The following is a 60,948-nucleotide window of genomic DNA, read 5'->3' on the forward strand; positions in this document are numbered from 1 at the left end:
CCCGCAACCCAGGTATGTGCCCTGATTGGGAATTGAACCTGCAAAATTTTGGTGCAGGGGATGAGGCTCCAACCAACTGAACCACCTTACCAGAGCTATAGCATATAGCTTTTCTACTGCCAAGTTCAAGTTAATACTCTTAAGGCATCAGTTCTCAAGTTTTCTGGCCTTAGGACTCCTTTGTACTCTTAAAAATTGAGGACAGCAAAGGGCTTTTGTTTATGTGGGTTATATCTAAGAATGTCTGCTGCATTAGAAAGCAAAACTAAGTAATGTTTGACACCTTAATTCATGTAAAACCAAATAATATGTTAACATAAGCATATTTTGTGAAAGTAACTAAATTTTCCAAAACAAAAAGAGCGCCACTGTTTACATTTGGCACATCTGACATCTGCCTTAACAGAAAACAGCTGGATTCTCACATCTGCTTTCGCACTCGATCTGTTTGTTGCTTTGATTGAAGTGTTTGAGGAAAATAAAAACTCACACAACAAAGTAGTGGGGAAAGGGAGAGCTATTTTAAAAGCCTATACTAATTTTTTATATCTAAAACTCAATACATAGGAGTTTCTTAAAGGTTAGTTGCCATGCAGAACTTGAGGCCATATCAATGAACCTTTCGGGCCCTGTTACATTAAAACCCACTGGTCTGTCTAATGCTTTGAGTGGATTTTTTTTTTTTACCCCTACATGGTTTTGTAATTTCATGCATTGGTCTTTTGGAAAATATTGGTTCCGTGATTTATGCAGAGCCCCCCAATGTGAACATACTGCACTAGACAGTATCAAAGTCATACTGGTTAATATTACCACTGATCTCGTCAGAAAATTCTTAAGTGCTGAGAAGGGATCAGGCTCATGGTGGTGGATACAAGTTTTTTCGTTAAGTTACAGGTTCACTTGATTCATTTTTTTAAGAAAATGTATCCCAGTTATCCAGGTATGAATAACCATAGTTTATTTGTTATCCTTTAAAGCACAAAGAGGTCTCTATGGAAAAAAAGTGGCCAGTTCAGTTCACGACCCAATCACAAATGCTTTACCTCAAGACAGCCATGGCCCTCTAATACGGAACAAGTGCACCCATTCATCACGTGGCATACTAAAAGGATGTGCCCTCCAGGGTCAAGATTTAACAAAATTCATCATTTTTACTGTTTCATAAAGGGCGTTCTTAAGTAAAGCTGGCAATTTTTCCTCTTTTATTGAAAGCACGTGAAGAAGAGCACGTCTACTGGTAGTTCGATACCGTGACCTTGATTTGCGCCAAGACGCCGGTAGTTTAGTCAGCTCTGCTTTTGCACCATCAGTGCCAGTTCAACACTGTGTTCCAGAATAAACCATGACATTTGCGTTATTCTACACTGACAGCTCCGGCCTTACTTGTGCTTGCTGCCGAGCATGCGTTACAAAGATACTCTCTAATGATTGGTTTGGTGCTGCTAAGAGATGACTAAAAACGAAGTGGCCAATCCAGCCATGACTACAAACTCTTCCTTTGTGTCGTTGTTAATCCTCCCCCGAGGATACTTCTTCCATTGATTTTTTTTAGAGAGAGTGGAAGGGAGGGGGAGAGAGAGAGAGAGAGAGAGAGAGAGAGAGAGAGAGAGGGAGGGAGAGGGAGAGAGAGAAACGTGATGTGAGAGAGACACATCGATTGGCTGCTTCCTGCACGAATCCCGGCCAGGGGCTGAGCCTGCACCCGTGTGTGCCCTTGACTGGAAAGGAACCCGAGACCCTTTAGTCCGCGGGTGAACACGCCAACCACTGAACTAGGCTAGGGCACAGATCCTTCCAACTGTAAGGCAAAAATACCCTTCTGCTGTTAAAATACTAACTCAGTCTTCACGTTCACGGATAATGTTTTTTAAATCTGCACCTGAGGATATGTTTATTGATTTTAGGGAGAGGGAGAAACATTGACATGAGAAACACCAATCAGTTGCCTCCCCCATGCGCCCCAAGTGGGGATCGAACCCGCAACCTAGGTATGTGCTCTGATCTGGAATTGAGCCTGAAACCTTTTGGTGGACTGGCCGATGCTCCAACCAACCGAGCCACACTGGCCAGGGCCGCCTTTATCTTCTCCGCCAGTCTCAGGTGTCCCCAGCAATGGTCAGCTTTTCCAGACTCCATTCCCTGCCCCTCGGTCAGGCTTCCTGCTGGGCACTCAACGAAAGGGCTTTCACAAAAGGCAGCGCCTGCCTCCTGGACCACTTCCCGGCCCCAGCGCCCTCTCCCAGGCCTAAAGGACACCCCCGGCCAGGCTCGCCTTCTTTCCCCTGGGTTCTCCCACCTCTTATTCTGTTTGAAGGACCAATCGTGCTTATAAAACACATTTGCAAGGCAGTCTCAGCCTTAACTCCTCCGGCTGGTTAAATAACAATAATACCCGTGTCTTCCGAACAGTCATATCCCAAGGCAAAGCCAGGCACTTCCTAACTCCTGAGCGCCTCCTTTCCTAAACTCTCACTTAACCGTCACAGTAACCCTGACGCTGGGGTCTTTTCTCCATTTCACAGGACGAAGCGACCTGCCCCAGATCAGGAAGATGCTGATTACCAAGGGGAGGGGGGACCAGTGTAGCTGAGTCTCAAACCCTCCTTCCACCACCCACGCTCTTCTCTCTCTAGCGAAGAGATGCGATCAGGTACCTGAGACAAGGCAGAGGGGACCCGCTCACGGGTCTCCAGGGGCGTCTCCCCGCCGCCCTCCTCCCGCTCCCCGCACGCAGAGCCCCGGACCCGCCCCCGCCCCCGCCCCCGCCCCGGGGTTCACGCGCGGGCCCCGCGCCCCCCGGCCCCTGCGAGCCTGCTCTCCCACGCCAAACCCCAAGTCTCTCCATCCTTGGAAAGGCGACAGCGATAGCACCACCAAATTAGATTGTTGAAGGAATTGAACTCCGCTGTCCTTAAAAGTCTGGATTTAGGTGGGTGGGGATGGTTCGAAAAGATCCGGGAGCTCTGAGAGCGAGCTACGAAGTTTCAGAAGGCGGCCCGGCTCCGCGGAGCGGGGTCCCCTCCGCCCACGCACACCCGCGGGGCGCAGCGAACCCAGGAAGGCGCGGGGACCCGAGCCTCAGCCCGGCAGCCGCCCGGGGGAGGGCGGCCGGATGCCCCTCTCCGGGAAGATGACTGGATCAACCGGTTTTAGGAGAATAGCCGCGCCAGTCCCTGTCCCCCGGAGAGGGGGCGGGGGAGGGGGAGAGGGGGTGCCTGTCTAAAAGTGGAAGGGGCTGAGTGTCGCACCCTGCGGACCCCAGCAGAGCCCCGGCGCTCCCCGAGGCCGGGCGCTGACCCGCCCAGCTCCGCGGGGACGGCTGGGGACCTGCGCAAAGTCTGCTGCGCCGAGCTCGGGTCACACGATCCGACCTGCCGGGGCTACGGGTCCGTCCCCAGCGACGTCGGTCTCCGCTCCCCAAAGGGGCTCAGCTCCCCAGGGCAGCCACCGGGGGGACCTCCGGCCACCTCCGCACTGACCTTCATATGAAGTCGCCCAGAGATGCTGCGGGGCGGCGTCGGAGCTGCGGCCGCACGTGGCACCCAGCGGAGCACCGCGAGCAGAGCCCCAGCCCGAGCCCCGCGCGCCGCACCTTTATCTCCTCCGCGCTCCAACCCGCCCCCAGCGCACCAATCCCCTTCTTCAGCCACAGACACCCGATTTCCGCGCGGGGTCGCCTGGGGCTTGGGGAGGTGGGACGCGCCGGTGGAGACGGCTACCCTCCCGCTGCGGGTCCCCGCTGGTTCCCGGCCGCGCGCGCCCCACGCCGGCCTCTGCCTGGGACCCACCTCCTGGAGAATTTAGGGACCGTGAGCGGTGCGGTCGAGTCCCGCGCGCAGCGGCCCCGCAGCGGCGCTGCCAGCCTGCCCGTGGGCCCCGTGAGGGTGGGGGCAGCTTTGAGAGCGCCTTCCCCTCGACGGAAACCCGCCCTCCGCAGCCCGCGGAGCCCCCGCGCGGGCTGGCACTTGGTGGCTCCGCGGTGGACCTGGAAAGATTGCGGACTCAGAAGAGAAAGCTGGAAAAATGACAGAGGAAACAGCCCGGGACGGGAGTCAGAGGGCCGGGCACGGAGAGAACCTGAGCGAGTGACTTCTTAGTTCCCCACGTCGGGAAGGTCGCTGTCAAATCGCCCTCCAAAGCCACGGAGCAGCCGAGTGCGCAGCGCCTGGGAGCCGGTTAGAAACGCAGATTTGAGGCCCCGACCCAGGCCCGTGAGTCGGAGGCTCCGGGGCGAGGCCCAGCGCGGGGTTTGCACAAGCCCCGCAGGCGACGCTGACACGCGTGAAGTTTGGGAAGCCCGAGCTAGGCTCCCAAACTTGTTTCTCAGAGTGTTTGAACCTCCCAACACCCAGGCTGCACTTAAGACCTAATAAATGAGAATGTAGTTGCGGGGGGACGGGGACATGGGGGAGCCCAGGCAGAGGAATATTTTAATGCTCCTCAAGGGATCCCAATGTGCTGTTAAGGCTGAGAACCACCCATCTCCCCTGGGGGCCTGGTCCCTGAACAAAGCAGCCCTCACTCAGATCTACTGAAGACTCGCAAGAGTCCCATTTGTTTAGTTACTTTCCCAAACTACTTTCTGCAAAGATTGTATTCTTTGTCATGTGTAGTCACTGAGATCTTTATTCTTTCAGCTTATGTTCTCCTAATGTTTTGGCAGAGATTTTTTTTTTTTGAATGCCAGGAGCTTACAAAAATAACTAAAAAAAAGCAAACACTTTTTCTCTTCCAACCTTTGAAGGTCAGTTCTGTGTTGGGGCCTTCCTTCAGCACCTCCTTGCACTGAATCTAGGGATCATTCGTAAGTGAAAATTTGGGTTTTCTCAACTTTTCTACACAAGCATCTTAACCTACGCATGTATGTGGCCTTCTAAATTACTTAATACACACAATTTTTTTTTTTAATGTCCTAATTTCCCCAAGAATCTCCCTCAGCTTTTCCTCCCAGGCTTTAGCTATCTTGACTATACTATTTTTGTCCCAGGTATTTATAATTTGTTAGTTCTCCACACAGAATTTTTGATCAAAACACTGTCTTTCCAGCCTGAGCTCTGAGTTAGGCAAAACAGAGATGAACACCTTCCGTCAGTCCTTTAGGTAGCTCCTAGGCAGTTTACAACAGACATAAGTAATAATTTTTTACTGTTTATTTCACTCCCCTCAGAACCAGACCCCAGGATCCCACAATGGTAACAGGCTGACACTGTTTCAAGACTGGCACTCTGCTGGAGGGAGGGCATAGGACAGAAGCAGGTAAAAACCCCACAAAAAGTTTTCTTTTAATTTATTTAGCATTTGCTTCATTGCTGTAAACCTTTGACTATTTTCCAGAATTCTGACAAACTTGCTTCTGAAGTTTGGTTTTCCAGTTTCTGTGTGGGGATAAGAGACTGAATCTGCCTACTACATTAATTTGCTATTGTTACCCTATATGCTTTTTAAATGGCTTACTTTTTCCTGAACTTTACAGTTTAAAAATTTAAAAGGAAGTGTATTAATCTCACATTGTTTTATTTTAAATTTTTAAGTGATGAAAATATAATAAAATTTACCATCTTATTTTTAAGTGTACAGTTGAGTATTGTTATGTTCACATTGTTATGAATATGTTTAACAATACTGAAATTTTTCATCTTGTAAAATTGAAACTCTATACCCATTTTACAACTCCCTATTTTTCTTTACCCTAAGCCTCTGGCAACCACCATTTTACTTTTTGTTCCTACAAATTTGACTGCTTTTGATAGTTTGTATAAATGAAATCCTATAGTGTTTGTCTTTTGTGACTGGCTTAGTTCACTTAGCACAATTTCTTCAAAGTTCATCCATGTTGTAGCAGGAATTCCTTCTTTTTTAAGATTGAATAATATACTAAAGCAGAGGCAGAGGGAGAACACTACACACAAGTCTGACACACTAAGATGACAGTACCATGTTCAACAAGAGTGTTTCTGGGTTCAGTAAACCAAGATTAACAAAGCAGCCAACTCAAGATGAATGATTCCAGTTTTAGGATGTAAGTGAATTTATCACTTAGGGAAGGAACATTATACATAATATTAAAATGTTACACAGACTTATGAGAGTTCAGTATTTTCCCCGAAGACTATATATAGATAGGTTCACAATATAGAAACCTGTACATAACAGCACTCTGAGGTTTTTATCAAAGCATACATTATAGACACATTTGCCATATAGTGCAATTTTATTGTGAGACATGAATAGTGCACTTAATTCCAAGAGTCACATTCAAATATATCAAGAGTACAATTCAAATACCCGCTATTGAAGAAATACATATACTTTTTTAAAATAACTAAGTTGTGCAAGTACATCTTTAGTATAGATGGTGATAGAGTTATAAGGATTCTAAATAACAGAACTCAGGGTATATTTTGTAGAATAATCCACCTCTCCAAAGATATGTGCATTTTAAAAGCGAAACAAATGTCTTGGGCAGACAGACAGACACAGGCAGTGTTGCACAACTTGTTTTTATTACAAATCACAAATACAGTTAATCTGTATACTCACAGGGTGGTTAACCAGAATAGCTCTACAAGTCAGTAAGCTCTCATCAGGAATTATGTTTTCAGGACAAAGTAGTGTCTACAGTGAGCCCCACTATCTTTCACTAAATTAAGCACAAACTAGAGTTCCACACTGTCGTTTAAAAATAGGACATTGGGTTTCTTAGAGGGAATTTAGATAACAAGTCCAAGATTTTCTAAAACCTAGTCATACGAGTTTCAGAGGTTCTCTTCTGGGCTGTTGGCTTAAAGGAAGAAGATGCTGTGGACACTAGGTTATAAAGACTGAATAAAGGTAAAAGCAGCTTTATTCAGTAAAATAAAAATTAGAAAACTGATATTGTAAGACAATTAGCATTTCTTATCATCTGAGAATAAATAATAATGGTGAAATCAGTCTTTTAATGTTCTTTGTTAAGATGGTGATTTACATAAAAACACTACCTGGTAATAACTTAGGATATCAGCTCTGGGAGGGAGGAAAGATAGAACATGTTAAAGAATAAGAAATAGCTCATCTATATTGTCTTGAGGTATAACATGAACCTATATCAGCTATACTGAATGACTTCATTCTCTGGTAAATTTCATAGCTGCCAGAACAGAGGATCAACTGTTCTAAAAATTGCTTGTTTTTGGTCCAAGAAATAAGTTTCTGATCAAGAGTGCTCATAACACCTCATACACTTTTCATTCATTAAATCTGGATATGGGTAAATACCGAAACTTTTGTTTCAGGTTATAACAAGTGAACCTGATAACCCAGTTAATACTGACAATTGAAACAGCTAATCCAGACACCAGATTAACTACATGAGTGATATCTTTAAGCAGGTTTTTAAAACGCAGCAAAATGTCCTATTTTTCATGTCAAGAGACAACTACTGTTCAAATCTTTTCCATGATATTGATTTTTTATTTAATATAAACACTAACTGAATCAAAGACTGAAATCTCACTAAATTTCATCCTTTAAAATAAAAAGTGATGACATATCACTTCTGTCAATCAGCCTTCAGGGTTCAAAGGAAAGTTTTAAAATTCCCCAATGGGATCTGAGATGACTGTCTACAGTCTCCTCAAGCTTTTCTAAAAATCACTTCAAAACCTTGCTTCAAAGGCCTAATTTTTCTTAGAAATAAAAACTATTTGTAGGTTTAAACCTGTTAGATTTTACAATTTCTGCTTTTCTTCCCATTAAATAAAATCAAAATAAAAAATTTTGACCAGACAATTACCGAAAATCTCACCACTGAAAGTTTCGGCATTTTTATATTATCAACCAGGTTCTTCTGATTTTTAAAAAAATCATTAATTTGAATCTAAAAATCTTTGTATTGCTGATAAGAGGATTATAGCAATCCTTTGTATTTTTAAGATATTCTTTGTGGGACATACGTTTTGCATCCCCAAAATGTAAACCAGCAGCCTTCACTATAAATGAATATGGAAGATGCCTAGTATACAAGAACTTGAATTATCTCCCTTGATTGTTGTTACTGACTCCTATGAGGCAATTTGCTTGCTCACTAATTCTGTCACCATTCTCTTAAAGATTTTAAAGCCACATTTATCAAAGACAATTGTCCAAACTTAATGTTTAACAAGTATCTTCTCAGGAGTATATCCACTGTATGTATTCTTCTCATCCAACAGATGGGTAACTTATAGTATTACTAAAAACCCTCTCGCTATATTGACAATGCACTTGCTTTTGACAGAGTTCTCGAGTTTGGGAAACCTAAATATCGACATGATTAGATGACCCCTCTGAAAGTGCATTGACACCAAAGTTTGTTTTTACAGGCTGTAGTCAGAAGTGTGGTCTGGACAATCTGTAATTACAAATTAATACTACAATGCAAACTTGTCCAAACAGCCTAAGATTTCTTTCTCAATAAAAGAAATAAAAAGAAACTGAAACACTATGCTACTGTTCTCTGGCTCACACATAAAATGTGCATCAGGAAGACAGGTATAAATTGATGGCATACAATTTCTCCATGACCAAACCTGATAAAAATTCCCTCCAAAGTTTAAACCCACAGAAGTTCTATGGCCAATCAATATCACTAGTGGGGGCGTCACTTTTAAAGAATTACTAAAAAATAAATAAATCTCTAGAGGTTTTCCTTATGGGTCCATTAACAGAGAAGAAAAGGGTTCCTTATTCATATCTAGTCTTGAGACAAAATTAAGAAAACAGAAAGGTCAGCTGCCTGGACAAAGCAGCAAGCAATTCTGAGGGGCCATGAAAAAGCTAGTGTGTTTCCTCTTTTTAAAAATATAAAGGTTTCACACAACACAGAGATATCCATTGCAGGATAGTACATCTCCTTCAAGCCTTGCCTTAGCCTTCTGGTGAGGGCTTTCATGCCCCGAGATTCATAACTATAGCCAAGAAAATAAGTCGAGAATAAAACTGAGCTTATAGGAGAAGGCAGGCACATTTACCAGAGAGAGTTCTATGAACTGTTGTCCAGCCTTTTGCTACAAGTCTGAGGAGACAGAAAAAAGATAACTGGAGATAGAAAGAACTTGCCACTTTCTAAAGTTTCTGAATGTGGCCAGAGATTTTGAGAGTCGATTTTTAAAAATTATACTTTTAGCTCAATACATAGCTATAGAGCAGGGTTCAGTTTTGGTATGTTTTATACTGCAATGGTTATATACAGATGGGGTAGAAATGGTATTAATGATTACTTTTCAACTATCCTTTTAAAGGATAATTGGAATTGATAGCATTTGTTAAAATAAGCAATTCCACAAAACAGAAATGTACATGAAAAGCACTGAACTGCAAACTTTTAGAGTTGTAGGCATGAACTAGCATTGCATAAATAGTCATCACTGTTTCTATAACATTGAAACATTTCAAATCTGAAGTTTAAATCATAGCTGTATCATGTTCATAAACTTTTACCTCCACTGAAATTATATTTGCCTAACATATAATGGAAAAATCAGCAGAGTCCAGGTAAATTTTCAAAAGGCTCAAACCACCATGAACATTGTAACCTCAGTATTAGTAAACTCCTAGAATACTTAAAAATAAAACAAAACACAATAAAACATACACATACATACATAAACCAGTGCAATAAGAATGTCAGACAAGGGCAGTGCATCTCTGGTTTAAGGAAACCATATTTGTAGCTTAATCATAACAAATTAATATCTATTATAAATGATGGTTTAATGTTACATCTAGCATCTGATACATATTTAATATGTATGGTAAAAAACCTGAAAAACCAATTCAACAGTAACAATACCATATCAGTAACAAATTCCTACTTTCTATATTGCACATACTTTTACTGTCTACTGTTAAGTTTACTTCTTAAGGTAAATATCAGAGGGCTATACCTGTTGCCCTTATAAAAATAATTTACCTTGAATAAATATTCAGAATTTCCTTTCTTGACAAACCAGAGTGAGACGGAATTTAGCTTTTGTTAGTCCAAAACTATTTTAAAGAGAATGGCAAAGGTATTGGAAATGGCATATTAAACATAAAATTCTTGGTTTATCCACCATTTCAGTTTTGAAAAATATTTCTATATTCAAAGTGTTTAAACATCTGATCTTTTTTTTTAAACTAACATCCCCTAAAGAGATTAATCATATCCTTGACTGGTCTGAAGCATTGTTTGAAAGTGGACACAGAAAAAATTATAATGAAATGGCATATAACACAAATGGCATTACAGAGGTCACCTGGTTCATATAAAATAAAATGACTAGCACCTCCTTCCTGCTCCCAAAGTAAAGAGGCCTAAGAGGCCATGTGAAACATAAATAATTATAGTGAGTTTCATTCATAAAGTACTGAGAAATCCATTAGATCAGAGGGTTCTCACATTTAAAGCCTGAAGTTCAAGGCTACTGTGTAAAAGTGAGCTGAAGGGCAAAAGGAGAGAGAGGTGGGATACGGGTGCGGGAAGGTTCATACACAGGTGTGGGGACATCTTTCAGGGACTCTCCTGCATCCCATCCTCAGTCTCCAGTTCCGCCAACTGCCTTCTAAGGAGATTTACTTTTGCTTGTAAGTTCTTATTATATTCAATGATGTTAACCATTTCTTCATATGCTTCATCCAAATACTTGGAGGATCTGTTCCAACGTAGGAAAATACCTATCGAATCCAGGAAAGGAAAACAGAAAGGGGAAAGATATATACAATGGATTAACATTAAAGGTGTGGATAATATATAATTCCATGTATCTTTTTTTACAATTCACATCTGTTTTATTATCTCTAGAATTATTGAATTTCGAGTTCCACCTGTGGTTGCCTTGGCAGGGCCAGATGTTCCCCATCCCTAGTCTACAACAATCGAGAGTAAAGCAAGCAAAGAGAAGTTCTGAGCAGCTCCAAATTCCCAAAGTACTAGTGCTCAGAATCAGAGAACCCTGAGACTATCTGAGGCCATTTTCCCACAATTCTGACCAGGTGACACCTCAAAAGATAAGATGAGAGGCATAGACTGAGGGTGAAAGCAGCAGCTATTGACAGATGTGCCAAGAGCAACAAGCTGAGAGAGCAAAGCAATCTGAGATCCTTTTACACATAAAGGGCAAACAGCTTTCCACACATGAATTGTCCTTGAGGGCATAACATATCAGAACACAGTAAGATAACTGACATTTATAAAATTCAGTTCAATTTACCAAACAGCTACCATCAATGTGTGTAAGCAGGATGCTGTTTACTACAAAGATGAATAAAGATGTACTTACTACCTTCAAAATGATGAAAAAGAAATTAAATGGTACTTTATAGTCTTTCTTTAATGGCTAATGTATTTTAGATAAATTTTGGCTATTTTAAAAAAAAAGCAGGCTTTGTTATTTAAGGAGATGAGCTTCAGGAGTCTGAAAAATTAATGTAGGTGAAACACTTTCTTCAGAATAGATTTGAAAATTAAGCATGGGTTACTGTTCCACATGATATGCAGATCCCTGCATTACTGCATTGATGGGTGGCATCTGTGTACATCTGTAGACCATAATTAGAATGGCTAGCTCATTAACCCTTCAGTAGCACTTAACAAAAGAACTATCCTAATGACTGCTTAATAAAGGAAACAGAAACCATCTCCTAGGAGCTTACAATCTAGTCCTGTCCCAACTACCTACCAACTTTCTTACACAAAAAGTAACGTGTAAGGATAGCTACTACCAAAGGCCGGGGGAGGGAACTCAACAAGAAAATAACTCTTGGCAAGGATGTGAAGAAATCGGAACCTTGTGCACTGTTGGTGGGATTGTAAAAAGGTGCAACTATATGAAATACAGTGTGAAGGTTCCTCAAAAAATATTGAGAGAAAAAACAGTTACACACAGGTCTGAGAGTCAGGTCTACCTTCCCATCTTCAAATATCAAAAACAGCATGGACTCACAGGCAGCTGAAAGAGCATCCTTGACTAATGATAAAATGTTTGTAAAGGACGCACGGCTTACCTTCCCAGAGCTGAAGACTCTGTGGAGCAACCGAAGGCCAGATGACAAGATTGTTGGCTTCAAAGAGAGGATTGGTGAATCTGCTCAGTTCACTGGGCCGATTGACCCAAGACCACAGAGACATCGTTTTCTGCTGTAGCTTCAACTTACATCTGACCAAGAAAAAAAATGCCATTAGAGCAGTTAATTTATAACACCCATTATCAATTGCTCTTCCTTATTAGGACAGTTTCTTCTCTCTGTATTTCAGAAGGCAGAATACAAGACTTTTAGTAGAGGAATAAAATGTTGTAAAATAAAAATATCTGTCAGAAAATTCAGCATTATAACTCTCAATAACAACAAAGAACTGTTTTACAGGCTTCCAAAACCAGCAAGAAGGGAAAAACTAGAATTTGGTCATGTCATACACGTCTTTTATTGTATCTGGGACTGTATTTTAACTTAAAATCACTAAATAGATTAAAAATAAATATGTATCTTGATATAAATCAGATTTAATCTACATTCATATACAATGAACAGTTTTCATGATAATCCCGAAATTCTTTAACGCTCTTTATCATGGAATAAACTTTTAGGGATGGAAAGTAAACTGGAACATTTTAGAAAAAATAAATTTTAACAAGAGTTGAAAGATAATTTGTGGTGAACCTTACATTAACCAAAAAGATAAATACATTCAATTTTCATAGGATTCTGTTCAAGCTGAAGTTTTACTATAAAATTGGCTTTGTCTCTGAAACTACTTCATTACTTACACGTTTCATGGAAGTTAATTATGTGAATGCAAATATGTTAGTAATAAAAAGAATCCACATAATCACAGAACCCATGTGCTATTAGCATTTCATTGCTAGGATAGCAAGACCCATACCACGTCACCAGGAACCAGGCATGGTGAGGATAGGAAACCATTCACCCACTGCTCCCTCCAGCCCCTGCCCTCAAGCCCATGGCTAACTAATCACTGAACTTTGTTAGGCTGAGCCGGCCCCACACAGTTCCAGAATCCTCCTCAATCTGCACTACTGGTAATCTCTACCAAATGGGAAACAGAATATGAGATAAGGTCTACTTGTCATCCTTTTATTGAATGTAGGTCTGAGGGATACTAATAGGTACAAAACCAAAAAGAATCCATAGTCAAACGCATTATCTAAATGCTGAGTTACAGTTACATACAATGCTTTAACAGAGAAAGGCTGGAACAGGAGTAGGAAGAACTGTACTATAACCCTACTTTTGCTGACCAGCTGGCTGTGTGCCCCTGGACAAGTAATTCAATTTATCTGCATATTATTTTCCTAAATCTATAAAACTGGATGGAGGGTGCAGTTAGATTATATGTTAAGGCTTCTTGCAGACAAAAGATACTATAATCCTATGTAATGAAATTATAATTTAAAATGGTTGCCCGATTTACTCAAAGGTTTTTAATCATTATGTGGACTAACTTTAATCTAACAGAACCAAGTCATAGGATATGCTCTCACCTAGCATGTGACAGGCTCATAATAAAAATACACTTCATATAATTTATATAATTATAATTATATATATAATTATAATATATAATTATAATTAATAAAATTTACCACCTTATAAATAACATTCATGCAGAACCAAATCCTGCTCTTTTAGGAAGCAGCCAAAACAAGTTAAAATGAAATGGCCCCCATGTGAGCAGTATACCCACCTTTCACTTTCATTGTTGCCCAGAAATGTTCCAAATTGTGAGGCATAAGCGTGCTCAAAGAGCATGATGAGGAAATTCTCATTAAATTCAAAAGAACAAGGGAACTGACGAAGTATCTGCCACACACAATCCAAGAAGAGAAGAAACACAGGCGACTCCCACTTCTGCTTACTATTACAATAGGCTGACTGTGCACAGCGCTGTTGGAACGGGTGGCCAGCCTACAAGAAAAGAGGGAACCGTGACAGATCCTATTGAGATCCCACATTCTATTAACAGTATTTCACATAGGTGCAATGAAACTTTTTTTTGATCAATTTTTTTTTTAAATTCTCCCCTGAGGATATTTTTCCATTGCTTTTCAGAGAGAGTGGAAGGGAGAAAGAGAAACATTGATGTGAGAGAGACACATCAATTGGTTGCCTTCTACATGCACCCTGACCGGGCCGGGGACTGAGCCTGCAACAGAGGTATGTGCCCTTGGCCAGAATCGAACCCAGGACCCTTCAGTCCGTGGGCTGATGATCTATCCACTGAGCCAAATTGGCTAGGGCTGAAACTCTTTTTAAATGGAGCATCATATAATTTTGATGACTGCTGCTTAGATGAATGATTTCTTGGTTTAAAACAATTTCCAAACACTTAACAAGACTGTGCAGTGAAGACATAAGCATAAGAATTGCAACTGTCTTTGGAATGTCAAATGGAAGAATACTGAACTTCAGTAATGGTAAACTTATAAATCGTTCTACATCTGTGTAATTTGGAGCAAAATCAAAGAAAAGAAGTTCTTCGGGTACAAAACAAAGGTCAGCTTTCACCTTCTATCTATCCAAAGCATTGTAGACTATTGTAAGCTACATAAGCCTCACCACTAAATGGAGATAAATAAGGGGCTCTAATAGAGAGACTTTATAAGATCACTCCTGAGAGTAAGTCTTTAGTTACATATGGAAAAAAAGTTACTGTCATGAAGAGATCTTTAAGAACACCTTTATATTAGAGATAATGCTCTCCTTAGTTTCCCTCTTCTCCCAAAAAGAGATGGAAGAGTCTGCCATCTAATAACCAAAGGAAATTTAAGAATCATTGGGTTCTCTGGCCCACCCAGAACCTGAGTACCGACCTTATCCCAAATCACACCCTTCTAGGTATTTCACAGACCTGAATATCTTTGGGTCATTTTGTGTGACAAAGATAATTTTGATACCCATTAAGATGCTAATATATAAAGTACATCTTACTCATTTGTTTGCTCTGTATCATAAGGAATGTAGCTGAATAGATTTCCACCAGATATTTAGGATGGTCTGACTTAAAAAGAGATAAAACGTCACTTGTCAGGCAGGTACACGAAATAGCATTAACACATAATAAATCCAAATTGTAACTAGAAGAGCCAGAAATTTTCTCCTGAGATACTTCCATTTCCAAGGTGTATCTAAACATTTATTTTTAGTCACAATTGTTTACTAAGTTACACACTGTATATATATCATGAATTAATCTGACTTGGAGGATTTCAATCTATTTTGCGAGGCCTTTATTTTAGTCGTCATTCAGCCTTATGTGACGGCAGTGTTGTATATAAGGATAAACAGATAAATTGGGCAGGACTTCTCTGACCTCAAAGAAGTCACTTTATTTTGGTCTAGTTCAGGAAGCAAGGCACAAAGAAAATGGACCACTTTTATCTGTGGAGGTTAAGGTTCCAAAGACTTCATGAAAGCAGTGACAGCTACATCTCAGAGGACAAGGATTCCACCTGCCTGGGGAAGACAGGATGGAGCCAAACTAGAGCAAAAGGCAGAAAATCCTAAAAAGTACACACCTTGGAATTACAAACCCATACACCCCCTTCCCCCTTGTTTATGTCTTTTTATCTCTAACAAGACTAAGCTCTGGAAGACAAGACTGTTTTACATTCTTTGTATTTCCTCTGTAGGTAACAAAGTACCATTAATAAGAGTTTAAGGGAATGAAGTGCCAAATGAGCAACATAAGCAGAGACATACAGAAATCCACAGGCAGTAAAGATTACAAGCATCTATTGAGAGGAAGATACTGTATGTGTAAATTCACTGACCCCCAGAAAATTAAACATAAAATTGAAACATTTTAATTAATCAAAATTTCAAACACTATAACTGCTCCCACAAACCAGGATCACAACATCGATAATTAGCTGTTTCTTTGCACACAAAATAGCTTTTCTCACCTGCAGCCACTCTCTTTCTATCAGGGCCTCAAAACCACGGATGGTCCTGCTTCTTGGTTCCAAGATGATCTGGGCCAGGGAGGTCACCTGAAGTGTGGAATCAGTTCCTTCTGTTCCATGAATCAATATGGATGCTCCTTCCCTGATAAGAAAATTCAGAGTACAAATGGGATACTCCCAACATGGTCAATCAAGTCTGCTAATGATAAACATTTACTGAGTACAAAGTCTTATGTATTCTGCACTATCCCATGGGGTTCAGAGTCTAAGGCACATTGAAGAGAATTTACCTTGGGAAAAAAGTAAAACTATACTGAGTCCCAAATTTCACATGGCAAGAATCCCTTTAAGTTATAATAAATTTCACTGACCCTTTTAGCTGAAAAATGTCTCCCTTTACAAAAACAAAAAGCAGTCCTTACACACAGTAGGCACGGCTTCTGCTTTAATACTTGATTAAAGACTTTTCTCATCAAACCTAGAAACATACACTTAAAATTATTTTTCTGTATCTTTCTGACGGTAATTCTACCTTTTCACCATCAGCTGTAATGGATCTGGGAAACAAGTCTTGAACCACATTTTGAGAAACATGAAACAGGAAGAAACATTTAAAAAAATAAAACTGTCAATCTAGAAAGTCAGTGGCAATGATACCACGACACTTAGGAGGTGTCCGGGACCCCATTATTCTAAAGAGAGTGGGAAGAGCACCAAAATCTAAATTAACTACATCTTCCCTCTCTTTCTTCTACCTCTTATATTGAAATGACAGTGAAGAAAATTTTGGGGGAAAAAAAGAAAAAAGAATATAAGCTCACCACTTTCTCATAAAAAGTTTCATGCTTGGTTATCACTGTTAATTATCTTCCTATGTACAAATATATATAGCTATAAGGAAAAGTAATTTCTTATTATTTCCACATTTATTATAAATACTTTCCCATGTACTTATATATAAATTCCATGTAAATACCATCTTTAGAAGTACTGTATTAATGGTTATTAAATATTCTATTAAGTGATCAACTACAATTTACTTAATCCTATGGTTGGACTTAAGGGTACTGCCAATTTCTGTTACACTGTAGATGATGGACTTAGCTTTTTGTCTTTTGTTGAATTGAGTTCTTAATTTGAAAATAAGACTCTCTGATGTTCACTTATGGTTAACAACCTCATTCCTAGCATGAAATCTAATGTGTAGGCTGAAAAGGGTATGAGCAAATATTTTAAGGCTTCTGATATATATTGAATATATATCTTAGCTATCTGTGGCATATTCTGAATTTAATTCAATTAATTTAAGGTCAATTTTTACATTTTCAGTAATTAATTATAAGGGTAGATTTTTATACAGGTACAAGCAATAAGCTAGTATGTATCAGTAAAGGGAAACCACACATTGCAAAATAACCAAAACCTTCAACTTTCCTAGGGGTGTGGAGGTTCCTGTTTGTTTAAGGCGGCAGCTCAAACTAAACAAAGGTGGAGAGGACAAATACTGTTCTGCACCTAGACCTGCATCATCTCATTATTATGGCTGAAAACTTGGACAACATGGTGATAACTGTCTATTACAATGCATGTTTCATAAGAAAACAGGAGCCTCTGCACTTATGTGAAAAAGGGTTAAAAAGGTTAAAAAGAAACTTAGGTTAAAAAGAAAGAAAGCCCTTAGCATTAGCATCTCACCATTGTTATTATTCATTTCCCTGCCATATAACCTTGGCCTTTAACTCTCATATTTTATTAGATAAATGAACTTCACCTAAAATTATGAACAGTGACAGCCTGGGAATCCTGACTTCAAGAGTCTCTGCCCATTCTTGGCTCTGTGGATAACTTACCACATGATTTTTAGCAATCCATTCTATGATCAATTTCTCACTAACGATAAGAATTACATATATATATATAATTCCCTAATTTGGAAGCATCAGTAAAACAAATTAAGCTCTCAAAGAAAAGTGGCATCCACCTACGAGGTGGCAATACTTATACCTACCTATTGTTTCAGTGGGAATCCCCTTCTTAAAAAGGGCATGCTAAGCTTCTGCAACAACTTATACCAATCCTTCTGCCTCTGTTCAAGTCTTCTGCCTCAAGTCATTAGCAACCTTCAACTGAGTGAATAAACTAAAATCACTTCATATACTTTACATCACTATCGTCAGCTTCTCTCAACTTGAGATCCTGACATCACTGCACATATCAAGTAGTTTGTAATAAGATATCTGAGAGATTAGAAAGGATCATTTTACTGTGTAACAAAATTACATGCTTCCTTTTATTGACATTTCAAAAGTAAGAAGGCAAGCTTGGCCCTCTGAGAAGATATAAGAAAATTTTTCTTTCTCACCGTTTAAGAAAAGGAAAATAGGTAGATTAATAATTTAAGGGTTGTATAGAAAAAAATAGGTCTTTGTTACTTAAGAAACTTGTGTCATGAAAGACATGTATATGTACGATTCACAATTCATTCAACAAACATTAATCATCAATTAAATGCCAAACTCTATGCACAAACTTCATCAATAACTGAATGCTGTTGACTATCTTATATAGTAGTTTATGTGATCTGAACATAAGATACAGAATAGGCCCCACCTTTAATGTGGAGGCATACTTTGTTTTACTGAGCTTCACTTTACTGCACTTTGCAGATACTGCATTTTTTTAGAAATTGAAGATAAGACCCTCTCCCAGCAAAAAGATTACAACTCACTGAAGGCTCAGACGATAGTTAGCTTTTTTAAAGAATGAAGTATTTTTTAATAAAGGTATATACATTGTGGGTTTTTTAAAAGAATGCTATTACACAGTTAACAGACTACAGTAGAGATAAACATAACTTTTAAATGCATTGGGAAACCAAAAAATTCATGTGACTTGCTTTACTGAGATAGTATCTGCTTTACTGCAGTGCTTTGAAACCAAACCCATAATATCTCTGAGGTATATGTTAATATATAAACATATGTCTGGATAAAAGCAAAGTCTAGTTAGCAGTGTGTGTCCCATTCTGGAGCACTGAAATGTACTTTACCTGTCGATACACTGCGCCACTAGACAGGCGGTTGTCAGAATCTCTTTGATGTGCGTCAGCCAGTTTGAAGACTCCAATTTACTGAGCCATCGGTCCATGTTATGTGTTTGGTCATTACAAGCTTCCACAAGTTTGATTAAGCTCTCCTGAAGAACGTGATACCTTCCAAACACAAGGAAAAGAAACAAGAACAAAAAAAGACAATGGAGGAAGAAACCAAACCAAAACAGCCTCCAATCAATCCAAGAGCAGAAGTACCTTAAAACTATAAAAATATTTACCCTGTTATGCAATAAAACTTGAGGATTAAATATTGAAAAACTAATACTTAAACATGTTTGCAAAGATGCTTAAAATGCCTGTCATGGTAAACTGTTCTTCATCTGAAGAGACTAAGCCCCAGTCGAAGAGCTGAATTATCTGACTGGGGAGAGAGGCAGAGCAGTGCATTTTGAGGCAGGTCAGAGACAGCCCCACTGACATCTGCAATCCTACTCCCATGGACCACCTGGTACTTCAGCAGGGGTGCCCAAAGCCAGCTCTACTCCCACCCACATACCCAGAAGCACTTATAAACCACTAAATGCAAGCATAAAGAAGGGATGATCTAGGTGGAGGAAACGGTATGAAAATAGGTGGGTATGGGGGAAGTTAAATGTCTTGTCTTCTGACTTAGGAAAATATAGTTATCCATAGCCTATCTGTTTAAGTTTGGTGACCACTGATCTACAAGTAGAGGAGCAGACCTCGTGGTGATGAAATTTCAGAGCTGACTTGGAGAAACAGTGTTATTTGACTAAAGCTCACCTGTAGGCATCCAAGGTAAGTTTTCTGTTTATCTTACAAAACACAATGACAGGATAGTCAGTCAAGTTTGGACTCTAAGTTGATGTTTAGATTCCTTTGAAAACTTGTGATTTTTGAACAGCTAAGGGATCACCCACTCTATTTAGCTTCAAATAAGAGTCCATCACTATCTCCAGATCTTTTACCTCTCAATGGACTTATGAATCCGCCTCCACTGGGGATAATGAGCTTCTTGTTCAAAGCCACCTCCTTTGGCTCTAGCTTGCTGAGCTACATTTAGAGATCGAGTATCAATGATGTAGCCACGCTTTCCTGCTCGGAGGGTAGCATTTATCAGCTTCTCATCTTCTTTGCACCGTCTCCCATTTGTGCCAGTCAGTGGCTGACCGCTTCGCATAATTACCTAGAATCACAATACAATTTAAAACATAAGCCCTGGTTGGGTAACTCAGATGGTTAGAGCATCTTTCCAATACACCAAGATCGAGGGGTTGATCCCCAGGGCACATATAAAAATCGGCATGGCTCAGGGGTTGAGCATCAACCTATGATCCAGGAGATCGAGATTTGATTCCCAGTCAGGGCACATGACTGGGTTGCGGGCTTGATCCCCAGTAGAGGGTGTGTAAGAGGCAGACGATCAGTGACTCTCTCATCACTGATGTTTCTATCTCTCTCTCTCCCTCTCCCTTCCTCTCTCTGAAACCAATAAAGATATATTAAAAAAAGAATCAACTTATGAATGCAAAAGTGGAATAAATCAATGATATTTTTCTCTCTCCCCCCTTCCTCTCTCTAAAATAAAAACAACAAAAACAACGCCCACAAAACTTAATAGTAGCTACTTTTATAGTTTTTGGGGGAAAAAATAAATTAGCTAGATTAAGACTATTTCAAAAACAACTATGTGGCACTTTGGAGATGGATCTGATCCTAAAACAAAGACATATTTCTATTTATTGACAAAGTTAATAACTGTAAGACAAAAATAAGCCTTACACTTTCAAATGATTTTTCTTCCCACTATCTCAAAATACTTTCACATAATAAATTATAGTTCCTCTTTAAGATCAGATATTACAATTCAGTTAGCCAGTGAATAATTATCCAGTTGGTCTAGTCCAGTCATGAAGATAATAATAATGGCCTACGTACCAGTAAACTTTTGCTTCAACTACATAAACTTAGGGTTGGCAAGAATTATAAAGAAAAAGGCACTAATGGCAAAATTAAAAAAAAGTTAATCCATTATTCTTGTTCTGGGAATCATTTTCAACATCTTAAAAGCTGCTTGTTACTATTTATTCCTTTGTAGCCCTCTTCCGTCCTTTTCAGTATTCCAGGACTTAACTGCTTGTCTCCCAAAACTACCAACTACGTATTTTGAAAGGTTTGCTTTTGAAACTTTTCTCAAGAAGTCAATAATTATTATACCGACCTCTTCCTGATGAATGGCTTAGAGTTATTTCAACTTCACCCCATAGTATATAATGTTATCTTAACCACTTTGAAATTTAACATGATCAAGAAAGGTCATCCAGATGATGACACCAGCTAACTCTCAGAAGGCACCCACCATGTAAATGGACACAATTATTAAAATACTTTATAATGGACCCTAGTAAAAAGATATACTATTGAACAAACAGATTAGGTGGTCTGGTGCCAAAGTAGCAGATTTTTAGAAATCTTTTTATCCTAAATATCCATGTTTGACTTAATATCAGGGGAAAAGAAAAATGGAAGAGTCTCTAAGTCCATCCATTAATTTACTACTGGTCTCAAAATGAAGCAGAGTTTATTGACTGAGAGAAAATAAGAGAAGAGAAACAGATTTAGAAAATATTTAGGAAACAAATACACAGCGAACACTTGCCTATTCAATGCCTGACTCCTGTGTTTACTTAAGTTGTGACTAATGACATTTGTGTCACTCTTTTCCCTTTTGAAAATAAAAACACCTGCTCAATTTACCTTTCATGGGGAAATTTGGTGAGAATAATTAAAATAAAGTATCTTAGTATTATTTTGGGCAGAGAAATTAATTTTTCTGCCTCAGAGTGTTATTTTAAACAGCACATGAACATTAGTTCCCTTTGTACTGAGTCCTGAGGATAAACCCATCTGGGCTTGTCTAAGGCTGAGCAGCATCATGGAAAAAATTCGAAGTCAAATGCTGACCACAGAAAACACTATTTCTGATTCCCTAAATTTAAATGAATGAAGTCCTAGCAGGACAGACTAACCACTACAGCGGACAGGCACACAGAAAAGGGAAACATTTCTAAGAAAAAATATCCTCAAACCAAGTCTTTCAGTAGTCTAAGCAACAATACTTTTCACTTACCATTCCATTTTTTTTATGATAATAGCTGAGTACTGGGAAGCGTCCTCCATGTCGAAACATAGCTACCTTCCGAAGAGCTTCATCATCAATGGATTTGGGTACTATGACAATTGGTGGGTAAGAAGGGCAGACTGCAAATTCCTTATTGACATAGCTTAATCTCCATTCACTGGTCTGAAAAACAAAATACTTCAAAGCTAAGCAAGTATCTCAATGTCACAAAATAATCTGAAAAAATTTAAAGGACCTTAGAGATCAACTTTCATACAATGAAGAAACCATCTCAGGAATTTAATAGGATACCTAATCCCACACTTAAATACTTCCAGAGAAGACAAGCTCCATTCTTTAGTCAGTTTTCTGCAATGCTATGTATCCCCAGTTCCTAGAAAGTTTGTCCTCATATTTAGCAACATTTGTTGCTCTTTAACTTCCTCTATTGGTTTTTAGCATGATTTCAGTACAAGTTCCCTATTTCACATGGCATGCTATCAAATATGTGAAAGACAGTTGTTTCTCCCTTACTCTTCTATTCTCCAGGATAAATGTATTAAGTATATCTATGACTATCAAGGTCAACATCATCTTATCCATCCTTTTCTGGGCACCGTTTACTTTGTTAATGGTATTCTTAAAGTATAGCAACAGAAAGACTGTAATACTTCAGATAATGCTGCACCAGAACAGATGAGAATAGAACTACTACTTACTTCAAATCCTTTGTTCCTTTCTATTATTTAAAAAAGAAGAAAGCTCTGGCCAGTGTGGCTCAGTTGATTGAGTGTTGTCCCATGCACCAAATGGTCATAGGTTCTATCTCTGGTGAGTGCACATGCCTAAGTTGTGGACTCGATCCCCAGTAGGGGGCGTACAGGAGGCAGCCGATTGATGGTTCTCTTTCTCTCCCTCTCCCTTCTTCTCTCTCTCTAAAAAAAAAATCAATAAAAATAAAAAAGGAGAAAAATGTAGAAAGATTGATAACATCTTTCTTAAAAGAATAATGGCAATACTAAAAAAGGTTATACTTGGAAGTCAGTGAAATGATTTGTGTGGCACAGCAGTTGAGCATCAGCCTAGGATCCAGGAGATCATGTTCGATTCCGGTCAGTGCACAAGCTGGGGTTGCGGGCTCATGTAGGAGGCAGCAGCCAATCAATGACTCATCACTGATGTTTCTATCTTTCCCTTCCTCTCTCTGAGATCAATAAAGATATATTTTTAAAAAAACCTAAAAGTGTAAAATATAAAGCTATCAAATGACAACTTATTTTACAAATGAAAACCACTTGAAGACTGTAAAAAGTTTTTACACTAAAATAAATAAAATTATGTATATGTAAATTTCAGTGTGTTCCTGTACATCAGAGTTGGCCTGACATGCTGGCCATGGGCTGCAGTGCCAGGGGGATAAAAATGAAGTTTATTGGATCTACTGTAGGACAGGAGTATTTTAAATCACGTTTACAAGATACAACATATTATTATTTTTATCTATTGATTCTAGAAAGAGAGAGGAAGGGGGAAGGCAGGGAGAAAGAGAGGGAGAGAGAGAGAGAGAGAGAGAGAGAGGAAAAAAAACATCGATTTGTTGTTCCACTTACTTATGCGGTTAGTGGCTGATTTTTGTATGTGCCCTCACCAGGGATCACACCTGCTACCTTAGAGTATCAGGATGATGCTCTAGCCAACTGAGCTACAAGGCCAGGGCCATGTTACCAATTTTAAAAAGACAGTTTCTAAAGGATTCATGATATAAAAGAAAGAAATGACCTATTCCGTTTACCCAATCTCCTAATTCCCTTCCAAAGAGTCAACAATTTTCAATTCTTATAGCTTTTGTGTGTGCGTATTTACCTCCAAATTTCTAAATAACGTGACTATACTGCTACTTCCTGAATTTTCGCTATTATATACTACTTACTGTTTTACTACTCGGGAGAATAATATGATTCTCCATTGATCCACAACACCACTTCTGTCATATATCAAGTTTCCATACATATAGACTCTATTCTGTCCCACTGGTCTACTTGAAGTCCCACAGCTTTTAGAAGAAGCTTGATATTTAGTAGGCTAAGTCTCCTCCTCCCTTCTTTCTGTTCTTCAAGAGTATCTTGGCTCCTCTTGGTCCTTTGCCCTTTCATGAAACTATTATCAAATTGCATGTAAAAACTCATTGGGGTTTTAATAAGATTGTATTGACTTTATAGATGGATTTGAAGATGGTTACACCTTTTCAATATTCAATCTCCTTGTCCATGATCATAGTGCCCCCCACTTTTTAAAATTTTCTTCATTTTTTCAATAAAGTTTTATAAACTTCTCAATAAAGACCTTGCATATCTTTTCTTAGATATATTCCTAGGACCCTTACAGTTTTCTTCCATTTATGTTTTCAGAATTGAATTTGTTGTAGACAAATGCCTATAATCTCAAGATTCTTTCAGTTTCTTATGCAGATAAGTACATAATCAACACAGAATGGCAATTTTGCTTTCATTTCAATCCTTATACCTTATACTTTTCTTTCTTGACTTACTGAGCTGGCTGTAGTGATGGTGGGGCATTCTTGTCTCTTTAACTTAAAGGGAATGATACGAGATTTCCTTTTTGTATGTTTTTGGTTTCGGTAGTTACTCTGTATCAGATTAGACAAATTCCCTTCAAATCCAACTCTGCTAAAAGTTTTTATTATGAATAAATGTTTAATTTTATCAAAAATGTTTTCTCTTCTAATTTTGTTATACCACGTATGTAATTTGTCCTCTCTCTGGCTAATTTTTATATTCTCTTTGTCTTACTATTTGATAGCTGGACTCAACCCATCTAAGTAAAGATTACTTTTTTATTATCTTGCATGGTGTTTGCTGGGATACCTTAACCTAAGGGTTTGTGACTTTCATTAATTCTGGAAAATTCTCAACTATTTTCTATTTGAATGTTGCATTTCTTCCATTTTCTCTATTAAATCTTCTCTTGATTTCCCATTTAATAAATATTGGATCTTCTCCCTTCATCATCCATGAAAGTATCTAACTTCTCAATCATTTTTCTATTTTCCTTGTTTCTCTGTTCTGTATTCTGAGTATATGTATTCAGATATAAATTCCAGATCACTAATTCTTTCTTTGGTTGTTTCTAATCAGCTACTTAACCTTTACATTAAGTTATTCTTTTCTTTTTAATCAGCTTTATAGAGATTTTATTATTTATATGAAAAGATCCATTTCAAATCAAGACATTAAAAATGTCCTCATTAAATCTGGATTACAAAATTTGCAGGACAATATAACAAAAATTCAAATGTACAAATTGCTTAAATAAATAGCCAACCCAAAAAGGAGATGCCTATGAGTAAAAGTGTTGAATCTAAGCAAAAACAGATAAATAAATCAAACCACAAAAACATAGGGAGGATCCCTTAATAACACATGTGAAGAGATGGAGGAATTTTAGTTTATTTCATTAGTAATTTAATTCTCCAAGTCAGTGCAACTTTAGGCCACCTTAAAGTATTTGTAATAGTTCCAATCTATACTAAGTAAAATGGGTACCCTATTTTAAGAGATTCAGTGACAAACTGACTACCCTGCTAAGAAGAGAAACCAGGACAGGGTGGGCACTGAGTTCAGTGTTATGAGAAAAGGCATGCATAAGTCAAATGTACCTTATTACTCATTAAAAGGAAGTGATCATTTTCACAAGTAAATTAAGGTGTTGGGTTATCTTTCATTACCTATAGTTCTCTCAAAAGTTACTCACAGCTGAAGAGTAGAGTTCAAATTCTTGTTCAGGAAGGAAAGAATGCCAGCCATCTTCCATCACTTCAAACATGGGCCGATAAAAGAAAGGGTACATCAGGGTGATGGAGTCCAGGGTAGACAATGCCTAGGGGGTAAAAAGGAAATGAGGAAAGGAAAAAGGAACATACCACAATTTGATACACTTTCTAACTGCAAAATTGGTATTAAACAAATATGACCTACTAATGATGGGTGTATTTATCTAACATTGTGTTTATCACTAGATACAATTATAGCTTATTGAAACTAATTTCCATGCTTCTGGCATCTAAGAAGGTATCTGGCACATAACATACACTCAATTAACATTTGCTGAATGAACAGAATTTAAAAATGTCCATATCTATTTTAGGAGAAAAATGAAATAACTCCTTCTTGACATCATGTAATAAAGCCTAATAAAACAGTTGAAATATTTTTGGGGGTCAGCGAACAAACAGGTTTTGGGAGTCAGTAAAGCCTTGGCTTAAAATCTAGTTATCAACTATATAAACATTTTTAAATTATTTAGGATCAGCACCTGTTAGTAACTGTAAAATAAGGTGATACAGCTTAGTAGCCAAAGAGTCAGACAGGAGTCAGACTGCTGGACTCAAATTCCAGACCCCAGTGCAACAGTAATTAAGTTTTATAACTACTCTATGCCTCAGTTTCCTCAGCTATAAAATTGGAGAAATAACAGTGCCTGCCTCAATGGACGGTTAGGGGCATTGAGAGAATGTGTGTAATAGGCCTAGAGCAGTGCCTGGCCCATAATAAACTCTTTAATTTTAGCTATTACATGGTCCATATATTATATGTCCCATATATGCTTCATCAATGTCCAATCCCTACCTAGAGTAATTTTAGCTATTACATGGTCCATATATTATATGTCCCATATATGCTTCATCAATGTCCAATCCCTACCTAGAGTGATATGCCATTTGGTCACATATCAGCATATCTTTATGCTACACTGACCCATTTTCAAACCAGGACAATAACTCTGCGGTCCCACAATGAGCCTATATTCATCTGCAGCACTTGAATTCTGGGTGACAAGACCAGAAAACCTGACTAGAGATGAGGAACAGACAGACAGAACATCCTCCATCATGTGGCAGTTTCATCTTTCAGACAGGGGAATTATGGAAAGCACTTCTATGGCTGAACAAAAAAAGCACCAAAATCAATTAGCATAATTTAAACTGCAATAATTATGGAGACACATACCTGGAAGAAGGAAGAAGGCCCAACATTATGCTAATACCCCCAAACTCTAGGAATGAAGCTACTTCCTTTTAGGTCACAGAAAGATCCAACACAAAAGAATAGGCACATGACTCATTAAAAAATAGACTAAACATGTTGTTCAGCAGTTTAACAAAAACACCACCATCCAAAGTTATTCTTCTATCTGTCCATAAATCACAAAGCTTCTCTCCAAAGCTCATAAAACAGAAAATATGGAGAAGCATCGCTCACTAGTCCATTATCTACTTCTATATTGTCTTTGGCTGCCAATCACACCAGAGAAGCCAGTGTCCACATCTGATGTACGCCACAGCTGTCATCAGTCAGTTCTAGCATTAATTAATTAATTTTTTAAGATATTCCTTGCAAAATTTTGAAAAAAAATTCAGCTTTACTGAGATACAATTGATAAATAAAACTGGAAAATAAAGTGTATAACATAATACATACACACTGTAAAAGGATCCCTCTCCCCAATTGAGTTGACAACACTATCACCTCACATCACCTTTTGTTGTTGTCTTTGAGACCATTTAAGTTTGACTCTCTTAGCAAATTTCAGTTGAACAATACACTGTCATCAACTACAGTCTCCATGTTATACATTAGGTCCACAGAACTTATTCATCTTATAGCTGAAGTTTGTAACTTTTACCGTCTCCCTATTTTCTGCACACCCCAGCCCCTGGCAACTACTTTTCTACTCTATTTCTATGAGTCTGTCTTTACTTTTTAAGATTCCACATATATAAGTGATACCATGCCATATTTGTCTTTCTCTGTCTGGCTTATTTCACTTAGCATAATACCCTCCAGGTTCATCCATGTTGTCGCAAATAGCAGGATTACTTTATTTTTTAAGGCTGAATAATATTTCTCCCTCTCTCTCAATTTCTTTATCCATTCACCCATCAACACTTAGACTGTTTCCATACCTTGGCTATTATGAATAATACTGCTATGAACATGGAAGTACAGGTATCTCTTTGATTTTGTTTCCTTTAGTATATACTCAGAAATGGAATTGCTGGATCATATGGGTAGTTCTATTTTTAATTTCTTGAGGAACCTCCATACTGTTTTCCATTGTAGGTGGTACAACTATTATTTTAAATGTAAGTCAGCACCACTCTGGCAGGCAATAAGCACTTGTCATGATTACATTTTATGTCACTAGAGGTAGGACTTTTCCTTTAAATACATTAATGCTGGAAGCACTAAAAACATTTCAACCCTGAAAGGCAGTTGAAAGTACACAGAAAAAAGGTTCATCAGATTTCCTGCTACAATTTAGAAAACTGAGCATTTGCCAGTTATCCTTCCAATGGGATTCTATTTGTGGCAACAGGATATATTTGGGTATATGGACCCTTGATTACAAAGATAACTCAACTAGGCTCCATAAGAATTTCCCTTACTACTCCCAAGTTATGCCAAAATGTAATGGGGGAAGGGGAAGGAGAAGACAGTAAAAGGCCAGAGGACAAGTTCACTATGAGTATTTACTAAATGGTAAAAACAATAGAGCATTCACATTCTGACATCAAATTATGAGAGTGGCTCATAATTTATGGCTTCTTTTCAGCCCTAAGGGCTTCTATATAATCCGTCATTTTCTATAGAGTATTAGGTAGTATCTATAGCCAAGGAAACAACTGGTTAGTGTCAGATGCTAAGAGAGCTAAGTAAATGCAATCAGAAAGGGGAATAATGAGCCCCACCCTGTTTCTTCACCACTATGCTTCACCCTGGGCAACTTTACTAACACCCCAAGCAGCTATCTTATAAGTTAGAAAAGGGGTAAGGAAAATGCAGACAGGTCAGTGGAAACCCAACCCCACAACTGAAAAACAACAAACAAACCACATGCTTAACTGCAGTGGGTCAGTAGCATTCCCCTGCCCAAATAACAGGACTATATTTCAGTTTAACAGCCTAGAAACCACTTGCATTTCTTAGTCATGTGAGGAAATTCAGCCAAATCAACATCACTGTGTTACTTCCAAATGACAGATATGTAAGACAGTTTGGCTCATCTTCTCATTTCCTTAAGTAAACTTTAGCAAAGAAGAAAAATGTTGCATACTAATTTTCGCAGTACCACAACAGTTGTTCCTTTATTTCTCTATTCTTGTTTAAAACAACAAAATCCTAGTTATAGATTTTTAAGCCTTTCTGCCCCCTTTTAATAGCTAAGGCAATAGCATTTGCTTTAGACACAAAGCCCAGAATAGTCACTTAAGGACAGGAAAAAAAATCGGCATGTCTCTACAGTTATAGAGAAAATATTGTAAACATAAAGTTAATTGCTATAATTTAGTGGCAGTGATTCAAAATAATGCAATGTAAAATTTGAGTGTATTTAAATATCAAATTATCCAAGTACAAGTTCTATTATTTATTATCTGAACAGATATTTAATATTGTTTATATAAATCTAAAACACACATCCTATCTTAAGCAATTCTGATATATGGAAATTCAGATTTACTCAAAACAAACAAAAGACAATAATCATTAGTGATAATTACTTGCTTTATAAAAGAAATAATTAAAAAAAAAGTCTCACCATATATATACATACAATGGAATATTATTCAGCCTTAAAAGGTAAGGAAATTCTGTTGTATGCTAAATATGGACGAACCTGGAAGAATAACCCTAAAAACTACTATGCGTCAATAAAATCCCACCAGATTCCTATAACAATGAATCAGGGCGAAGCTTTTCCTATCAGTCTTCAATATCTGAGTCACAAACCATGACCAAATAGCTAATGAAGAAACATAAGAGCTACAATGAGTCAGAATATAAGGCTCCTTTTTACTTCTGTTATTTTCATCCAAAATACTTACCTCAATGGAACTGGCTATATTCAAACATTCCTCCATTCCAGGAATATCCAACTGAATTATTCGAAAATCTTTGCATTTTATGATGATGGTACCCAGTGGTCCCACAAATCTGTAAAAAATTATAAATTATGCTTAGGAACATATATGTTTCTAACTTTAAGCATATGATTATTTCTGTGAAAAGAGAAAGTAGTTATAATCACCATCTATATTCAACTTTCTCCTCCCTAATTAGTCTAATTAAGAGAAAGTCAAGCCTGCATCATAAAAATGTGAGCCACAAAGTATTTAAAATATATATATTGAAAAATTTTCAAATATAAAGTAATTTATACTAGGCCAAATCATTTAACAAAGATTATTTGGGGCCTTCAAAGAATAGCAAAAAAAAATCTGTATTAATATATTAAGTGTTTGTCATAGACAGACAACAGTATAGTGGTTACTAGAGGGAAGGGTGGGGAGTAGTAAAGGGTAAAGGTCGTCAAATATATGGTGATGGGAGAAGATACAACTTTAGGTGGTGGGCACACAATGCAATATACAGATAATGTATCATAGAATTGTACACTTAAAACCTATACAATTTTATTAACTAACGTTGCCCCAATAAATTTTATTTAAAAAAATATATTGTTTGTACAGAGCTATTTCTGAAGCATAGGAAAAGTTCATTTGAGATTTTACTTACTTTCAAGCTTGCAACAGTTGATTTTAAATATAAGTATCTCTCTTTTTCAGTCTTTAAAAACGTAATTTGCAAACTCTATTCTAAATCAATGCCATATCCAATTATAAATTCTGTATCAGTAAATTCACAAATTTTGTACAAATTTAATCTTACCTTAGTTGGGCTTTTTATAAAAGCTAGTATTACTGTAACAGTGGTGTGTAACTGCACTTTTTGTTTTCTACATGATTTAACAGATTAATATGCTTAAATGAAAAACAATTAATGTAAAAGCTAATATTACTGTATTACTGTAACTTTGGTTTGTAACTTCAATTTTGTTTTCTACATAATTTAAGAGACTATTGCATTACATGGATTATTAGTTTATGTTTTGAGGTACACAATGTATAAAAATGTATTTTTGTAACATTAACAATGAAAAAGGGTGGGGACAGAGCTGTAAAGGAGTAGAGTTTTGCATGTTATAGAAGTTAAGCTGGTATAATTTCATATTAAAGTGTTATAACTTTAGGATGTTAAATGTAATCCCCATTGTAGTCACAAAGACAACAGCTACAGAATATACCCAAAAGTAAATGAGAAAGGAATTTAAACATTTCACTACAAAAAATCAACTATATACAAAAGACAGTAATTCAGGCAATGAGGGACAAAAAAGCTATAAGGCATACAGAAAACAACACATTAACAGAAGTCCCTCCTTATCAATACAGTACGTCCTCACTTAATGTCATCAATAGGTTCTGTGACTTTAAGTAAAACAATGTGTAACAAAACCAATTTTACCATAGACTAATTGATATAAACCAGAGTTGTGTTCCTATGGCATCTCATCAATGTTATAACAAAATGACACTGATCAAAATTATGTTATTCAAGGACTTGTGATAGGTACTTCAAATGTAAATGGGTTAAACTCTACAATTAAAACACAAAGATTGGTAGAATGGTTAAGCACACATGATCCAACTATATGCTGTCTTACAAGAGTCTCAGATGAGATCCAAAGACACAGACAGGTTGAAAGTGAAAGGATAGCATAAGATACTACATGTAAATAGTAACCAAAAGATGGCAGGGGAGGCTATACTAATATCAGACAAAACAAACTTTAAATAAAAAATGGTAACAAGAGACAAAGAAGGGCATTATATGTTAATAAAATGTTCAACACAGTAAGAAGATATAACAGTTATAAACATTTACACACCTAATGACAATCAAAATATATGAAGCAAAAACGGACAGGATTGAAGGGAGAAATAGAAAGTTCTATAATAATAGTTGGAAACTTTAATATCCCACTCACAATAATGGACAGAACCACCAGACAGAAGATAAGTAAGGAAATAGAGGACTTAAACAACACTATATGAAATACATAGACATATACACGCTACCCAACATCAACAGTATGCACATTCTTCTTAACTGTACATGGGACATCTTCCAAGATATGGACCATATGTTACGGCTCAAATCAAGTCTAATAGATTTAAAAAGACATATCATACAAGGTACAGGCATACCTTGGAGATATTGTGGGTTTGGTTCCAAACCACCATAATAAAGTGAGCACAGGCATACCTCGGAGATATTTCAATTTTGGTTCCAGGCCAAATAATAAAGCAAGTATTGCAATAAAGGAAGTTGTAATCCAACTGTGAAGCACAATAAAACAAGGTTTACCTGTATCTTCTGTGACCACAATGGGATAAAGTTAGAAATCAGTAACAAAAGGAAGACTGGGAAATTCACAAAATTGTGAATACACTTTTAAACAACCAATAAATTGAAGAAGTCGCAAGGGAAATCAGGAAATACTTGGAGACAAATGAATGAAAACAAAAACATATTACAAAACTTATGGGACACAGTGAAAGCTGTATATACTACATATACATATATATAAAACTACCTGATATATGATAAATCAGTCAAGGATGGGTTGTTAGATGATGGTTTAGGAAAACAGACTTGCTACATGCAGAAAAATAAAGTTGGATTGTAATAAAGTTATTACAATCGAAACAAATGTAGAATCCAAACAATTTAAAGTTCTAAAAGTGAAGGCTAAAACTATAAAGTTAATATGGAAGAAAAGGTAGGAGAATATCTAGTGACTTTGGGATAAGGAAGGGCTTCTTAATTAAGACTTAAAAAACAATCCATAAAGTAAAAGATTGACAAATTTTGCATTAAAATTAAAAACTTCTGTTCAACAAAGGATACCACAAGAAAGTTAACAAACGGGTGAGACTAAGAGAAGACATTTACAATATCTAAGTGAAGAATTACTATCTAGAGAGTATGCCAGGAACTGGCACAAATCAACACAAGAAACTGTTAACCCAGTTTCTCACAGAAAGGAAAAAATGTAACTGAATTACTAACAAGTATATAAAGAAATACTTAAACTCACCAGTAATTAGAGAAATACAAAGTAAAACAAAGAGATATATTTCACAATCATCAGAGTGGCAAAAATTAGAAAGACAATAATACCAAACATTGGTAAGAATGTGGGAGGGCAAAGTAGAATAGTAACTTTGGAGAGCTACCTAGCATTACTTTGTGAAATGAATTATGCATCTACTTTCTGGCTCCATCCCATTCTAGGCACAATCTAGGAGAAACTCTTGCACAAGACTACATTGGGACCCGAATGAGTACGTTTATCAGAGATGTTTGTGATAACAGGGAACTGGAGGTTATCTAAAGGGTCACACAAGTGTTAGAGACACTTTGGAATTTTATGCTACAGCGAAAAGCAGTGAAATGGATGTCCATAGAGCAATATGAAGAAATCTTGAAAAAGAGTACTGAGTTAAAATTTTGAGAAATATAACAAGATCTACAACATGATCCTACTCAGTAAATTAAACTCACACGTGCATGTGTGCACACACCCACACACAACAGTGCTATATATTTTATAGGGATATGCATATATCCAAGGACAAGCAGCAACACTTAACATAGCTACCCATAGAGATTGAGGATGACATGAAAAATGTGAGTAAAAATTAGGGCTAAAGAAGAATAAAGCACTGAGAAAAACTTGTAATGAATCAATCATGGAAATGATGAGTCATCAACTGAGTAGGATGAACTCAACTCTGTATCTGAGGTCCATAAAAAGAAAAAACAAGAACAACTGTAAAACCTGTGTACAGCCTTGTCTACTGAAAGGATCAAACAAAATTATGCATGTAGTGTGCATGAAAGTCTTTTATAAGCTTGGAAAACATTACTCAAATGTAAATTTCTGCTGGATTTGAGAGGGGTTGTCTTTCTCTTATGTGAGAGAACTCAGGTTCACAGAGGTGAAGTAGCTTGTCCAAGGGCACCTATCTAATAAGAGGCAAACTGAGTCACCCTTAATACTGCTCTTCCTCTCACACCCCATTTACAATCACCAGCAAGGCATGGCAGCTCAGTCTTTGAAATACATCCCACATCTGACTACTCCTCCACTACTTCCACTCTAAGTCACCATCACCTTTTACCTTAACTACTCAACAGTCTCCTAACTGGGCCTGCTGCTTACATTCCTGCTTCTCTAGAATCCATTTTCTGCCGGCAGCCAGAATCATCTTCTGCTACTTCCTTGCTTTCAGCTCTTTAAGGGCTTCCTATGAAAACCATAACAATGACATATAATGCCCTACACAATCTGGCCCCTGCTCATCCCTCCAACCACAGTTTCTGCTGTCCCCCTAGTCTCTACCCCTTGCTCACTGCCCTCCAGCCACACTGGCCTCTGTTTTTCTTGTACATGCCGGCTTGTTCCTGTCTCAGGTCTTTGTAGTCACTGTTCCCTGGCTGAAATGCTCTTTCCTCTGATATTCACGTTGCTAACTTCCTCCCTTCGTTCAGATGTCATTCATTCAAAAGTCACTCATCTTCCTTTATTTTCCCTCCTGGCACTTATTACCTGACATTGTTATATATTTACTTGTTGTCTTATCTGAATGTCCATCTCCTCCACTAGTACATAAGCTCCTCATCCGTCTTAGTCACCACTGCATCTGCAGAGCCTGACAGTGCTCAGTATATAGAAGACACATGGAAGCGAATATTTCTTGAAAGCATCAATCAACCTCTGATCTGACCACGTAGCTCATGCTTTTTCCATTATATCATGTTGCTCCCCAGGAAAAGGACAAACGTGTGTAGAGTTTGTCATTTATCCCCTAACATGTTAAAAGGCCCACGTCCTATATATTTACCTTAAGCCCTACCAGACCCAGCATATAGTAAATGCTAGGTAAATATGAAATGAAGGCGTGAAAAGCAACCATAAAAGGAGGTAAATCCAGAAAGAAAAGAGAGTTGATGGCATGGAGAAACTAACTTTTATTCAATGGCACTACTGGCCATTCCTTTTTTTATTTCCTATGTGCCTATCTGCCCAAGCCATAGTTAGGAATTCTGAAGGAGATAAAAATTAATGAAATGGGAATCCTGGCTTCAAGGGACTAACATGTGTAACTATCCAAATACAAATTTTAATATACACTTATGAAAGAGGTATAATTAAAGAGCTATAGGATTTCAAGGTGAGGGGAATTACTTGTAGTTGTGGGACTAACAGCAGAATCTGTGAAAAATATGGCAGTTGAAATGGTTAAACTGAATACCGATAATGGGTAACAATTGGATGATAGCCTATGAACTCCAGAAAGAACTGTATTTTATTCACCTTGGTGTCCTTAATGCCTCACAAATATCTGCAATATAATGACACTCAAAAAATGTTTTTAAGACACTTGGGAGAAGGAGGGCACTCCCCCTACTTTCTTCAGTGTCAGTATAATATAGACATGAGCCCTGGCCAGTGTGGCTCAGTTGGTTGGAGCATCATCCTGTACACTGAAAGGCTGTGGGTTCAATTCCCGGTCAGGGCAAATATCTTGGTTTCAGGTTCGGGGCATGTACGGGAGGCAACTGATCGATGTTTCACTCTCACATCAATGTTTCTCTCTCTCTCTCCCTCCCCACCTCTCTAAAATCAATAAACATATCCTTGGGTGAGGATTAAATATGCATACACACACACACACACACACACACACACACACACACGAGAGAGAATGCAGGACGTGGATGAGCAAAAATAAAGAGTAAGGACTAGCTAGTAAAAAAAGCTTATGAAAGGGAATGACAAGAACTAAGGTGGGAAAAGTAGGTTTGTGAGAGAACAACATGGAGCACCATGAATGACAGACTAAAGGGTTTAGACTTCATTGTGCAGGCAAGGAGAGAACACTGAAAACTCTTACCCAGGATGTGATGTGGACTCTAATAGAAGCCCTCTGTTTGAAAAAATAAATCTATTACCACTTCACCCATACTGTTTCAAATTCTACCATTAGAAATTATTTTCTTTTAAGGCATAACTTCTCTAGGAATTTTCTTAATATCCAAATTCTCTTGCGAGGTAATAAAAAAAGCTATTGTCATTCATTTATATTTTAGTGTAAACTGGATAATCAATTTACTTTCTCCTGGCTAGAGTAAGTACATAGCCATTGGGGAAATGGGAGTTTTGACTGCAGATGGAAGTATAACTTTTTTGACCCTGAGACACTACCTTGGAAAGACAGAGTCCAGGTGCAAAAAAAAGAGAATGAATTAATGCCTTTGCTTAAGTGCCAACTCTGTTCTTTCCAAAAGCCAAACTGAGTAAAGAGAAATAAAAGACATTATAATCTCTCATAGTGGGAAGTATTAAATGGATGACACAAAAGGCAGGAAATAAGGAGAAGTGTGATCAACTGGACATTTTTGAAGGGAGGGGGTAAGGTTTTGAGGAATTTAGACACTACAGACTGAGTTGAGTTGGCAAATTAAAGACTTTACCTAAATAACATTGAATCACAACTTCATGAACTGTGATGCACAGTTATTACTCAAGGTCTCTGATGGTGCAAGGCTAAGAAATTTAAAAAGAAAAATCCACTGAACTAGTGTTATCTACCAAAAATGATAATCAGGATGATAAACAACCATGGGATAAGCTTGGGAATTCCATCCAGATTTCACAGAAACCAGGGATCTCAAATAGATGGTTTTCTGCTAAAACTCAAATCCTCAATCTAGGCCAGATAGGGCTCATTCTGCCGGCCGGTTTGGATGCAAGGAAAACACCGGGACGCGTTTCCTTAGAGGTCCACCTCAGGACCCCAGGTTCCCTGCGGAATAGGGGTGGGGTGAGCACTCACCGCTTGTCGATGGCGTCGATGTTTGAATGGAGGAGCCACAACTCCTCCGTGTTGTCCTGCCGGGAGGACAGGATCAGATGGTGGCCAGTCAGACACAAGGTCCCCTCAACGGCCGGATAGAAAGGCCGGTGAAGCATCACATTGTCCACTCGTGGGGTCTTAATCAGCTCCGCAAACTCCATGGTCCCCAGCGGCCGCGGCCAGAGGACTGCAGCGTCCAGGAGCTGGAAGGCGGTTACAGCACCGCAGGGCTGAAGACAATGACCCCGCGCAGGGCTGGCCCGAGGGGCGGGGTCCGGGGCGGGGAGACCGGGCCCCGCCCCAGGCCAGGGTGGGCTCGGCGAGGCCTGCGGCCACTGGCACTGGCTGCAGGAGGTCCTGGATCGGCCAGGCCGGGGCGGTTTTCTTCACCTCCCGGTCCTCCGCAGACGCCGGACGAGGCCAGAGAGAGCGCTCCGAGACAGACCCAGCAGCCGCCGCCGCAACCTGGGGATCTGGCCTGGACCAGCCAGCTGAGGGGAGAAGGAGGAAGCGGTTTTAGGGCCAGTTTCCAAGTCCCAGCCACTAGGGACTCCTGGCGGAAGTAGCTGCTCCCAGCCGGACCTAGAGCAGCTTCGGGCGGAAGCGACCGAGCTCGAAACTCTGAAGACAGGAAGTCAGAGCCGGAAGTTGGTCCAGCCTGGGTCCAATGAGAATGCCTCCGGAAGCACAGCCCAAGTCGAAGATTTGCGTTCCTACCGGGAGAAGGCTCCTGTTTACCTTCATAGCCACTCGTGTACCCCTCACACCCTTGAAATATTCCGTGTCTGAAAAGGCCGGAGAAGACGGGAGGACGAGAAGAGGTCCTTGACCTCCCTCCCTCAACCTGAGGAGTAAGCCCTCCAAGGCTCTTCAGAGCGTGGGGCTGCCATCGACTGTGGCGATTTTCATCCACTTGCCGTGAAGAGATTACAAGTGTGCGATCGAATCAGTGGCTGTGGCCCCGGAGAGGACGCTGCAGGTCCCAGCGAGCGCCGCGCCAAGGTGCTGTGACCTTGAACAAGAAAAGCACCCAAAGACCTATGGGAGGGACCTAGGTATAAATACATACAATGCGCAGAAGAGGAGGTAGTCCTATCTTGTGAGGACTTGCTAAAACAGTTAATTTGTAGCACAGGCTGGACTTCCATTTAGATCTGTGAGACCCAAGGCATTGGGGCTCTGGTCACCGCCGCACAGCTTCCCCATTCAATACAATCCGGCCGAACTACTCCCAGACACCTAAATTATGCCGTAAAGTTACTTAAATAATGTTTCCTTCCTTGGTGCCTCCCTCCCCTTTTAAACTGGCACTTTTCATTCTAAAATAGGGAATTAGAGGTGAACTATGCAAGGATTTGAGTCCTGATCTACTGTCACTTCATTAACTTTTGAAATCCTCACCATGCAGTACAAGGAGTTGGCTAAAGTCTCGCAGCAAAGACAAATTGCCTCACATCTCATCAGATTATCCAACCCGTGTTCCTGCTTCTGTCCTTGCCCTTCTGAAAATGTTCAGTTGTTGGAACACTTATAAGATTGTTACAGCTGAGAGTCCAGTTTTATTTTATTTGTCTGCAAAAGAAAGACTGTAACCGACAGAGAAGGGGGAATAAGGGAAAATGACTTATAAAGTTATTTTCTTAATTGGAATTTTTGTTGTCCTTCCACTATATGGTTCATTATAACAATTACCAATTGTGGAAGGAAGAATTTATTCCAGAATGAAGAATCAGGGAAAGTTTTGTGGAAAAGTTATCATTTGAAAGGAGGACCTTGAAGGATGAGTAAGATTTGTACCCTAAATGGAGTGTAACCAAGATAGATGTCCAGTTTAATGATGTCTACTAGAGGTAAGGAAAAATTCTTCAGAAATTACTACATTTTTCTTTTAGTTATTTTTTGGGGGGAGGGGGAGAGCCTATGAAAAGACCATTGTGCCATTAAATTTTAAAATGTTTTTAATATTCCATAAAGGCATAAATTCTTTTTACCTGGGAGAGAAGACTGTCAGTATCATGCTGTATTGTTATTAAAACTATTAGAAAATTACATTTACTCTGGATTGAAGCTTAAAGCATAGAAAGCCCTTAAGGTCTGAAGAAAACAAACATTGAATAGTAAATAGAGGTAGTGGGGCGCACAATATGTTAACTTACTGCATGAACAGTAGATGGCAGTAAAGTTTGCCAGTAATAAGACAGGCTTCCATTCTATTAAAAATTATTCAACGAAACTATAGCCAAACAAGTTATTATACAAACTGCCTGGATATAAGGGTCTCAGAGGACTCTGATGAACCAAAGAAGATGATGGCATTTATAATGCATGTAAAACACTCAACACCTTACCGATGTTAATATTTTTATCATTTTATGAGATAATAAGTGACATTGATATGTAATCATCTAGATGTTATTCTATCAAATAGTCAATTAGCATGTATTAAGTGCCTACTTGGTCAACAGCACCAAGGGAATGGAAACAATAGATTTGACATGGCTTTTGCCCTCAAAGTAATAGCTAATTTGGGAAGGCCAACACACTGCACACAACTAAGGAAAAAAATAAGAAAGTGCTACATTTTGAAGTACTGATTTACTTTCTTGGTTTTGTGTTTCTCTACTTGGCCTTGAGTAGTCAGTAGAAATTGAGGCAGTTTGAAGGTAGTTTGAAAATAACAGGTCAAAACTGCCAAAAGTAGCAGGAGCATCTGTGATGGAGAAGACCCTGCCTATGTGTACCGTTGACGAGCGGCTGTTGTCCATGTGCTTTGTTATTATATGTGGACTGTAGGCAGCTGAAATGAACCTGATAACTTCATGCCCCGTCTTTCTTGTGTTCTTCGTTCCCTTCATTCCCCAAGCAAATCCATCACCAAATTGTAGGTCGTGCCTTCTAATAGCTCTTGAGTTCCCCCACTTCTCTTCATCTGCAAGGCCACCTAGTTCAGGCTACTATCATTTCTTACCTACTGTTTCTTAACAGAAAAAGTCTCTTAGTTGGTCTCCTTTATTCTAGTGGGGTTCTGCTCCAACCCATTTTCCCACTTGCCAGCTAAAGCCCTCTTTGCTGTTCTGAATTTCTTTTTCTTTTCTTCACTTGTAAGTCCCTTTGTGATATAGCCCCTTAGGCCAGGGGTGGGGAACCTTTTTTCTGCCAAGGGCCATTTGGATATTTATAACACTATCCACGGACCCTACAAAATTATCAACTTAAAAATTAGCTATGAAAAAAGCTCCTAGGTTTATTTATTGAATTTTGAGTCCTGCCTGTGGTTGCCTTTGCAGGGCCAGATCAAATGATTTGGAGGGCCAGGCATTCCCCACCCCTGCCTCAGGCAGTTATCAGCATTGCAAATCTCATCTCTCCTATTCTCTCTCTCTCTACCCAGTGCAACAGTCCCCAACCCCCATTCCTTGCAATTTAATGCCAGCTATTTTTAAATAGCTTGCAGATTCCTCTTGAGATTTTTGCGCCCAGTTAAAACCTTGCTACTGAGTGGAAGGGTAGAACAGCTAACCAGCATCATCAGCATTCCCTGGAAACTTTGTTAGAAATGTTCCACTCCAGAGCTACTGAATCAGAATCTGTACAAGATTCCTAGATGATTTTTATGCATGTGAAAGTTTGAGAAATCACTGTTTAAAGAATCTGGGTGTTCTTTCTACCTGGTATATACTCATCTCACTCATGATACCTTGTCCCTTGACCTGCTAATTCCTATCATCCTTCAGATCTCATGTCAGATGTCACTGCCTCTGGGTAGCCTTCCTTGATTTCCCCCTCCAAAACTATGGGCACCACAGCAGTGTAATAAATGCTTTACATGTATTGGCTTATGTATTCCTTTCACGATTTTTTGAGGTTGGTTATTATACTCCTTTTACCTCTGAGGAAACTGAGGCACGGTGATCTTAGTAACTTTCCCAAGGTCAGAGAGTGATAAGTGCTATAATCAGGATTCAGACCCAGGCAGGTGGGAACAGACTCTGTGCTCCTCACCACCATGCTACATCACCACCTATGAGACCTTAGCCCACCTTGGTTACTCTCTCTGATTTTACCTCTTAAAAACTGTACTGAAATAGACTTCATATGTGTCTATGACATTCCGCTAGATAGTAATCTCCTTGAGAGCAGGGACCATTTCTTCATTGCATTATGCCCAGAATCTTAGCTTAGTGCCTGTACATAGTAGCCACACAATGTATATTTGTTGACTAGAGACCTTGTATTTTACTTAATATATTCCACCCTGATCTCTCCTCTCCCACACCCCAATCTGAGCGACTTTAGATATTACTGCCAATGTTTACAGCAGCATTTTGGTGAGAGTAAGAGGAAGGCAGTGCTATATTGGTCCCACCTCACAGATGAGGAAATTAAAGCAGATAAAAAACTTGTCGGTGGTGATGATATTGATAATCTCTTGTTTGGTCACTGTTTTACAATTCATAAAATGTTTTCAACTATACTATCACATATGGGGGCTCTCAATGACCTGGTGAAGTAGATATGAGAGGAATTGTTTGCAGCTCAGAGAAGAGGAACTGAGGCTCAAAGGGATGGTGATGTCCTTTCAATAACAAAACCAAGCTGTGAGGTACAAACTCTCATGCATCTAAAACCCAGATCCTTGCCATCATGTTAATTTAAATTAGACTTATTTTGCACAGCTTTTGTCTATTAAGGTTTTGAACTGTGAGTGTTGGGAGAAGACAACCATTCTTTTAAGCAACGGAGGGCTGAGCTTTCATCGGACACAGCAACAAAGGGGAAGCTCTGAGGACAATAGGATGGAAGGGTCGATGTTCAGACACTACATCCTAATAGCCACATCCTCTGTGTCTGCTTCCTGTGTCTCAATCACTGAGCCACTTCATTCTTTGAGACTAATCAGAAGAACAGGAACCTAGCACTTTAGATGAAAGTGGTAAATAGAAGGAAGAGGGACTATTGCTACTGTGCATAAAATAAGTCAGCCCAACCGTATTTGCTTCTAACAACATCCAGCAGGTGGTAGCTGGAATTGTGGAAGGAGGAGAGGCTGAAACAGCTAGAGACTACTCAGGCACCTCTTTCTGCAGTCTCAGGGCCTCTGCCCATGGTCTCTTTGGGAGTTAATCTGGTATTCCTGTAGTACTCTGGCCTGAGGGAAGTTGGGCTGCATACACGGCAGCTGAGGGAGTCAAAGATGAGAATTCCTGCCCTGGCTGGTGTGGTTTAGTTGGTTGAGCATTGTCCTGTGCACCGAAGGGTTGCTTGCTGGTTCGATTCCTGGTCAGGGCACATGCCCAGGTTGCAGGTTTGGTCCCAGTTGAGTTGTATGCAGGAAGTAACCGATCTCTCCCTCTCTCTCTCTCTCTCTCTCTCTTCCTCTCCCCATTCCTCTCTCTCTTAAAAAAAAATCAATAAAAACATTTTTTTTAAAAAAAGATGAGTATTCCCAAGAACATAGCAGAAGCTGCATCAACTTTTATGACCTGTGCTCCAATGACACATAATGTCACTTCCACTGCCCTTTATTGATCTTAAACAGTTACAAAACCCCGCTCAGTTTCCAGGAGAGAGGACATAGACTCCATCTCTCGATAGGACCAGTGTCAAAGAATATATGCCACAGGAATGAAGCTGGCAGTGGGAAGCACACATGTATGAACTCAACTCCCTCTGTACACACTGGCAGCTGGAAAGAGGAGTACAGCGAATATTCTGAAAGTCAGCTCACTCTTTTGATCAAAGTGCTTTCCTGCTCATAGCCATAATAAAGCGAACTAAGAATATATAATTACAATTCATTAGATACAATTAAAAAATAAAGAGGCACATCTGAAAAAGGATAATTAAGAAATAGAAAAATTTACTAGGTTGGAACGTTAACAGTGCTAATCCAGTGATTACTGTTGGAGTTTATTTCATTGTCACCGAACCTACATCAGGTTCAGTGTCCAGTACAGTTGGGAAGCAAATGTCTGCTTTCCTTCCTTTTAGACACACTCCCTAGATTTCCATTTCTTCTTTCTCCACATTATTTAGGGGAAGCTTTATACATAATTTTCAATGTGACATACCGTTTTGTTTTCAATTCTTTACTTTGTCCAATAGACCACAACACTGGTTCCAGTCTCCCCTCTTATGGCTCTCCTTACTTTATGTCCCTTGGCTTCCCTCTTCCCCACTGTCCTTTTCTTTCTCATCCTATTTGCCTTCCTCTTCTCCTATCTTTTTTCTCAGAGGTGACCACCTCAAGGGGACAGATATACAACAATCACCCCCACAAAATGAGGAAATGGGAGGAACAGCCAGGGGCTTTCACAAAGCCAGGGAAGTGAAACATTGCAAAACCTTGGTCAGTGTAAATGCGGTCAGGCCAGCTGTGCCTGTCAGCTGGCGATTATCCAGATTAGGTCTCTGTCCTCCCACGGGCTGGGAGACGAGGCCCTATCCTTCCTGTGGGTTGCATTTCAAGGAATGGCTTTGAGGTCCTTAAGAAAGACATTCTTGAGTTGTAGGAGGTGTACGTACATCTCAAAGGACAGAGGAAGGACTCACAATTCACAATAGTCTCCCCAACCCCTTATCTATGAGGGATACGTCCCAGAGCCCCCAGCGGATGCCTAAAACCACAGATAGTACAGAGCCCTATGTAGTATGTTTTTTCCTATACATTCATACCTATGATGAAGTCTAATTTATAAATTAGGCATAGGTAGAGATTAACAATAATAATACAATAAGACAATTATAACAACCTACGGTAATAAAAGTTTTGTCAATGTGGCCTCTCTTCCTCAAAACACCTTACTGTACTGTACTCACCCTTCTTTTTGTGAATATGTGAGATGATACAATGTCTGAACGACGAGGTGGAGTACTCAGGACAGTGCACAACTTAAAACTTAGGAACTGTTTATTTCTGGAATGTTTCATTTAATATTTTTGAACAGTGGTTGACTGTAAGTAACTGAAACCGCAGAAAACCACAGATAAGGGGAAACTACTGTAAGTTGTTTTCAGTAAGTTCTCTCTGTAAAGGCAGGTAAAGGGCCTGTTATCAAGTGTTAACTGAAACAAGCAGTAAATTCTTTGGTAGCCTTGAGTTCTTTTTGTTTTTTCAGGCAGGTGCTGTAAGGGGGCTAGGGTCATCTAGGGATGAGGCCTTGAGCTGCTAGAAGTCATGTTAGTGCCAATCCAAGGCTTTAGTGTGTATGTGTGTGTGTGTGTGTGTGTGGTGATGGCGGATGAAATCATTTGTGCTGAGAGCCTGCAGTTTTTATGGGCCAAGGTTGAGGCCTAAAGGCTAAGAAGGCTCAGAGGGCCTGACTAGAGTCTGGTCGAAGAGAGAAGCTTTTTCATCAGTACCAAGTAAACATAATTTTTTTTTAATCCTCACACAAAGATTTGTTTTTATTGTTTATAGAGAGAGGGGAAGAGAGAAGGGGGGAGAAGTGTGTGGGGGGAAACATCGATGTGTGAGAGAAACATCACTCAGTTGCCTCCTGTACATGCCCCAGGCTCCGACTGGATCAAACTCGCAACCTGGGTATGTGCCCTGATCAGGAATCAAACTTGCAACCCTTCAGCGCACAGGATGATGCTCCAACCAATGGAGCCACACTGGCCAGGGCAGGAAACATAACTTTTTAATTGGCCTCGTCCATTGTATCATCAAATTTTAATCTGAAAATTGAATATGGTCACATATTTAATTGGTTCACACTTGACATTCCTTTCCTCATTCCCTTCTCTCTCTCCTTTATAATATTCCTGATTATATTAGTTTCTCACTAGACCATCTGCTCTGTAGAACAAAGGTCTAAATCTGATTTATCTTGGGGCTTCTTGCCCTCTCAGAGCTCCTCACTGTGTTATGCACTCAACAAATGTCTGTTAGTTAAATGATGGAACAATAAAAGGAGGGTAAACATGTGTGTCATTAGTCTGAAAAGCCAGAAAGTAAACTTGGGGAAGCAATGTGAGAGAAGTTCTATACACTGATAATTGGAAAGGGTTTATTTTAGACTAAAAATTTACCTGCGGGTCCTCACCCTCAATATATTTATTTCCTTTGTTGTCTAAAGCATTCATTCTTAGTTAGAGATTAATAAGTGTTATTACCCATCCTGGCCATTGGTAAGTTGACTGATTGCCTTTGGAGTAAGACCAACATTTTCTCCCATACGTGCATTTAATCTTAGAGGGAATCCTAATGTTGTTAAGCTAACGTCAAGCTACCGAGGAGGCCCCTGCAGATCCTATTAACACATGCTTCTAGTTACATAGTCTTGAGATGGTCATTTCTACTCTCACTTTCTACTCTTGTCTCACTTGTAAGATGAGGATAGCCATACTTACCTAACGAAGTCATGGTCAGCATCGATTAATGGTTATGAAATTCGGCTGTAAGCTATAAATATAACATCAGTGTGATGTTTAGATTTCCTTTAACTGAGTGTGTTACTGGAATGATGGTACTTTCAACCCATGTTTCGTCTTCTACATTGTTATAATTATGCAGAAAAGGGGAAGTTAAGGCACACATAAGAGAAGGTGGCAGGTCATCGTCATGCAGAGGAAAGAGGTGGGGGAGGACCTCATGAAGACAAGCTCTGATGGATCTATTTTCTATTTTAGGGGGAACAGAAGCTCAAATAGCACTGAAGGCAGATATGACTTGAATTGTGTCCTCCCAAAACTCATATGTTGAGGTTCTAACTCACAGTGTACCTCAGAATGTGACTGTTTGGAGATGGGGCCTTTAAAAAGGCAATTAAAGCCCTGGCCAGGTAGCTCAGTTGGTTAGAATGTCACCCCAATACGCCAAGGTTGCGGGTTCCATCCTGGTCAGGGCACATATGGGAATCAACCAATGAATGTATAAATAAGTGGAACAACACATTGATGTTTCTCTCTCAAATCAATACATCTTAAAAGACTATTAAAATTAGGTGAGGTCATTAGGGTGAGTCCTACCCAGTATGACTAATACCTTTCTAAGAAGAAATTAGGACACAGATGCACACAGAAGAAAGGCCATGTAAAAACACAGGGACAAGACAGCCATCTCTGAGCCAAGGAGAAAGGCCTCAGAAGAAACCAACCCTGCTGTGGTTGGAGTCAGTTAAGACCTTTCCAAATGCCAGTGACCCGAGGACTCTGAGTAGCCATCAGCATGGGCTCCATGTCCTGCAAGAGCAGAGTCAGGAAGGAAAGGCAGAGCCCCTCATGCTTGTCTGGTATATTTTCTCCAGGACAGTAGCAGGAAACGGGAACACACGTGCTTTTCAATGCACATATATGACTTTGGTGCATCAGACAGACATCTGTTCAGTGCTCTTAAGCACCTGCCAGCTATGGAGTTTCAGATGCGTTCCTTAGATAAGCAGGGTTTTTATTTTTTTCTTTTCCATTGCAAATCACAAAAGCACAGATCCTTGCTGGGACTGTAGAATTCTGGCAGTGTTACCCCGAGGCTGCTATGTAAGGAAAACATTCTGCTGAGGCCTTTTGGACAACATGGCTTCATGCGCTCATTTATTTCACACCCAGGTTTTAAAATAATTCTTTTTGGCTGAAAATGTATTTTCACTTAAGATAATAGATGGAAGTTGTGAGCTGGTTATATTTTCCAAGTGACATTAGCATATGTGTTACATTTCTTCCTGAATCCCACCCCCTCTCCCCTTTCCGATTTTCTGCCTTTTTCTAGTTCCAAGGGAGGAAAATTTGGAAAGAAAACGTTACCTGTATAATATACCTCTTACTCACCTCCTTTCCCCAACCTTCTTACAGGGGAACATGGGTAATCTTCCGACCCCGGTCCTGCTTTATTAACCAGTAGGAGCATCTCCTTCACACCTGCGCCACCTCTCCAACCCTCAGACCTTTGCCTCTCCCTACCCAGATCATTAAAATACCCCTATCTTCTCCATGGGGTCCTGAGATCTTTAGTTTTGCCTATAAAACACCATCTATGCTGCAAGCAGAGTGATCTCTCTGAAGTCACAGCTTGGGTCCTGCTACTCTCTCGTTTCATCCTTCAGTGACTTCCCATTAGTTACAAGTTAAATTCAACCTCCCTACCAGCCTTTCGTCTCTCCCCCTTCTGCCCTTCTCCAACACTCCACATGGTTTCAAGCGGTTCTACTCATGTACATGGCTCTTTATCTTCCCAAATTGCATTTTCCCTCCTTGTCCAACTAAATTTGGTGAGGCTCCTCAACACACGGTCAATATATAAAAATCAACTGTATCTCTATATATTAACAACAAACAAAACCCCAGAAATTTCTAAGTTTTACCATTTACAATGGCATCAAAAACTATCAACTAGATATATAAACCTCTACCCTAAAAGCTACAAAAATTTATTGAGAAATTGTAAAAGTACCTACATAAATGGAAGGATATACCATGTTCTTGGATAGAAAGACTTAACATTTAGTGCAGTTCCAATTAAAATCCTAGCAAGGTGTGTGTGTGTGTGTGTGTGTATGTGTGTATGTGTGTGTGTTTGAGCTCTGCAAGCAGTGGATAGAAAAATGGGAGAGCCTCCCTCCCATCCCAAAAAGAAAAGAAAGAACTGGCATTGGAGAGATTTCCATAAAAAGAAAAGAGTTGGCATAACATCATGGAAATTAGAATGTGTATAGCATATTTCAGGAACTTAAATAACTTGAAGGTGATGGAGCTTAGTTTGCGGACAGTACAGTGAGAGATGAGGTAGCAAATGTAGATTGACAGCCGGAATGTTAAGGGCTTTGAATGTCATGGATAATTCAAATGAAGGGATAAGCTTCATCCAATTCCATAAATATCCCACACTGTCTTTTTAAGCAAGTGGATAGCATGCTTTACACCTGTTAATTCATAATCTTTATGACAATCCCAAGAGGTAGGCACTATTATTATCACCCCATTTAACAGATGGGAAATAGAGGGCAAAGAGAGGGTAATACAAAGAGACAACTTACAGGAGAGAGCCTTAAAATTTGACCCCAGGAAGTCTGGCTCTAGAGTCTATATCTACTTTTAGTTTCATGCTCTGGTGCTTCTCACTATTATAGCTTCAATAGAAAGTTAACATTGGCAGCAATAGGAGGGCTGGTATGAACCTGTGATGGGAAAAAATTCAGACAGCGAGACTGGTTAGGAAGTGATCAGTGGGGCAAATTTCTGCAATAGAACAATAGCAATGAAGATGGAGAAGAAGAGATGGATTTGACTACATCACTGAACCAAAAGGGCAAGATTTGGCAACTTGAGAGTCCCCTGAGGAGGTAGAATGGGAAGTCAGCGAATAACCCTGCCTACAGGTGGCACTGTTTTCTCACAGCTCCTTGTTGGGGAAAGAATACAAATGTACACACACTGAGCACTGTAGATAGATACAGGAGCAATTGTAGTGGGTTCAGGAAGACCGAGGTTTTAAGTTACAACAATGCAAACAAGTTGAAATTCAAATTTATATAGTCTGGTTTCCCAAATTTTTTCAGGACCACGGCTCCAAGCTTCCTCTGTTTTTCTGAAGCTCAGCCCACCCTTCCTTCTTATTTTCTTTTGCTCTTACTCATTTTAAAGAAGACCAGTTTAGGAATGGGGTTTTTATTGGGATGGGGGTGGCGTGCTTAGCAAGGCTAATCCATGCGCTCCAGGTATCAGTGTCCAGAGTCAACAGGCTTATTAAAGACAGTTCCCTCTCCAAGAGGAACTCTGGTGCCAGATGTTAAGATAACACATTTGTTACCCTTACAAAACTTATAGTCTTTCATTTTTATCATAAATTCTATTCTAGAGGCGGCCACTCTGAATCCTTATGCTCTCAACTATGAACTCTTATATTCATGTGTTGATCTGTATTTTAATTTATGAACTGAAACCTCAATATAGAGCTCTTAAACTTGAGTTGACTGTCACTTTGTGGAGCTTGTAGAAATGTAGGGTTCTAGGCTTCACACCTAAATATTCCTTTTTAGTAGGTTTTGAGTAGGGCCAAGAAATCCCTCACTCTGATACCTTTACACACTCAGCCCCTATCCCAGATGGCTATGAGGAAGGTGGTTCTGACATCACACTGAGAAGCAATGCCATAGTGGGTGCTGGAAATGCTATTCTACTCCACCCCAAGGGCAGCCAGCCAACTTCCACTGCTCCAGAGTAACTGGCCCCAGAGAAGCACTGAACATAGTACCCATTATCCCAACAGCTCTATGAAATAGATGCTATTATTATCCCCATTTCACAGGTGAGGAAACTAATTAACTGATTCCTGCATTCATTTATGTACCACTGTATGCTATGCACTATTCTAGGTGCCAGCAGGTGGCTGAGCAAGGATATGAATCCACAACTCCCAGCCCGTGTTCTTCATCATGATGACATGTCTTCCTAAAAGATTGTTAAGACAGCTTATAAACCGTGGAGGCTGTGTATAAGGCAGAGTGCCTTCTTTGGCCCTCCCCACCCCCCTTCCCTTTCCTAGGGTTGTGGGTTGCTGTGAACATAGCTGCTTCTCCCTGTAGCTTCCCCTTCCCTGGGAAGACTCTATAGTCCTTCATGGCTTCAGTCCCACCCCTGGGGCCCAGGACCAGCTGTGACAGGAGACAATGCAATATTGCTTAGCCAACCCTCACCTGAGCTCCACTTGTGTTCAAGGGACCATGCAGGGGGCTATAAGAGCCCAGAGTCTGCCTCCAAGACACCAGGGACACAAAACATAGAGGGAGGGGATCAGACATAGTAGAAAGTAGAAAAATGTTGTGAGAGGTACAAAGGGATTCCACCAAAAATCTTCTCAATCTGTTGCCTTTTCTACCTTCCTTTTACCATTGCCTTTGTCCGTTGCTCACCTGGATTCTTGTTTTACCTGGTTTACTTCAGTGGCCTCCTTTAGACCTTGAACATGCATCAGCATTCCCTGGAGGGCTTGCTAAAATGGAAGACTGGACCCCACCCCCAGACTTTCTGATTCACCAGGTCTTGGGTGGGCCTGAGAAAGCATTTCTGACGAGTTCCAGGTGACCCTGTTGCTGCTGGCCCAAGCACTACACTTAGGAATTACTGTTCTCATTGATCTTTGCTCTTATACACCAAGCCATTCCATTACAGCCAGTATGAGTTGTTGTTTTTAATAGAAATCTGATCATATTTTTCTTCTACTTAAAATCAGCATTTTTACCTTTGTTTTAGGGGCCATATAAAGCCTCACACCCAGCAGAACTACTTACTGATCTGCTCTCTGCTGCCACTGAGGCTTTGCTTATGCTGTGTCTTCTCCCTGGTATGTCCTCCCCGTCTATCTGGCTTAACTCCTAGTAGTCTTCAAGACCCCTTAGCTCCCCACCCATGGAAAACCTTGCTACTCTCTTACTCACACGTATACCCTAGCTCCCTCGGCCCACAGGCATTCATTGCTTACCACACTGGCATATCTTCCTTGCCTTTCTGTTTTGCCTTCCCCACTAGACTTTCAGCTCTCTAAGGACAGGAACAAGCCCAGAATAGTGTCTTGGATTGGAAGCTTCATACACATGCCTGGATTATCTCTTTTCTGTGCCATCTTTCTAGGCTCCCACAGTGCACATATTCTGTGTTTATCTCTTTGTTCATGGCACCGGATATTGGTAACTTACATAGTTGTATACCACTCTCCTGAAGTAGCAGCCTCGAGCCATTTTTGGTCAAGTCTCACCAAGACACGAACCCAGCATCTGAGCATCTGCGTCTGCCTTTACCCACCTGCCTGGCACTGCAGGCTCTTCTAGAAGGTGCCAGCACAGATGCTTTTGAATGTGCCCCTATGCTTCTGATGTGCCAACATTTCGAAAAGCAAAGTGTTGCAGCGTAGTGGGCCTTCTTCAGCAGTCCAGCTAAACCCAGCTGTCCTCTGGCCTCTTCCAAGAATAAGTTTCAGAGAAAATGGGAGAGAGGTGAGCTGTAAATGTAAAAAAAAGGCAAATGTTTATTTCTCAGGATTTTCAGCAGCACAATAGCAGCAGGCACTATTTAAAACCCTTGGATAATTTGATCTTAATTATATGGTGTGCAGAGGCACTAATAAGTTTACAAATCTGCCAGCAACACTAAACACATATGTCTTAGAAAATGCTACCCTCTTCCTTGTTTATTGTAGGACCAGGAACTTGGGTAATTGTGAGCAATTAAGAGGGAGTGACCTAACAGTGATTTGGGGACTCCTCCAGCGACAGTGACGCCTGGGGAGGCAGGCTGGCTGGGTGGGCAGGGGATCTGGAGGATGAGGAAGCAGCCTAGAGCCCAGAACTTTGGGATTGATTCATCACAGCTGAACATGCTCCAGAAAAGTTCGTCAGGAGGGCCAAAACATGTCTCTTCCTTACCTCACATGGGCACCAAGAGACGCCGTGATAGCTCTGAGAAGAAAAACACTGTGTGGCAAACACAAGCTCCTGCTCCCAGCGCCTCCTGCCATGTGGAGTAGGATTGGCGGGGGCCTTGGAATCCAGCAGAGCGCAGGTCTCCCACCTTGGGTCTGCCACTCCCCAGCCAAATGCCATTGTGCAAGCTACCGTGGGTGTCCTCAGCCTCACTGTAGAACAGGGGAAATTCCTCTCTCGTGGGAGTCGTGCCATAAGTAATTGACATAGCACATGTACAACCTCAAGGAGGTGTGCTGGCACATGGTAGGTGTGTAATTCACAGTCATTCGTTTCCACCCCTGCCTCCTTTCTTCAGAAGGGATAAGATGTTTTTACTAAGGTCATCTGCGATCAGCACGTTTCCTGGCCCCTGTTGGCTCAAAGAGGGGACAGATAATCAATCAACATTGTTTCCTGCTAAGTCAAGAAACTCGAGTACAGAGAGGCTAAGTAACTTGGCAAAAAAACAGGGCCAGTAGCTGGTGAACTGGGGGAGTGGGGTGTGATTTCCAAACTCGGCATATCTAAGTTCAATATGGTATAACCAGACTACAGTATGGGGCTCTGTTCCTGATCTTTACTATGAAGTCGCAGTATTTTACAAGAATGTTCGTTTCAAAGAGGATAAGAAGAAACAACTGAAAAGCTAAAGGAGTATGAATGCCTGAATGGCTTCTTTGGATAAAAGAGAAACTTTGACTCTGCGGTGTATGTGTTTAGGCAGATTAAACTGATGTTTGATTACAAACCCCATGATAGAAGGAAAATAAATATGTTCCTGAAAACTAGGAATTCCCAAGAGGAGGATGAGAAAAAAATTCTTAGTTAATACCCTGATGGCTGCTGTCTCTAGGAGAATCTAGGTAGATCTCACCATGACATCCCTGTGCTCAGAGGCCTTCAGTGGGTGGCTCCCCATTTCCCCTTATGCACACTCTCAAACCCGGCACTCACTACTCTCCTGTTCTGTCTGAATCCAATATGTTTTCTGCCTTCCACACCTGTTCCCTCACCTGGGCCACACAGCAGAAGTTCACTGTGGCCTGAACACCTGAGCTTTCCTGCCTGAGGGCCTTTGCACCCTTCCCTTCTTTACCCGTTGAGCAATCAAGAATCAATCTTGAAAGGCCAATCTAAATGGGTAAATCCCCTCTAAGTCCTTTACTAGCACCTTGGCAGGAAATGATTGCTTCCCCTGCAGTCCCAAAGGACTTCGAGGTTTCTTGTTCCATTCATCAAAATCTGCCTTTTATTAAAATGACATTTATTTATAAATGTGTCTGACTTTCCCTCTGAATCGGTAAACACTGTCTTGGTCCCTTATCTACTGCACCCTACATGTAATGAGTGTTCAAAGAATGTTTATTGATGAAAAACAATTTAAATGTCCCCAAATAGAGGCCCAGATGAGTTGGGTGGGTATGGTACAGTCATGCAGTGGGGTTTTATGCAACCATTACCAATGTGATACGTGTATTTAAAGATACGGAAGCATAGCTATTGACATTTATATTTTTACTGCTCTTGCATGACCACAGCTACTCATAGAACATTCCATCTGCTTTCAGGCATCTCACCGTCCCCTTGTGGTGAGTTAGGTAGGGCTGTGTGGTGTTTAGCCAATGGAATGTGACAGGTGAATCTACTAAAGCAATGAAAAGCCTGTGCATGACCCTCCAGGCTCTCTCCTTCCATCCTGGTGACCAAGATGGCCGGGGGTCCAGATGGTGCACCTATGAAATAGCAGTGCCTCCATCAACTGGGTGCCTGAGTGACTGAGTGGAGCAGAGGTATAACGAATATGTTTCCAAAGTGAGAACTAAACCTTTGTGGTGTTAAGCCACTGGGGTTTTGGTGAGGGGTGTTAATGTCTCCGGTACAGGCTATTGTGACAATGACATGATATTACAATACCTAGCACGGTGCTTGGCATATAGTAGGTACTTGCTAAATGCTAGTTCCTGTCTCCCCTTCTATTCTCCCCTGTGGTGAACTTCAGACTGTCCATTAGTAAATGCAGTTATTTAGCAGAGCAGATGCTGTGATGGAAGATTTAGAAAAATCCCAGAATGTGTCGTGTTGCACTTGCTCTAAGTCCCAGATGAGTTGTCATGGAGGAAACTCTGGGAGGACCAGCGTGAAGGCTCTGGGCCTCCAGCATGGATGCAGGAATGGGAGCCTAGGGGTGCCCTAAGTGTGATGGTTTGACTTCTGTTTTGTTTGCCCTCTCTTATCTAATGGAAAGAATTCTTGCCTGGGTGTGACAAGAGGCTGAGGGAGACAGAGGATCTCCTGGACAACTGCCACACGGCTAGGGCAGGGATAAAAGGTTGTGAAAAGGGGTGACTCTTAGGGGGTTGCTAGAGAAAGGGAATGTCACATTTAATCCTATTTGTCCTACGGGAGTTTTCCAAAGCCAGACAAAGGACATCGTATCTAATGCCCGGTCTCACATGCAGACGTCCAAGACAGTTTTTATGTTCTTCTTAAACTCTGCACACACTTGGCTGCACAGATTTTAGGAAGGACAAAGGTTGTTTTAATGGTGTTAATGGGGGGTGATGGGTGAATCATAATCTTTTAACCAAAATGGTTCACTCATTTGTGTCAGCTATTGAAAGCAAAGACTCTTTGGTATAGAAAAAAAGGAGAAAAGGATTTGAAATTGCTTGCCACCCACCTCCTCCACAGGAGCGCTGTGTGCATTAATGAGGAATGTCTCAGAGCTGCGAACGCCCTGGAAAGAAGTTGCTTTGCCAGTTCCAAATATTATTGTGATTTGCTTAGGCAGAGCTGAAGGAAAGATGGGGGTGGGAGGCTGGCTACTGCATGCGGTGTTGTTCTTTGGGGTTCCCAAGTCGCTTCAGAAGTAGAACTACTGCTGAGAAAGACCCCAAGGAGAACAGAGCCCATATTCTGGGTTCTTATTCCCTCAATGCACTTGCCTTTCTGGGGGACTCTGGTCCATGTTCGGTGCCTCGCTGTGGCTTCCAGTGGGTTCTGCTGGTGACTTTTACACTTAGTTTTGGAGGGACACAGAAAGAACTGCAAATAACTTGAAGCTTGTGGAAAACATGGAACTAAATACCATTAGAATAATAATGCAGTGAAGGTAGAACATAAACATTTTGTATCATCTTCCTTGCAAAATAGCTTAAAATGCTTCCAAGTAAGGATTTTGTTTGGTATAGAGCTGTGTGTAGAACTGCTGAAATGAATTTGGGTGGCAGAAAATAGTGACAGTAATAGTGACTGTCTTGTATTTGTAAAGCAGGTTAGAACTCACAAAGCACATTCCATGTGCTCTACCTTCTGTGATCCTATAGCACTGCATTCAGGTAAGGAGGTGAACGTTACCGTGGTTATCCCCATTTCATAGAGAGGAACAACAAGCCTCACCAAGGTGAAAAGTCTGAGAAAAATAGCTAGTGAAATGTCTCGATGCCAATCGCAAAATTGTTCCAACAAACATGCAAAAAAGAAACATACCAAAACAAAAAGCAAAACAACCAAGACAAATAACAAAGATGCATACTCAATAATTTTTTTAAAATGTTAGAAATGGTGGGGAAAAGCTTTACAGATATTTACACAGTGTTGTTGTTTAAAGAAAAAAGTTTATTTAGGATCACAAATTACCATATAAAATGTGACAGATTTCTAATTCTTCAGAGGTACCTAATTTTGTCGCTCTATTTTTAAAGCTTTCAGAGGAAAATAGAAAACAACACTGAGGTGAAATCTTCCATATTATATTTTTAAACAACTTTTGTTTTTGTTTTTGCTTAAGGAAACTGGTACAATTTGGTGAAAGAGAGGGGGAACCAGCCTTTTGTTTCACATGGAAGAATGGAATATGGAGTTATAGAGGCTGGAGGGAAGATAGTATTTTGCTGATCTGAAGATTCAATGAAGCCAGAGTGGTGGCAAGAGAGAGCTCTTTGATAAATTAGTGGAAAACCTCAAAGCCCATGATTAGTTTAAATTTGACTCAAGAAGCAATTAGAAGCCTGTACAAGCTTGAGAAGGGGTGTGACAGAAGCAAAGCACTTGAGAGAGAAGACTCTTGCAGCACACCAAGCCACGGAAAAGGGGGAGATGGGTATATAACTGGGAGACGTTTTAGAGGGAGAAATGACAGGACTTAGTAACAGAATGAACTCCAGGGAAGACAGAAAGGAGTCATACCCGTCTTCAGGTCAGTAGCTGGGGTGGGAGGAGGTGTGCTGGACGCTAATAATCAGAGCCACCTAAGAACTTACTGAAAAGACAAAAGCTCCATCTTCTACACCCGTCCTGCTCTCACTCCTACCTCTCAAGATTCCAGGTTGGCTTTTTAGGGGTTTGATGCCTATTGGGAAAAGCTCTCCAGGTGATTCTGACATGGGATATGAAGAAAGGTGAGAAGTAAGACTCCGGTCCCAGGAGAGCTTAAGTCTGAACCCATGAGAGTAGATGGAGGGTAACGAGAACTCCGTTATGTGCTAGGTGGTATGACGGAGGTAATGTAGAGAAAGCTCTGGAAAGTCATACGAAGGGATGATTCATCCTGTATAGAGAAGAAAGGGGTCACAAAAATGTATAGATCGTTGTTCTCAACCCTGGCTGCACATTGCAAACAACCAATTAAATCGGGCTCTTTGTGGGTGTGGGGCCTGGGCACTAGTATTTTTTAAAAGCTCCTCAGGTGATTCTGGTGTGTCTAGGGTTGAGAAAAGCTGTTAGAGATCAAAGTTACCCCAGCCTCTGAAGGAGGAGTAGGTGTTTTGGAGTAATGGAGTAGGAGTAATGGAACTGACAAAGGCACGGAGACAGGAAAGTAGCATGTTTGGAGAATAGGGAAGAGTCCAGTGCGGTTAAGACTTTGGTAATGAGGAGGAGACACTGGAAAGGTAAACGAAACGGGCAGCAATGCGAGGATGGCAGTGGTGGTGGAGAAGGAGATCATCCTGAAAGCACTATGACGTGTGTTTTGTAAGAGTGGTATGAGAAACCTATGGTTTATAACAATTCTGGAGGGTCAAGATGGATGAAAAGAGACATAAGGATGCCCAAATTTTAGGTTAATTTCTTTGGGCCATGGGGCCCATTTTTGCCTGTAGTGATAAAGTAATGGTCAGCGAGTCTTTGAAAGTAATATGCTTGGTAGCCACAAAGATGATTGTCTTCATTCTTCATGAGGTGCTTTTTAAAATAAAGCAAAATAAAGTGTCGGGGCCCACTTTCCTTCCAAAGTACCAAAGTGTGAGGTTGTCTCCTTTTCCCCCATTGAAAATTAGGAAAAGTGATTTCAAGATTGCCTATCCTTCCAAAATAGGAATTCAAACCCCTCCCCCAACTTTTTGTAACAATTTCAGGCGGTAAGTACATCTCTTAACTCATGAAAGGCAGGCATTTTCAAAGCAGTTTCAGACAATGAAGTAGATCTTTGCCCCTTGGGGCAAAGGGAGCACTCCCAGTGGGCTTCCACTTCCTGTTCTTTTTCCCGTTTCTTTCTTTCCCTGTCTTCCTCAAGTGGCCTTAATATTAAACTAAAGTTTAATTATAGCTTCTGCTCAGTTTAATTTCTGTTTTGAAATTAAAAAGTGGATGAATAAAAGTTAATATTTATTCCTTTTTGAAGTCTTTAAATTAAGTTGATTTCTATATGAACGTTCTTGGATTGTACGTTCCTTTTCTTTCTTCTACTGTGAATCCACAGCTGTTGATATGATGTACACAGACGCATGCACTGGTTTCAGGTGGCACTAGAAGTTTAATGGTGGGCAGGGATGTTGAGGCCCTGAGGATTACAGAAGCTTGATTTTACTTTTAGGCTCCTCAGATGGATTTCCCTCTTCAACGCCCCCTTCAGGCGTCCACTGAATACTCACCGTAGACCAGGCTCCCGGGGACGGGGGTAGAGATGAATAAGGCAATCCTGATCTCACCTCATTCTCCCAATAACTTTAAGATTAAGTAGGGGACAAGATTATTTTTTATGTAAAGAAACTGGGCCCCAGAAAGGTTAAGGACATGGATCTAGGCTAAACAGGAGTGGACCCAAGATCACTCTATCTTTGGAGTGGTGCTCAAATCAAATCCTTACATTATGTGACCTGTTTCAATAGTACTTGAGTTACTGAGGAGGTGGTGGCAACTGATAATTCACATTACTATAGTGGAAAAAACCAACATTTCCATTATGTATTATTGTTTTGATATTTTAAAACATGGACTGAAAATAAATGATAGAACCTGGTGAAGCAGTTATTTAACATAGGAAATCAAATACTTCATCCTTAACTATTTCTTGTTAGGGAAGAACAAAATGTTAACATTTAGCAAATGTTAACATTTTTTTTAGTGTTTTAATAAAACATTTTCCTCAAAATCCTTTTATAATTACAAACCCTTAAAAAGTATTAATTGAGCCAGGGACTGTTAAATTCCACATGATTTTCATATGTTTTTTAAATTTTAAGTAAGAGCATTGGTAACAATGATTTTATTTTTTTCACATAACTATCCTAGAACTTCGAAGTACCTTGAAAATACTAAACTGTAAAATACTAAAATCCTAGATGATGAGGAATCTTTCTGGCTTAACCCAAACCAATGTTTACACCTTGACAAATTCTTACCATGTGAAGCATTTGTCATGGTAAATTCAAATTCTTGAGGGATCCTATGATTCTTTATATCTTGACTCACTCCTGAGCCTCATCTCAAAAAGTAAAGCAACAGACACGTTCCTGAGCCACTGAACAGATGCATAAATTGTTATACTTTCCCCTTTTACCGCTCCTCTGTGCTTTTCTTCCTCTGTGCAATGTCTTCCTTCTCCCATTCAATAGTAGAGGTAATTCCAATCACTTCCTTAAATTAATCTAAGTAACTAAAGTAGAGTTCATTAACTTTGTATTCTGTGTTCTCAAAGTTGACAACTTACCTGCAGTGGTACAAAGGACTCCATCCCACGTCCTGCCCAACTCGGACCAGTTGACTCGTGGTTGTTCTACTTTGTCTGTGGGGGATACATACTGCAGAGTGTGAATTCTTTCAGCCAACTTGCAGATGAACCCGAATTGAAACCTCAGCCTCACCCCTCGTTGGCTGTTAATTCAGGGAAAACCACTGAAATTCATTGCGTTTTGGTTTCCTCGTGGGCAAAATGGGGATAATTTTTTGTCTTCAGGAGGGTGGCAAAAGTGAAATAATAATGCATGTTAAACTCCTGGCCCAATGCCTGGCACAGAGTAAGTTCTTAACTAAGGTGAACTTTCCTGTCTCTGCTTCTAGTAAGCAAATAAATAGACAGGCAAAACCTCTTACCCTGGACACTCCCCTCTCTAGCTCCTCTTTGTTTTAAGCCACAAGTCACATTCACAGACTCTTTATCCCTTATCAGACATTTTCTAATGCACATGTTGTGCGCACAAAGAAGTTACATTAACTCTTTTCTTCTTTGGGAAATGTTAGCTTTCACTTCTGAAATCCAAATCTTTGGAGTTTGAAATAAGTATTTAAAAAATCAGTTGGGTTGCAATTTTCGACACATTTAAGAAAGCTAAGAGTATATTTTATTATTTCCTTTTATAATAGTGAAAAGATGGATGCTCTTATCAGTTGGGTAACCACCCATGCATATAAATGATACATTTGTTGGTTCTAGACTTTCATGGGATTTTCTGTCCAGCCTCCCTTTTCTCTTAGAAACTCAGCCTTCCTGGAGCCTACTCTGCCATGTTCTTAGCTGACTTGCTCTGCCCTCTGCCCCAACTGGAACTGATTGGCCCGGGAGAGGGCACCTAGGAGCAGAGCCTATGAGCTCTTGCTCTAGGATTTTTGGCCTTAGGGCAAAAGAGGTCAATTAGTATTTCTCTGTTGGCACAAACTATAAGATATGAAATGTGAGAACAACTGTTCACATATTTCCTACCACATGGATAAATCTGGTGAAACAGCGGAGATGAAAGATGGGAAGCGAATCTTGGAAGTCTCAGGTGCCAGTCGCTGCACCTGTTTCCAAATGAACTTGTCTTTCTCCACCAGTTAGCAGACCTTGGGGGCTGCTTTTCTTTATTCCTGATATAAAGCATTTTGAGTGTGGAGGTGGGACAGGAAAAAGGGAGGAAGGGAAACAGGTCTCTCTTCTTTGGGAAAATGCTCTCTGGAGGTAGTTGGTTTTAAATCAGCCAATCTACTCACAGCAGAATGCCATTATCACCACTGGAATAACAGCCTGTAATCAACTGTTTACTGGGTTGTCCGCCTCCTCTTTGTCAACTAATTGACTCATTCCATTGATAACATAATCAATTTGGGTGAGGATCACAAGACAAAAAGTGCGTGTTTGTGTGTGTTTCAGAACATCTAGGGCACAGTATTTCAAAATTAAAATGAAATGATGACTAATACTTACCATGTGCTGACTATGTGCCATAGACTGTTCTAAGTAACTTGTCCAAGGTCACACAGGTAAAATATGGGGGTAGAATCAGGATTTAAACCCAGGCAGCCTGGCTGCAGAGTTCTTGCTCTTACTGTCCATGGTACATGTGTTTGTTTGTTTTTAAAATTACTGGATGCAGGATAGGAAGCTTGACAGCAGTGCATCTCGAGCCCCCGAGATAACTGGATTCCTTTTGGAGAGAGAAGGTTGTTTAAGACCTGCTGCTGTTATCTGCCCGTGGTGGGTCATAACCTCGGTATTTGTCTAATTATTATTATCTGGAGCTTGTTGGAATGACCTAAGCTGGGGCCCAAGGGGTGTTAGCCAACTCTTGTAAGAAATTATGCATTTAGAGAGTTATCAAAAAGCACAAGGACGTCTTTACGAATAGTAAACATCTAATACATAATTGATGACTAAACAAATGAGCAACAACTGTTTAAAAAGCCTGTCAAAATGTATACTAAAGATCTAAAACGTAATGGGTCAATTCTGGGTGACAGGGTTACAGGTGATTTTCACTTCGTGTTTTTCAAGTTTTTAAATAAGAACATGTATCCCCCACTTTTCTTTAAAAAAATACAGAAAAAACATGTATGTTTAAAAGAGGGACATTCCCGTGCAGTCATTATCATGTGCAGGTTTTTGTTTCATTTTTGTGTTTTATACCCCAAGATAAAAAAAAAAAAAAAGCCATGGTCCCCAATGTAAAGTTTAATGTAGGTACTCAATAAATATTTGTTGTCATTATATTTGTTGATAATACCTCCCATTTATGAAAAAAGTCATATAATTATAAAATATTAAATGGAACTCTTTGAACACTGGAATTGGAAAAAGCACAAACACTCATGGACACATATATTAGTCATATGTAACCAAAGAGTAGTGTGAGACCCTAATTAAGTTTTTGCACATTTTTGTTTCTCTAAATTTAAGCAGATGCTTCATCACCTTAGGGAAGGGAGTGGCAGACAAGAAATAGAATCTTCCAGGGTCTTCCCAAAACCAAAAAGAAAAATTTCCCATTTGGATGACAGAAGTGAGGACTAGGGGTGTTGGAACAGCAGAGGTCATTGTCATTCTCTAGGGTGTAGGGTGGTGGTGTGGCGGGCGGTCTCAAATGGTGCAAGATGTGCTCAGGACATGGGATTAC

At 39.9% G+C, this 60,948-nt stretch overlaps 1 protein-coding gene across 1 annotated transcript; it reads right to left on the minus strand.

Annotated features, from left to right (window-relative positions):
* Positions 1-6,491: 6,491 nt before the first annotated feature.
* MTMR9 (myotubularin related protein 9) lies at positions 6,492-37,516 on the minus strand. The gene is made up of 10 exons (XM_081135923.1): positions 36,942-37,516; positions 30,021-30,129; positions 25,889-26,014; positions 22,127-22,300; positions 19,965-20,182; positions 18,973-19,134; positions 15,924-16,065; positions 13,706-13,926; positions 12,007-12,158; positions 6,492-10,677 (listed from the first exon to the last, which is right to left on the minus strand). Exons 1-10 carry the CDS (start codon positions 37,121-37,123, stop codon positions 10,514-10,516), a joined length of 1,650 nt encoding a protein of 549 aa, XP_080992049.1. The 5' UTR covers positions 37,124-37,516; the 3' UTR covers positions 6,492-10,513.
* Between the last annotated feature and the right edge of the window lie 23,432 nt (positions 37,517-60,948).

This window comes from Miniopterus schreibersii, assembly GCF_964146895.1.
Source record: "Miniopterus schreibersii genome assembly, chromosome: 4".
Classification (NCBI taxonomy): Eukaryota; Metazoa; Chordata; class Mammalia; order Chiroptera; family Miniopteridae; genus Miniopterus; species Miniopterus schreibersii.

Coding starts and splice junctions, on each gene's coding strand:
- MTMR9 (XM_081135923.1), bottom strand. CDS start 37,123: ATGGAGTTTGCGGAGCTGATTAAGACCCCACGAGTGGACAATGTGATG. Junction 26,015..30,020: donor ATATAGCCAGTTCCATTGAG/GTAAGTATTTTG, acceptor TTTACCCCCTAG/GCATTGTCTACCCTGGACTC. Junction 13,927..15,923: donor TAGAAAGAGAGTGGCTGCAG/GTGAGAAAAGCT, acceptor CTTTTCTTGTAG/GCTGGCCACCCGTTCCAACA.